Raw genomic sequence first — 72,089 nt, forward strand, 5'->3', positions numbered from 1 at the left:
CACCCACGAAGGATAATGGCCCTTTCCTTATGGTTAGCTTTTCCTCCGCTCCGGAGATGGCAAGCTCCACAACCACTTCACAAGCTCCACGAAGGAGAAGCCCGGGCCTCTTCACAATCTTCTTGAAGAGATCACCGGAGCACCAATCACCAAGCCAACTAGGAGGTTTCCCTCCAAGAGTAACAAGCTCACGGTCTCTCACTCGAACTAATCGTGGTGGAGAGCTCAACACTATGCAATGATGCAAAGGAAGAACACTAGAGGTGTTCAAATCCTTCACTCTCAAATCCCACCCAAACAACAAATGCTAGGATAAGATTGGAGAGGAAGAACAATGGGGAAAGTCAACAAAAGACTCCAAGATCTAGATCCCAAGAGTTCCCCTCACTTAGAGAAGAAATTGATTGGTGGAAGTGTAGATCTAGATCTCCTCTCTTAGATCCCTCAAGAATTAGCAAGAACTATGGGAGGAATCAAAGGGAGAGCAAGTTCTTCCAAGAGCAACAATGGAGGTGAAGAAAGGGGAAGAACTACTCAGCCCAAGGTGGAAGAAGGGCTATTTATAGCCCAAGAGCAAATATAACCGTTGGGGAAAAGTTGGGCTGAGTCAACTGTCGAGGAAGCCGGTCAACCGGGCCTGGGGCCGGGCCGTCCGGTCCAGGGCCCGGTCAGACCGGGCCACAGACCGGACCAGCCGGTCCAAACCGGTCGGTAGGCCGAACCCCGAGGACATCCGGTTGGCGCCCGGTTGCCGCCCGGTTGACCGGTCGGCACGCCGGGCCAGCCGGTTGGGAGGCCGGCTGACCGGTCGGCAACCGGATCTGCTGGCACTTCGTTTGGAGCCCGGTTGACCGGGCGGTAGACCGGAACCGGCCGGCGCATGGGCCGGTCCGACCGGGTCCCTGACCGGGTGAGCAGGAAAACATGTTTATCCAAAAACTGTGATAACTAATGCTCCCGAACTCCGATTGACATGAAACCAATTTTGTTGGAAAGATAACGACGAATAGAACCCCAACAAATACTGGAAATATGGAGACTCCTCACAAAACATTTTAGATGATTTTAGAGAGGGAGTCTCCCACCGTCAAGAAACGGTAAAGACGTCCAAACTCGAAAACGCAATAGAAGATGCATGCGGATTCCGTTTTCGATGAACTTGGGCTTGTTGTAAAGCTAGCAACAATCTCAAGAACCTCACACAGAGAAACACCAAGAAGCAATAGGGATATGCAAAGTATGCAAAGGATTGAGCTCCCTAAGACGATGCGATCAAGTTACCAAACCGAAAGCCCCTCTTGATAGTGCGGCTATCTATCCTATAATCCGGTCTCCCAACAACTACCTTGAGACCGGTAAAAGGAAAACCTAGCAAGGCCATACCTTTGCCTTGCGCATCCCGCTTGATCTTGATGATAGCTCTTCAAGCTCCACTCAAGCCGGAATGCCTCACTTGATCATCGTCGCTTCGTGAAGACTCACAAATGCTCCCCCATACACCATGATGGGAAAGCTCTATTGATGCACATATTCACATGTCCATCATCACCAAATGGACGGCAAGCTTCAAGTATGTGATCCACTCAAGATGCTCAACTTGAACTTGCCCAACTCAACCTTGTATCTTCTCATACTCACTTAAGATAGAGCATGGCTAATATTGAGTTCCACATAAGAACTTGTTATCACCAGAATATGACCGAGCCAGAGGTAGGCCGCGATCAAGATGAGCTTGAAGAATATACATGAAAGGATTACGTGAATCGGCCTGTTATGCTGAGTTTGGGCTAGTTTGCCTTTGTATCTGTAACATATTAGGATACGTGTCGGTTAGTTAGAATTTTACCCGTGCACGGTTAAGTGCACGTCTAAGTTAGAAAGTCCCCTGGACTATAAATATGTATCTAGGGTTTATGGAATAAACAACAACCAACGTTCAAACCAACCAAATCAATCTCGGCGCATCGCCAACTCCTTCGTCTCGAGGGTTTCTACCGGTAAGCAACATGCTGCCTAGATCGCATCTTGCGATCTAGGCAGCACAAGCTCCACGTTGTTCATGCGTTGCTCGTACTGAAGCCTTTTTGATGGCGAGCAACGTAGTTATCATAGATGTGTTAGGGTTAGCATAGTTCTTCGTGTAGCATGCTATCGTAGTGCAACCCTCGCATGTCTAGCCGCCCTTACACCTATCTTAGGTGTAGGGGCGGCACCCCGCTTGATCATTATTTAGTAGATCCGATCCGTTACGGTTGCTCCTTGTTCATCAAGGATTAGTTTAATATCTGCAATAGTTAGGCCTTACAAAGGGCTGGAGGATCCAGCGGCACGTAGGGTGTCGTTTGCTAGTCCTAGACAGGATGTTCCGGGGATCAACCTCGTGTTGGTTTTTAGGCCTTGTCTAGGATCGGCTTACGATCACCGTGCGTGGCCGCGAGGCCCAATCCTGAGTAGAATGATCCGATTATGCGGTGAAAACCCTAAATCGTCGTAGATATCATTAGCTTTATCTTGATCAAGCAGGACCACCATATATTCGTGCACCCCGTACGAATCATGGGTGGATCGGCTCCTTGAGCCGATTCACAGGATAACCTGAGAGCCGATCGAGGCTCGTATTTAATGTTTACATGTATGCCATGCAGGAAACTAAGCGAGGCATCTCCATCACCTTCCTGGCCAGGTATAGGTCAGGTGGCATGCCCTTGCAATCAGCATCGGACGTGTGACCAGAAGGCTTTGCGGGCCGTCGCTCGGAGGGACCTCGGCCAGCCGCAGCCCTAGGTTGTTCCCGGCTCTACGGTGTTGCCCGTCGCTGCCCGCCGGTGGGTTTCGGACGTCAACACATTCTGGCACGCCCGGTGGGACAAGCTTCTACATCGACCACATCGCCATCTACATCTGAGATGGCGGACGGCACTCCTGTCACATACGAGCGTCGACCGCAAAAGGGGAGTATGACGCCCCAAACGAAGGAAGGCCGGTGATGAGACATCGGCCGGCACGACTAGGTGTAAACCTTTTTCGAGCAGTGCAGTCGAAATAGGGGCCAATTCAGCAGCCGCCCCGTATTATCCGTGCCATATGTTTTCGCCGGTATTCAGCATCAATCCAGCGGATGACGGAAGACTGGAGCATGGGTTTACATCGGTTTGCGAGGGCAGGGAAATCGGCATTGGTCCGTGACTGCAGAGCCGATGTTCAGGCACGATCCTACCGACAACCTCCAGAGCTCAGCTCCTGCAGTTGGCTCAGAGCTGGAAAAGCAAACATGGCTGGCTAAGTACGCCACCCCGGCGAATCTTCAGAATTCAACTCCTGCAGCCAGCACAGCGGATCAGATCAGCAACATACTGAGAGACCAGTTCGGCATGGTGCCGAAACGGAGGGCAATCAGCTATTCCAAGCCGTACCCCGACGACTACGAGATGATCCCGCTACCACCTAAATATCGGCTCCCTGACTTCTCCAAATTCAGTGGATCAGATGGTTCCAGCTCCATCGAGCACGTGGGCCGATATTTGGCACAACTAGGACCGGCCTCAGTGTCGGATCAACTACGCGTGAGGCTCTTCTCACAGTCCCTCACGGGATCGGCTTTCGGATGGTACACCTCGTTGCCACCAGACTCCATCCGGACTTGGAAGCAGTTGGAAGAGCAGTTCCATACGCAGTACCATTCAGAGGCTTCCGAGTCCGGCATTGCCGATCTAGCACAACTACGTCAGAAGCGTGGAGAAACTGTGACAGAATACATCCAGCGCTTCAGGAATCTTAGGAACCGATGTTATTCGGTTCGTATAACTGAAAAGGAAGCAGTCGAGTTGGCAGTAGCGGGCCTCGCAACACCGCTCAAGGACATGGCCTCCCAAGCAGACTATCCCTCACTGGCGCACATGGTTCAGAAACTTTCAGCATATGAACAGCGCCACCCGGACCTGTACCAGGACAAATTCAAGCGTGCAGTAGTCCTGGTCGATGCAGTGGAAGACGAAGTTTCTGCGGGAGATCAAGAGGTAGCAGTGGCTGAATGGACTCGGGAGGAACCCCGTGTCCTGCAAATGGGTAAAGCCACCAGGCCCGCCCCGGGGTTTGATTTTGACGTGACCAAAACTGAGCAAATCTTCGACCTCCTGCTCAAGGAGAAGCGATTGACGATTCCCGAAGGTCTCAAATTCCCCACGGCGCAAGAGCTGAACGGAAAGCCATACCGCAAATGGCATAACTCGCTCTCCCATGCCACCAACGATCGCAGTGGTATGGCGTCAAAGACATCCAAGCGGCGATAGAAAAAGGGCGTCTGATTTTCAACCAGTACGCCATGAAGGTCGACACCCAGCCCTTCCCCGCCGTTAACATGGTAGAATGCACTTACCCTGAAGGTTGCCAGCCAGGATCCTCATTTAGCATCAACATGGTAGGACCTGGGCACCACTCTGGCAAAGATGGGGACGAGGGCAGCTGCTCTCGTAGCAAGGACACAGAGGAGGCTGCTCCACGCGATCGGCTCCATTATGATGGCAAGCGCTACGTCACAGAGGGAGAAGTGAAGAACATAAGATATCAGCGACCCCTCTCTGATCACCTCCTCAACAAGTATGTAAGTCAGTATGACCAACGCCGACGGTCCAGCTATGATGATGAAAGAGATCGTCTGGCTAGAGAAGCCAGAAGACATCGTCGGCATGATCGCGATGAGGAAGAGCACGAGCGCCGTGCCAAAGGAGAATCAAGGGAGCAAGATGACAACGACATGCATTGGGACTGCCCCTTCTTCAGACACTGCTGGGATTCAGGAATGAGCCGATTGCCCACAATCGGCAATTGCCCAGAATGCAACCAGAAGAAGAAGGAGGCAGCCAACGTATCTGTGTTCAGGCGCTTAGGGCCTCTCCCACCACAAAGCAAACGCGCTGAGTCCCCTCGGTGGGCGGATCTCGAGGATTCAAAAGACGAGGGACAAGAAGAAGAAGACAGGTACCACCGGCCAAGGTGGTGCCCTGATGGACTCAGCCGTTCCCAAAAGCGCAGGGTTCAGCGATTGCGCGGCCTGGAGGAAGCCGAAAGGGTATACTTGCATACGCTAAGGAAGGCGCGACCTGATCTGGCTGTGAAAGTTCAGCGAACCCTGGACGAAGAGGGTCGTCCACGGAAAATGGAGTGGCGTCCCAAGCAAAGGAAAGCCGATGATGAGACATCGGCTGGTACAAACATGGTGTTCATCCTCCCTTCGGAGTTCAGTGCTCCAGGATTAGACGAGGCACCTGTCACTACTAGGGAAAAGCCTATAGGTGGAGGCAAGTGGTGCCGGCGCACCACCTTGGACATGCGCCGGTGGAAAGGATTGCCGGCGCACCACTTTTCAGCCGCGCCGGTGATGAAGGACTACTGCCGGCGCACCTCGGGGAAAGACTCGCCGGCGCTATTTCCTGGCATGGCCCCGGCCGATTCGGGCCAGGCCCAAGAATCATTGCCGGCGCACCGGCACAGTGGTGCGCCGGTGGAAAATTTGCTATTGCCGGCGCACCCCTGGGCCGGTGCGTCGGCAATGATTCTTGGGCCTGGCCCGGGGGTGATATAGCCGAAAGGGTATGTGCTGCCGGCGCACTAGCCCAGGGGTGCGCCGGCAGTAACCCGGGCGCTTATTTCTGCTCAACAACCACTCCCCCACTACTACCACTCCACTCCTCCACACAAACCCGAGCCTTCTCCCAACCCAGCTCATTTTTGCCCATTTCTATCCCCAATTTCACCAATTTGACCAAACAAAATCATATTTTTTGAGCAAATCTTCCCTTCCTACATGCATCTCCCACATCCCCCTATGTAGATCTAGATCTACTATCCCGCATTGACCGCTCAATCTAGATCTAGATCTAGAAAGTCGGCTTCCATACGCCATTGTCGCGGCGCGTCGTCTCGATCTTATCGACGAATATATCAAACAAATAGGTGATTAATGAACAAATTAAGGAATGAAATCGATGTATGTTGGACATTTGAAGAAAAGCTCTCGTGTGTGGCATATATATATGTTGTGCTTGTGCTTGTGTGTGTGTTGGCGTTGAAAATGAGTTGCCAACGTTGCGCCGAAATGTTGATTCTTCAAGTTTCCGTTTCGGCACATTTCTGCGCTCCTATGTCCTACCGTGTAGGAAGGTCATGCCGAAATTTTCCGTGAAAACTACCGACGGATGCATGGTTCTAATGAATTATGTAATCTTACCATGCAGGCGATAATGGTTATCGAGATGAGTGAAAGCATCGTGATGAGATATCTGAAACACGCGATCATCGACATGTATGAAAATAACCGCACGGAGGTATTGTGTCCGTGCCGGAGATGCAAACGAGGGAAATGGTTTGACCCGTATTCAGGCAAATTGCAGGGGCACCTGCTCACTAATGGTTTCATGCATGGACACACTCAATGGATGAGTGATGATGGCGCGGAGGTCAATGGGGCGACGGCGGCAGGTGGTAAAAATGGCCGGCAAGAAGGAGGGCATCATGATATTGATGACGATGAAGAGTTTGTCGCACAGGACGATAACCTTGACGACGACAATAACCTTGACGATGACGAAGAGGTGCCGCTAGCTTCAGTCGTGCGGGACCCTCATCTTCAAGATCTGCTTCTCGAAAAGACGAAAGGCGCCAAGCGGAAATCAAAGCTTGAGCAACTCGAGATAGACTCGAATACTCCGTTGTACGACTCAGGTCGCGGGTTGGGGGAGTCTCGCTTGAGAGTAGCTCTCGATGTGCTGCAGATGAAGGCGAAACACGGATGGACGGACACAAGCGTCGACGACATCCTGGAATACGTGAAAGATCTCCTTCCTGCCGGGAACACGTGTCCTGGTAGTCTAGCCGAGGCCAAGAGAATCACGTACCCTCTCGACTTACCCCATGAAAAGTATCACGCCTGCATCAACGACTGTATCATGTATCGCAAGGAGCACATGGACAAGACCAAATGTCCTGTGTGTGAAGCTGAACGGTACAAGAAAGGGAAGAAGAAAGCTCCTCGGAAAGTTGTGTGGTACCTCCCGCTCGCCCCCCGGCTTCAACGGTTCTACGCGGACCGCAAGGAAGCAAAGCTCATGCGTTGGCACGCAGAAAGAAAGGAGGCAGTGTTGAATGATAAAGAGCGGATTGAGCACCCAGTGCTGACGCACCCTTCGGATGCAAGCCAGTGGAAAGCATTAGACAATGAATTCGGAAGTTTTGGGGCAGATCCCAGAAACATCAGGTTGGGTGCGAGCACGGACGGATTCAATCCGTTCGGAAACCAGAGCAGCACACATAGCACATGGCCCGTGTTTGTATGGATCTACAACCTCCCGCCCTGGCTGTGCATGAAGAGGAAGTACATACAGATGAGTATGCTAATTCAAGGGCCGACACAGCCAGGAAACGATATCAACATGTATCTCGAACTATTAAAGGAGGAGCTTGAAACGTTGTGGGCGGAGGAAGGGGTAGATACATGGGACGCCGTCGCGGAAGAATATTTCCCTTTGAGAGCCGCGTTGATCACGATGGTGCAGGACTACCTCGGATACGGTTACATTTCGTGCCAGGTGTGCCATGGACACAAGGCATGTGTCAGGTGCATGGAAGAGACGATGTTTTTGCAGCTTGGTAAGGATCCCGGCTCTTCGAAAACAGTTTACATGGGGCATCGAAGGTGGCTACGTAAAACTGCCCGTGGAGAAAGCGTGGAGATCTGTTCGATGGTACAAATGAACCCCGAGGACCTCCACGTAAGAAGAGCGGCGAAGAGATCGATACATTACCGAAAGGTTGGAAGGAGTGCCTGCGCCGGGAAAGATCTTTGGTCAAAAGCCTGGAGAGAAGAAGAAGAAAAAGGAAACGACGCCGCTCATTGGTGTATGGAAAAGGAGGTCCGTGTTTTGGGACTTGCCGCATCGGAAAATTCTCGATACACCTCACTGCCTTGATGTCATGCATATTACAAAGAACGTGTGCGTGAGCTTGCTTGGCACTCTTCTCAACATGCCGGACCGGACCAAAGATGGGCCAAAAGCAAGACAGGACCTGAAAGTTTTGGGCATCAGGGAAGAGCTTCAGATCCCGCCGGCCCAAGAGGGACAGTCGGAGGAGGAGGCGGACGGCGGTCAGAAGCGCAAAAGGATTAAGCAGCCAGACTATTACTGTCCCCCCTCCTGCTTCACTTTTAGTCCGGCCGAGGTCGATCAATTTTTCAATTGCCTTGTAGGAGTCAGAGTGCCCTTCGGTTACTCCGGGCTAATAAGCAGATACATGGACCCCAAGAAACGAAACTTCAGCGGCATGAAGTCTCATGACTGTCACGTGATGATGACGCAGATTCTTCCGGTTGCAATCCGAGGTATAATGGATGACCATGTCCGTGCAACGCTGATCGGGCTCGTAACTTCTTCGACGTCATAACTCGGAAGTCGATAAGCGTGAAGAAACTCGCAAGGCTCCAGGAAGAGATCGTGGTGATCCTATGTGAGATGGAGATGTACTTCCCGCCTGCATTCTTTGATGTGATGGTCCATCTGTTGGTCCATATCATGGATGATATCGTCAGTCTAGGGCCGGCATTCTTACACAACATGATGCCGTTTGAAAGAATGAATGGGGTCATTAAAGGATACGTTCGTAACAGGTCACATCCGGATGGAAGCATCGTACAGGGCTGGCTCACCGAAGAGTGCATCTCTTTCTGCACGAATTATCTAGACATCGAGGACCCTGTTGGTTTGCCTCAAAACAAGCTCCTCTGCAGGTTCGAGGGAGTAGGCCACAAAAATGGAAGGAAGGAACTGCACGTGCACATGTCTGGTCGGAGTTCCGACTTTGACAGGGCCAACTTAGTAGTGCTACAACACATTGACTTGATCGATCCTTGGTTGAAAGAGCACAAAACCATGATAGAGAACAGTGGCAAGCCGATGATGACGGAAGCAGAAATATACAGAGAGCACAACTCCTCTTTCGCGCTGGTTCAAAGACCACATTGATGCTAATCCCCCACCAATGGATTCTCGACAAGGATAAACTAGTATTGGCCTTGTCACATGGCCCCGCGCCCAACATCATGACTTACCAAGCGTACGATATCAACGGGTACACATTCTACACTAAGAAAAAGACAAGAACAGTGTTTACCGAGAACTCAGGGGTAACGATGGATTCCTCGGACGGGTGACGTAAAGACTAGATACTACGGAAGAATCGAGGAAATCTGGGAGCTTAGCTACGCCGGGGAGAAAGTGCCGATGTTCCGTATCGATGGGCTAAGAGCGTCGTAAAAGAAGACCGGTATTTCACCACCATGTTTCTACCCGAAGCCAACAAATCAAAGTCCACGAACGCCACCGCGCAGAATGAGCCATGGGTACTGGCAGAACACGTGCACCAATGCTTCTTCATAACCGACCCATCCAGGCCTAGCCGTGTTATCGTGAGGAGAGGCAAGAGGACCATCGTCGGAATGGATGGAGTCGCCAACGAGGAAGACTTCGAAGGACAAGTCGGAGACCCAATGATGGAAGAATCCGAGGACGAAGACACAACATACACCACAAGAAGAAGCAGGACCACGCTACCGAGGTCAGGTCGACCCTTCAAAAGAAGAAGTCACGACACGGGGCTAAATTATTCAACGACGAGCAAGAAAAGCAAGAAGAAAGCGAAACACTCTTCTCAATCGATGATGTAAAACTTTATTTGCAATGTATAACTCATATTTTGTGTAATTCATAACTACTCATATTGTCATGGCCAATATTTTATATATGACTAATTAATATTGTGTTGGTCAATATTTTATGCATGCATGTATATAACTCATATTTTTTGTAATGCATAACTCATATTGCTTGGTTATTATCTTGAAAAGAGAAGGAAATAAAATAGTATAGGATTTGTGGGAAAAGAAAAGAAACATAAAAGAAAGTGAAAAGAAATAAAGAAAAGAATAAAAATAAAAGAATAAAAAGAAAGTGAAAAGAAATAAAGAAAAGAATAAAAAGAAATGGCCAGCCAGGTTGGGGGACAAGTCCCGAGGTATAGCTGGGCTCACCTTATTGCCGGCGCACCACATGTTTGGTTCGCCGGGGGTATAGTTGTCCCCGGCGAACCAAACATGTGGTGCGCCGGCAATAAGGTGAGCCCAGCTATACCTGGGACTTAACCGCACGCGTGCTATCTTTCTCCCTTTCCCCATTCTCATCACGAACCCTAACCGCGCCGTGCACCCGCCCCCGTGCCGCCGAGAGGAGGAGAACGCCGCCGCGAGGAAGAGAACGCCGCCGCGAGGAAGAGAACGCCGTCGCCGAGAGGAGGAGGTGTCGCGCGGGCCACCGTCGCTGACAGGAGCAATCGCCGACAGGAGCAGGCCGGGGAAGTCCCTCGATTCCAGCTCCAGGGCCGCCTCCGCCTCGTCCCCCTACAATCTCAAGGTACCTTTTGTTTGGTCGCTGGGATCGCTCGCTCGATCTACCTGCGATTCCTTGCCTAACGCAATTTTGCTTGATTGTTTCACATAGCCGCCAAATCCATATAGCCGCCTAGTTTGGATCAGAAAACCAGTAGGTTTGTATGCAGTACTCTCCTGTTGAATTGCTGAATAGTATGCGCCATAAGTCGATCTGCTGGGTTAAAAATTGAACTACATCGCTAGAGTGTTGCCATGTTTTATTGGGATACATGATATGATAGTGCTGGTTCTGCTACTAAATTTTGTGTATCACATAGGATGGGCTGGGGATCCGACCATGTTGTGTAACTAAGCATATACCGATGGTATGCATAATTGAACCTGCCAATTTCTGAAACAATTGACAAGTCCCCGTAGCTTGATTCGGTGAATGGTTGCTCAACTGAATTTGTAGTATATGCCATAGCCCATAGGTAGATGCTTATTTGTTAGAGGGACAATTCAACTCGACTCATGTAGATTTGGAGTTACTTTTTTCTGTATGCTGTTAGCTGCCAGTGCATCTGTACTGGGAAATCTATGGTTAGATCTTATTCTGTTAGAGGCTACACAGAAATTTGTGCTGGTAGGTTTGCTTTAAAAGTATCACTCTGTTTTAATTTGCTAAAACGGCTTACGTTATGGAACAGAGGTAGTATGTTTAGGGTCTGATGGACTGGGTAATATTTACTATTGCTTATTACAATAAGCACATGAGATATCCTAGTGGTACACGTGCTACGTATCTCACATTTACGACTTAATTTGTACTATTCTGAATCTTAGTTTGTTGAATTTGTAGTTCTTAATTAGTTACTGGTATATAACCTTTCTTGAGTTAAGCTCTTACTCTTAGGACTCCATGGTTCTGTTGATTGCATGGAATGAACTGCTAATTATTCTTAGTTTTATTTGATAAAAAAATGTTGTAGCTACTGGTTTAGTGTAGGTTTCATTCTCTGGTTCATTTAAAAAATGGTGAAATGAGCACTTTAGTGTTTAATTCATTCTCTGGTTCATTTAAAACAAAATGAAAATGATGGTTATGGTGAAATGCTACTGTGAAAAAACCTCATGCTCATGCTCATGCTACTGTCAAATTATGTTAGCAATAAAAATAAAATGCTTTAATAAAATGCTTTATATACTAAGTGCTGTTGAAAAAAGAAATTGAGTTGGGGTTTTTTATTATAGTGTAAATGAAATGGAAATGCTACTGGTTCATTTAAAATAGTTCTCTGGTTTAGTTCACTATTGCTACTTCACTATTTAAAATGGAAATGGAAATGAAATGAATGCTCACTAGTTGCAAATAAAGATTTTGAAATGGTTTTGAAATGCTACTGCTCATGCTCATGCTCACTGCCAAAAAAGAATGCTCTCTGGTTTTGCTCTCTGGTTTGCTAAAATGACACATGTGAGCTTCTCTGGTTCATTTAAAAAAAAATGAAAATTGGTGCTAAAATGATATAGCAATCAAGTTGAAAATGAACTTTATATATGTTGGTTTAGTTGGTTTAGATGAAATGCAAGTGAAGTAGCTAGCTACTTTTATGCTACTTTATGCTACTAGTTCATTTAATTGGGGTTTTAATTTAATTAATTGCCTAATGAAATGGAAGTGCTATCGTTTATTCTCGGATAATCTTGTTGGCAGAGCTCAACTTTTCACCCATGAACCAGAGATAGTTGTTGACTAGATTTCAAATGCTAGCAGTAATGTATTTGGTTTCTCTGTGGGGGTATATAATTGTGGTGCCCCTGTTTGCAAACTGCATTTATTCTCTGGTTTAAAAAAAGAAAAGAAAATGATTTTGTTCTCTGGTTTGAAATTTAGTTCATTTAGGTCAGATGCTTTTACTGCTACTGCTACTGTTCTTGAGAAAAAATGGTCATGCTTTGGGAAGATTAGCACAGAGTGACTTCCAGGGAATAAGCTGGAGAGCCAAGGCTGTATTTCGTTGTAATTAAGCGATAATGCTGCCAGGGATGCCAGGGATGTAAAATGCTCACTATACTGGTTGTAGTACATGCAATGCTGCTGCTACTATTGTTTCTGCTACTATTGTTGCTGCCTGCTGCTACTATTGTTGCTGCTACATTTTGAGTTATGTAACTTGAGAGTTAAGATGTTTCTGCTACTATTGTTGCTGCTACATTTTGAGTTATGTAATTGGAGAAAATTCCTATATGTGAATTGCATTTACATTACAGGGATTGAGTTGCTATTGAGTGCCGGAATGTCGATTCATTTCCGTTCCGGCAATTCTAGCACTCGGCATGACCAATTTTTAGCAAAGGTCATGCCGAATTTTTCCGTGAATTCTAACTCTTTTTCATCTTCTATTAGTGCAAGCCACCATGTCGTCTCAAGAAGAGTTAGAGGAGCACTACAATAGGCACTTCTTTAGGACGGAGGAGGATGCCGAGGCCGCTGGTGTTGGCGGTGACGAGGACCATGAGATGGAGGATGCCGCTGGGGGTAGTGCCGACGAGCCGAGCGGCAACGAGGCAAGCGCCGCCGCCGGGGGTAGTACCTACGAGCCTAGCGGCGATGAGGCAACCGGCGACGATCCTAGCGGCGCCGCTGGGAGTAGTGGCACCGGGACAAGTGGAGCCAAGAGGCCGCGGAAGGCAAGGCGCCAAAACACGGTCGGCACCGGCAGAGACACGATCACGAGAGGTGGACCCCGCCAGTGGTTTGCCGGTGGAGCCTAAGGATGTTGCCAAGGGGTACGGCAACCAACTGGCATGTATCCTCCGAGAGGTCATCAATCTCAACGAGACGGACCTCCGAGCTGAGAGCAAAGCGCCTTTGCGAGCCCAGCTCATTGCGAGGTTGCACGCGCGATACAAGTTCCTAGGCGACTACGCCTCCAGTCATCAAACCAACAACATTGTGAACTCACAAGCCCTCCTGAAGTTCACCAAACACCTCAGCAGCTATAAGTACATGGTGCGGAAGCTGATTGCTGAGGGCAAAGGTTTCGAAGAGGTCCACTCCGCCTTTCCGCATGTCACCCAGGCGGACTTTGATGCTTTTGTGGCCAATGAAGAGCTACAAGCAACCAAGAATCGCAAGTTGTGGGGGAAGGAAATGCGGGAGCTTAACATCGGCAACCACAACCTTGGGAGCCGTGGGTACGAGGGAAAGGAGCCCTATTGGGCGAAGGAGGACGAGGCGTATGTAAATGCCGGCATTGAGAACCCCTGGCTCAAGTACAAGGACCCGCTTGAAAGAAGATTCATCAGATCCCGGTACCATAAGAAGAAACTAACCAGGGAACTTGTCACGGACCCGAAGGTCGTAACCGACATAATTTGGTTCACGAACGACCAGAAGGTCCTGGCGTTGGAGAAAAAACTGGTAAGCAATTTACCGGTTTTATTAGATCAAGTATCGTTCATATAATAGTAGCAACATTTCTAAATGGTTCGCGTTTCTTCCGCAGGAAGAAGAAAGACAAAGACTTTCTCAAGGCTCCCAAGGTGACGAAGGCTCCTCGTCCCAGGCGTCGACGGGCAGGGTAGCCTGGGACAAGCCTCTCGTACGGGCGCTAAACATCGTTAATGAGCATTCACCGACGAGAAGGCCGCATAGAGGCCGTGTGGCTGGCGCCGGTACAGGCTACAAGCATGGTCACTATGGCTTGTCGTCTACGGCCGATAAAAATGCGCGTAATGAGAGGAAGCAGCGGGAGGCGGAGGAAATGAGGGAGTCAATCCTAGCCCAAGTCCAAGCTGGTTTGGTACCGCAACTGGTACCGCAACTCAAAGCTACACTCGTACCTGAAGTCAAAGCTGAAGTCGCCGCTGGAGTCCAAGCAGATTTCAACGCTCTACAAGCGTGGTATGAGGGTGGCAAACAAGCCAAACAACCCCGAAAATGCAAGTGGTTAGCTTCAACGGCAGCAACTCGATGGTGCCGCCGTCCGCCGGCAATGACAATGTTATAATGGAGACTCCTCCGGCCGCCGGCAATGTCGCTGGTGCTAGGGATTCACCGTCCATGCCGGGTAGCAGCCCCTCCGTCACTTGCACGCCCGCCGCCGCATGTGCTGGCCCGTCGACATTAGCCGAGCTCAACGCCTCACGGTAATTAACTAATGTGTACATCAAGTTAATATATTAGTTTCGTCATCCTTGCCCTCTCTCTAACGCCATACACATGTTCTCGCAGGCGCTCTCGACGCCATGCACCTTTTTGATGAGAGTAAACGACGAACTCAAAGACGTCGCGAGGGGGTCCATCATTCGGCCCCTGGATAAGAAGTGGCACACACGAGATATGGCGGATGACATTTACCGGGTTGAAGTGGATCGGGCGTTACCGGGCTATGAGGATTTGTTTCCTCCTAATCAACCGCATGGTGCCGATGACGATAGCCCGTTGAATCTGGCCTCACTGAAGGGTTGGGTACTGCTATGGCCGAAGACCCTAATTCGGATCAACACCTACTCGGGGTCGACGGCAAGCAAAGACAAGCACCTTGCGGCGCCACATGTCAGCGTCCCTCCACGACAGCCAGCGGCGCCCGTGGTCATCGCCCCACCAGAACGGCCAGCTGCGCCACAGGTCAGCGCCCCACCACAACAGCCAGCTGCGCCAGAGGCCGAGGAATACGAACGTGACAACTTCCAATGGGATATTCCTACGTCTTCACAAGTTGTCCATGAGGATGCGCCGGGCTTGAAATATGTGTGCTCCAAGAAGCTGTTCGATTCTCAAGAAACGGCTGAGGAGGAAAATCCTGAGGAGGTCGCCACCGCCGCCGTCAAAAATATGTTGAGCCCAAACACACTCCGTGCTACGGCCACTACGGCGATGGAGGGTCCATCAGTACAACCCAAGAAGAGGAAGAGGCAAAATAAGAAGGACGCCCAAGACAAGGCGGCGGCGGCCAAATCCAAGGACAAGGTCCCACTCCTTGACAAGTTGCCAAACAATTGGCGACCTCTGCATCACTTGGGTCAACCGATGCTGCCGGAGCATGTCGTGAAGAAACTCACCCGGATATGAGGAGCTTGCATGATACTGTCTTGCATGTTGAGATCCTTATTCTAAATTCTAAAGATCCTGGTTACACTCTCTTCGTGGGCGAAGGTGCCAGCGGCATGAACTTCGTCGAGAAGTACCCCGCGGACTTGTGCTTCATCCGGTTCAACGACATCTTCAGCATCTATCGCATGCAAGCGCTCCACTTTAGTGTGGTTCGCCTAGTTGCTCTTAGCTTGTCTTCCTAGATTGTTAAGGAGGGGACGCCGACCATCGCGATAATGGACCCCTTCTATATGCGGGAGAGCATCATCTGCAACCCTGGGGATCGCGCGATTGCCACCCAGCAGGTCGAGGATTTCATGCTGGCGAACATTAAGAAGGGCGCCATTCTCATCCCTTACTTCCCCGAGTAAGTAATCACTCGCTAGTCCCCCATCACCATTCTATCCTATATCTCCATTTGCATTTCCAAAGGTTAATCCGTGTGTTTTCCGCAGAGACAAGTTCTGCACCCTCATCGTCGTGCACCCGCAACACTCGCATGCGCCTATCTCGACTCGGGTAGGGACCGCAAGAAAGACTACTCCCACATCAGGGCCCTTCTCAATGATGCTCTCACCGGCTTCGCCAACAAGGCAGGCCCCCTCAAAGTAGAGAGGAAATCCTGAGGAGGCTTGGTCTTAACCCACACAACCAACTTCCCCTGCCTCAGGCAGTCGACGCCCGACAATGGGATGGACGCGTGGTACGCCATCCTTCAGATGCAGGAGTACATAAAGTACGCAGATGACATGTTGCTGCCAGAGAATCTCAGAAACAGGTTTGCAAACATGGCGGATGTCCCTGATAGAGAGATTAGAAAGAACTGGGGTCGCATCCAGCAGTTCATTTGCACGATAATCCTGCAGGATGTCAACAATAGGTCTGGCGAGTTCTTCTACGGCTATGGTCTACCACCTAATGACGAGATAGACCTCCGCTTGGAGATGTCGCGTGATGAGAGGCCGTTCAACTCGCTTGAGGGCTGCCGTCCATTCCCCCCTAGGCGTACAACCTGATCCTACGACGGGAACACTTGCTAAAGCTTGAACGATATGTCCTTGAACTTCCGTACTGTAATAATTGCTATATATTCCCATAGAATCGACTAGTTGCTTTTATTTAGTTGTATGAATGTGCATGTGAACATGTGTCTGTAGTTTCATTTACTTTGCTATATATTTCAAGATTATGGCGTACATAGCTTAATAATTATTTGCATTTACTCGACCACTACTTGCCTCGTATTTGGAGTTCGCCGATGATTAGAATGTTCGGTCAATCGTACACTCGGGGTGGAGCCGTGAGCCTTGGTGCGACGGCCACAAGTATCAATCTATTGTGCATCCTACCTAGCCTCACTGACTCCATCCTTGGATGTTAATATTTGTTTCGACCGACAAAGTATGAGGCACGCTATTTAATTCGTACTACTTGTCTTCTATTTGAGTTCGCACTTCTTAATTGCATTGGCCGATGATTAAAATGTTCGGTCACTTGTACACTCCGGGGTGGGGCCAGTGAGGCTTGGTGTGATGGCCACAAATATCAATCTATTGTGCATCCTACCTAGCCTCACTGACCCCATCCCTGTATGTTATTATTTATTTCGACCAACAAAGTATGAGGCACATGCTATTTAGTTCATACTACTTGTCTCTTATTTGAGTTGGCACTTGTTCATTGCATTGGTACTAACGTTTTACTTGTCTTGTGAATGGAGATGCCGACGACATATGTCGTGTACAAGGAGGGTTCCTGGAGTCTACGACGGCGGGAGGACTGTCGGAGACAGGTGCACCGTTTCAGCGGCAACAGCTACAAGGGATACCCCACTAGGGTGGAGGCGGAAGGAAGATACGCCCGTTATCTAGCGGGAGAGATGAGGGACATGAGGAGGAACCGGATGAAGACCATGGCCTTCGTGATGATGGTCATGACCATGTTGGTCATGTTCTATGTGATTCTAGTTTAGGTTAGGACCTACATTGTGAGGTGTATGACGATACTTGTGACGACTATGTACCAAGACTTCTAACTTTGTGAAACTTCGTCGTTCGGTGTTGCATATGCACATGTGTTGTATGAATCAACACATTCCGAAACGAGACTTGCGTATTTGTGTACTGATACCGAAATGAAACTTGGCTCTCTATGTGCTTCTCATATTGCATGTAATACTGTATAAATATGAACTACGTTGTAAATATATACTGCTGTCAAATATGTATTGTAATATGCTGGAAAAAAGCTGGAAAAAAGAATTTTCGAATTAATTGCCGGCGCACCTAAATGACATACTGCCGGCGCACGTGGCATGCGCCAGTGCTGGAAGCACTACTGCCGGCGCACCTGATTGTGCGCCGGTGGAATATATCTTTGCCGGCGAAGCTTGGGTGGTGCGCCGGCAGTAGCTGGCATATCGCCGGCGCACTACCTGGTGCGCCGGCAGTGTCCATTTATCACCGGCGCGTTCGCACCGGCGGGCTCGTGGTGCGCCGGCAATGGGCGTTTTAGGTGCGCCGGCAATGGGCCTTTTCCTAGTAGTGTGTGGCACAACTTGACTGCGGCCCACGGCCGGTTATCTTTGAGAAGCCACGAGAAAGAAGCTACAGACATCTGAGGGCCCTGTACTTGCGAGGTTATATCGATGGGAGGCCTGTAAATAAGATGCTGGTAGACACCGGAGCGGCAGTCAACATCATGCCGTACTCTATGCTACGTCGGCTGGGACGCTCTAGCTCAGATCTAATCAAGACCAACGTGACATTGAGTGATTTCAATGGCCAAGCGTCGGACGCACAAGGTGTTCTGAATGTGGATCTGACCGTAGGAAGGAAAACTATCCCTACAACGTTCTTCATCGTCGATAGCACGAGCACTTATGCTGTTCTGCTAGGAAGAGATTGGATCCACGCCAACTGTTGCATTCCCTCCACGATGCACCAATGCATAATTCAGTGGGATGGAGATGAGGTAGAGGTCGTCCAGGCCGATGACTCAGCCGAAATTTCAACGGCTGGCATGAACGCATGGGAAGCAGCAGGCCAAGAACCCCTCTCAGGGATCAATTTGGACGACTGCGAGCGCATCGACGTGACGAAGGGAAGGGTTAAGCTGGTTTTATCCACTGGCCTGACCATGTAGCTGAAGCAAAGCGATGAGCAAACGGGGCGAGGCTGATCTTTGTGATCGGCCCCAGAAATCTATGAAGGGGCATTACAGAACCTTCAGTCAGCGCTCCAACCAACATGGAGGCCGATTCCAGTAATCGGCCAAAATTATCTTCACCACATGTTCTGCTTGTGTTCAGCATCGATCTACTGGGCAGCGGCCACGTCGGCAGATGAAAGTCAGCACGAATCCTTGCGGAGCCGACGTGCAAGTACAGTGCCCTGGCTAACCATAAAAGCCGATATCTGCAGTCACCTGGCAGATTCGGCTCGGGGGGCATATAGTCAGATGAACATGTGCAGTAAACATGTGTACAATGAAACATTGGGGGGCCGAAACATTGGGGGCCGATGGAAAAAATCGGCCAGTAAAAAAAAAAATTTCATAACAGACAGCCGATGCAAGGGCATCGACTTTAGAATTGAGAAGCAGCCGATGCGCAGCCATCGACTCTAGTACAATTATACGAGGTTTACCGGATTTCCACCAAGTCCAGTTCAGCTGTCGAGGATTTCCAACCTTCGATACTAGTTCTGCCGTGTTGACAGAAGGGATATATCGGCTTTCTAAAGGAAAAAGGTGATCGGCTTTGGCGCATTCTCTCTGACATTCTCGCCTCGAGTAAGGCTCGGGGGGTAGCAGGCCTAGTAGACGCTCTATTCATGAGCCGATTGGGGTACCATCGGCTGATCTTTCGTCGCAACCTTCTTCACAGATGATGAGTGTTAAAAAAGACCATCAGGTTTGGTTGGAGGAATTCAAAGACTTCCATGAAGATGCTACATTATCCACCAGATTTCAAGATCATCAGGTGAAGAATGGAAGGGTGAATTTTTTAAGGACTGATGCATTGCTATCGGCTCATTACGCATTGGCAAAGGGGACAAATCGGCAAGGTCAGTAGAAGAGGAAATCGGCTAAATTAAGCTCAGAGGAAATCGGCAAAATCAAATTGGGGAAGTTCTTCATTGATAAGCGAGATTTCTTACATAAAGAGCTGATTGCTCTCAAAAGGAAGTACTAGGGGATACATTGCCCCATCTACTGCTACTGGCCCTATACTAGAGGTCCTATCTACGGGCCGTCGCTGCCCTCGTCGTCGCCGTCATCGCCGCTGTAGGTGCTGCTCCCGGCGGGCTCGTCGTCGCTCCAATGGCCGCCGACTGGGCCCTCATTGTCCTCGTCCTCTTCGTCAGCGTCGTCGTCGTCGCTGTCGAAGTCGCTGAAGTTGCCCGGCCAGGGGCAGAACCGCTTGGCCGGCGGCTCATCGGAGGGGGTGTCGCCCTCTTCCTCCTCCTCTTCCTCCTCCTCCTCGGGGGAGGAGAAGTCACAGGAGAAGCGATCGTCGTCGCTCTCCTCCTCTGTTTCCCCGTCGGCGAGGAAGCAGAGGCAGCTCTCCCCGTCGGTCAGGGACTGGTCGTCCTCCGACCAGATGGAGAAGTCATGGCTAGACTCCTCCCCGGCCTCAATGGCGCGGCGGGTGTTGGCTGCGTGGACCTCCGCCGGGTTCGGTTCCGGCGTCGGCTCGCGAGAGGAAGAGGACTGGTTGGAAAGATCTGATGAGGCAGAGGAGGGAGAAGACATGGTGGCGTAGGAGGGCTTTTGGAGTGCTAATGCGAAGAAGATGCGGAAATAAACTGTGCGGAGCTGTTAAATAAAAGGGGATATAGTGGAAATTCAATGCCACAGCAGTTTCCGAGGAAGTGGTGCCTAAAAGAAAAAAAAACTACCAGGTCACGCGGAGAAGTTGAGAAGGCAAGGCATCATGATGACGGATACTGCAACGGTTCTGCCACGACATGACCCGACGAAGGAAAAGTAGAGTGATTTTGGAATTATCAATTCCAAAACCAGGGGGGCATGTGTTATCACCAGAATATGACCGAGCCAGAGGTAGGCCGCGATCAAGATGAGCTTGAAGAATATACATGAAAGGATTACGTGAATCGGCCTGTTATGCTGAGTTTGGGCTAGTTTGCCTTTGTATCTGTAACATATTAGGATACGTGTCGGTTAGTTAGAATTTTACCCGTGCACGGTTAAGTGCACGTCTAAGTTAGAAAGTCCCCTGGACTATAAATATGTATCTAGGGTTTATGGAATAAACAACAACCAACGTTCAAACCAACCAAATCAATCTCGGCGCATCGCCAACTCCTTCGTCTCGAGGGTTTCTACCGGTAAGCAACATGCTGCCTAGATCGCATCTTGCGATCTAGGCAGCACAAGCTCCACGTTGTTCATGCGTTGCTCGTACTGAAGCCTTTTTGATGGCGAGCAACGTAGTTATCATAGATGTGTTAGGGTTAGCATAGTTCTTCGTGTAACATGCTATCGTAGTGCAACCCTCGCATGTCTAGCCGCCCTTACACCTATCTTAGGTGTAGGGGCGGCACCCCGCTTGATCATTATTTAGTAGATCCGATCCGTTACGGTTGCTCCTTGTTCATCAAGGATTAGTTTAATATCTGCAATAGTTAGGCCTTACAAAGGGCTGGAGGATCCAGCGACACGTAGGGTGTCATTTGCTAGTCCTAGACAGGATGTTCCGGGGATCAACCTCGTGTTGGTTTTTAGGCCTTGTCTAGGATCGGCTTACGATCACCGTGCGTGGCCGCGAGACCCAATCCTGAGTAGGATGATCCGATTATGCGGTGAAAACCCTAAATCATCGTAGATCTCATTAGCTTTATCTTGATCAAGCAGGACCACCATATATTCGTGCACCCCGTACGAATCATGGGTGGATCGGCTCCTTGAGCCGATTCACAGGATAACCTGAGAGCCGATCGAGGCTCGTATTTAATGTTTACATGTATGCCATGCAGGAAACTAAGCGAGGCATCTCCATCACCTTCCTGGCCAGGTATAGGTCAGGTGGCACGCCCTTGCAATCAGCATCGGACGTGTGACCAGAAGGCTTTGCGGGCCGTCGCTTGGAGGGACCTCGGCCAGCCGCAGCCCTAGGTTGTTCCCGGCTCTACGGTGTTGCCCGTCGCTGCCCGCCGGTGGGTTTCGGACGTCAACAGAACTCCATCTTCATTTCTTCTTCTTGATCATATCACATATATATCTTCATACCGATGATCTTGATGCCAATACACAAGGTATATCTTTATCTTCATGGCATCCATACTTGAATCCAACACATGGAGAGCAAGTAGTACCTATGGAATATTCCTTCATATAAACTCAATGAAAACATTAGTCCATAGGGGTTGTCATTAATTACCAAAACCACACATAGGGGCAATGTACCCTTACAGGGGGTGTCGAGATTTTGCGTTTGAGGTCCTCAAAAGCTCTGTCCGCTTCTTCGTTCCATTGGAACTTGTCTCCCTGTTTGATCAAGGCGTAGAATGGTAACGCCTTTTCTCCTAGCCTGGCTACGAATCTGCTTAAAGCTGCGACTCGCCCGGTTAATTGCTGTACTTCTTTCAACTTAGTTGGCTTCCTCATCGTTACGATGGCCTGTATTTTTTCGGGGTTTGCTTCGATCCCTCTTGCTGATACTAGGAATCCGAGAAGTTCTCCTGCAGGGACGCCAAAAGAGCACTTTGTCGGGTTCAGCTTGAGGCAGAACTTGTCGAGGTTGTCGAAAGTTTCCCTCAGATCCTCAATTAGAGTGTCTCCTTTTTTGGATGTTATGACTACATCGTCGATGTATACTTGTACATTTTTCCCGATCTGCTCTGCTAGGCACTTCTGCATCATCCGTTGATATGTTGCTCCCGCGTTTTTCAACCCGAAGGGCATTGTTCGATAGCAGAACACGCCGTAAGGGGTGATGAACGCTGTTTTCACCTCATCATCTTCTTTCAATCTAATCTGGTTATAACCAGAATAGGCATCCAGGAAGGAAAGACGTTCACATCCTGCCGTGGAGTCGATAATTTGATCGATCCTTGGGAGGGGAAAGTGATCCTTTGGGCAATGTTTATTAAGACACGTAAAGTCGACGCACATGCGAAGGACCTTCGTGTTTTTCTTCGGCACCAGCACTGGGTTAGCTACCCATGTGGCCTCTGTATGTATTTCTTTGATGAAACCTGCTTCTCTGAGTCTATTAATTTCCGACAACATAGCCTTGCGGTTTGGCTCCGAAAAACGTCGCAGAGGTTGTTTGATTGGTTTCGCGATTGGATCCAAGTGTAGGTGGTGCTCGGCAAGTTCCCTGGGTACTCCTGGCATGTCAGCTGGACACCATGCGAAGATTTTCCAGTGCTCACGGAGGAACTCGACGAGCGCGCTTTCCTTGCGAGGTCCATGTTTTTTGCGATGGACGTCGTTTTCTTCGGGTCTGTCGGGTGAATCTGTACTTCCTTGGAATCCTTTGCTGTGTTGAAGGTTGACTCCTTGCTAGGCCTCCCCACATCTGGTAATACATCGTAATCTGTCGTAAGCTTTGACTCCATATATTCTGCTTGCATCCCGAAGGTTTCTGAAAGCCGATGAAAATCCTTATCACATTTATCGGCAAGCGAAAAGCTTCCTTTAATCGTGATTGGCCCCTTTGGTCCAGGCATCCTCCACAACAGGTATGTGTAATGTGGTACTGCCATAAACCTTGCGTATGCTGGGCGCCCCAACAGAGCATGATACTGTGATGGGAAATCCACGACTTCAAACTCCAACCTTTCGATCCTGTAATTCTCTCGGGTGCCGAACTGAACGTCGAGATTAATCCTTCCCAGTGGGTAACTTGGTTTATTTGGTGTGATGCCATGAAATCGCGTATCCGTTGGTTTGAGGTTTGCCAAGGATATATTCATTTTCCTTAGTGTATCTGCATACATAAGGTTTAGACTGCTTCCCCCGTCGATGAAAACTCGAGACACGTCGAATCCTGCGATTACTGCGGGCAAAATAAGTGCTGATTGCCCTGGTCGAGGAACTTGCTGCGGGTGATCCGCAATTGTGAAACCAATATCTTGTCCCGACCAATTGAGATATTCGACTGTTGGTGGGGGCATTTTTTCTGCCATGAATACCTGTCGCGAGATTACTTTCTGAGCTCTATTGGATGGTCTTCCTTTCTGAATCATCGAGACTGCTCCATGGGAGTTGGGATCGACGTATGGTGGTGGTGCTGGTGCTGCCGCTATCCTGAGCTGGTGTTTATTTTCTTCCGTAATTGCGTGAGGAGGTGGTAGATGGATCTCGCTCCTAGGTCCTTGGGGATTTCGACTTGCTGCCTGGGCGTGGGCTTGCGCGGCAACCCTCATCATTGCTTGGAAGTTCCGACAATCTTTCTGTAGATGTCCTGACTGTCTTACCCCATTGTTGTCGACGAAAAAGTGCATCTGTCATGGACCGTTCATCATATCCTCAGGGGTCACAAAGGGCCTCTGAAACCTAGGACCGTTGTTTGGCCTGTTATTTCGTGAGTCGTCTCTGTTGTCACTTCGCTGCTCGCTGCTACGTTGATAGTTATCTCCGTTGTTTCCTCCAGCGCCTGATCGAAACCCAGCCGAAATTTGGCCAGGTGGGTCATAACTCGAAAATCGAGAGAATCGTCGCCTGCCCTGGTGACATAGGCATCCCAAATGGGCCTGCCGAAGATAGTACCCGGAGTTTACTGAAGGCCCATTACCCGAAGAATAAGAAGATCCAGGAGCCCAAGATATATTAAGGAAAGTTAGAGTTGTAGTAGGAACTGTTATTTGTAATCTGGCGGGATGAGTTAGAAACCGTCCCGGACTCTGTAACTTGTACAAAACGAAACCCTCGGCTCCACCTCCTATATAAAGGGGGAGTCGAGGGACGAAGAGATCATCGAATCATTGTTACGAATCCTAGTTTTCATAATCGTCGAGTACTTTTCGGTTGAAACCTTCGAGATCTACTTGCCCTCTACTTCCAACTAAACCCTAGCCTACAATCCATAGGCATTGATAAGTTAATCCCTTGTCAATTGGCGCCGTCTGTGGGAACTAGAGGCGTAAGGATCTGATCTCGATGGCACGTTCAAGATCTTCGACATCGTCAACCGCAAGCAACGCAATGGATCGAGGTAAACAGATCGCTGCTGGTCCTGTCGATTTTGTTCCTCACCCACCCTCCCGTTTGGATGCATATGCGTATCTGGCGGAGCCCATGGAGATGACGTTTGGAAGGTTTCACTTTCGCGTCGAGAAGGAAGGATCGTATCGTGTCGAAATTCCGATTTCGTCGGGATCGTCGGCGGTCGATTCCAATTTTTCAAGCTATACATCGTCAACTGAGTCAGGAGAAGAAGAAACTTCGTCGACACGCTACGTCAGCACCAGAGCAAAAGAGAAACTCGCCAAGATCTTCAACGACATGTCGTTTGAGTCATCTGCGGACTCATATATAAGCGATGGCTCAAGTGATGTCGACAGTTACGACTTCATCGACAAATCTATCACAGTGGGCAAGGTCTTCATCAATCTCAACGATGACGTCACCAAACCCAACATAGATCTAAGTACAAAGTATCATCAGATTTATGCCATCGAAGATCAAGAGGAAACATCTGAGGCTTTCGACGATCTGGGAAATCCATACGTCGATCCCTCCAATCTGCGACAAGGCCTGGGCAATAAATACGTCGGGCCGCAGCCGCGAGACAGAGTTCAGCTTTCGCAAACAGCGTGGGATAGAGCCACGAGAGCTATGAACGGTTCAGAACCAATGGCCACTACAGCCACACCAGAGGAATTGCAAGCATATCAATATAGGCTCGCGCGAGCTGCAAGAGAATTGGAAAAACAGACAGCTGAGTTAAACAGAAGAAAGGAGGCAGCTTCTGCATCTAGCAGGAGAAGGGCAGATCTAAGTCGACAATCTAGAACTTCGGATGATAACCACAGGGAGGCGCGGAACAGAGCAAGATCAAGGTTGCAACATATACCCGAAGCAGAAAGAGAGCACTTGGTCCAAAACCTCGACATGTCCTTTATGTCGATAGATACAAGAGGAAATATCATCCCTAAGACACCAGAGGCTGGGTATATGGCGACACATGCTTTTATCCTTGCATCTAAACCACCTCCAGGTGATCCAAGGGAAACACTATACAATATGGCGGTAGCAGGAGTTGGAGCTATGGGGACAGCGTTTGTATCAACGCCTCCCGAAGGAGCGGCAAGGCAAAATAGTCCACGACCTGCAGCAACGTCAGCGGCAAGACTCGAAGGCCCAAGTGGAGCAAGAGACACAGCAGCACAAGCAAGGGTCGACAGAGCGCGGCAAAGCAGAAGGGATCATCGGCAATCTCCGGAGCTTAACGACGAAGATATGTGCGGCTTGCCATGCTTCACAAGGAGAGTCCAAAAAACTCGAGTCCCCTCAGGATTTAAGTTACCCGATAACTTCAAGAAGTTCGACGGCCTTCAAGATCCAGAGGATTGGCTAGTTGATTATCTCGAGACAGTGAAGCTCACAGGAGGAACCAGGGCAACAGCTATGCAAAGCATCCAGGTGCATTTGAGTGGAGCCGCACGATCTTGGATAAAGAAACTCACTCCAGGACCTATCGACAGTTGGGAAAGTTTCGAGGACGTGTTCGTCAAGAATTTCAGATCCACGTGCAAAAAACCTGCGTCGTTAGAGGAGTTGAGAGCATGTCGACAAAAGCCAGATGAGCCAATGAGAAAGTACATCCAAAGGTGGAATATCATCAAAAACTCGGCAGAAAATATATCTGACGAGAGAGCAATAGATGCGTTTGTCGCAGGAATCAGGCGTGGAGATTTTGTCGAGGACTTGGGGAGGACCAATCCAAAGACAGTGTCCGCGTTAATGGAGATAGCAAACAGATGGGCAGATGGAGAAGACGCTGTCCACAACAAACGGCACAGGTCCCCAGAGGAGGACCGTGGTCGAAATTATCAACCGAGGCGACGGTTTCCACGGCAGTACCCGAACTATGACGCTCCAGGGTAAATTTCGGCAGGTTTTCGGGCAAACACAGGAGGAAACAATAGAGATGATTACCAGAGAAGGAGTGAACAGCGAAGTGATAACAGGGATGATTCTCGCAACAGCAGGCAAAATAGCGGGCCTAGGTTCCCAAGGCCCTTCGTGTCCCCTGAAGACATGATGAATGGGCCGTGTCAGATGCACTTTTTCATCGACAACAACGGTAAAAGACAGTCAGGGCACTTGCAGAAAGACTGTCGCAATTTCTAGGCAATGTTCAGGTATGCAGAGCACGCTAACGCTCGGGCAGCACAGAGAAATCCTCGAGAACCTAGGAGCGAGATTCACTTACCACCTCCTCCCGCGATTACAGAAGACAATCGACATCAGCTCAGAATAGCGGCAGCACCACCACCACCACCTTATGTTGATCCCAACTCTCACGGAGCGGTGTCGATGATTCAGAAGGCAAGGCCGTCAAATAGAGCTCAAAAAGTAACCTCACGACAGGTGTTTATGGCAGAAAAAATGCCGCCACCAACTGTCGAGTATCTTAATTGGTCAGGGCAAGATATTGGTTTTACCATAGCAGATCATCCGCAACAAGTCCCTCGACCAGGGCAGTCAGCACTTATTCTGCCAGCAGTCATTGCGGGATTTGACGTCTCTCGAGTGTTCATAGACGGCGGCAGCAGCTTAAACCTCATGTATGCAGACACATTGAGGAAGATGAACATATCCTTAGCGAACTTGAAGCCAACAGACACAAGGTTCCACGGTATCACAACGGAGAAGCCAAATTATCCATTGGGGAAGATCAATCTCGACGTTCAGTTTGGAACCCGAGAGAATTATAGAATCGAGAGGCTGGAATTTGAAGTCGTGGATTTTCCGTCGCAGTACCACGCTTTGTTGGGACGACCAGCATATGCGAGATTTATGGCGGTGCCACACTATACATACCTGTTGTGGAGATTGCCTGGACCAAAGGGACCAATCACAGTCAAAGGAAGCTTCGCCCTAGCCGATAAGTGCGACAAGGATTTTCATCGACTATCAGAGACTTTCGGGATGCAAGCTGAGTATTTGGCATCAAAAAGTATGACTGACTACGACGTGCTGCCAGACGTTGGAAGGCCAAATAAAGAATCAACTTTCAATACCGAGAAAAATTCTAAGGAGGTGCAGATTCACCCGACAGACCCAAAAAAGACGACGTCCATTGCAACAAATATGGATACCGCATAGGAAAGCGTGCTCGTCAAGTTCCTCCGTGAGCACTGGAAAATCTTCGCATGGTGTCCCGCTGACATGCCAGGAGTACCCAGGGAACTTGCCGAGCACCACCTCAACTTAGATCCTCTCGCGAGACCAATCAAACAACCCTTGCGGCGTTTTTCGGAACCAAACCGCAAAGCTATGTTATCAGAAATAAATCGACTGAAGGATGCTGGTTTTATCAAAGAGATATCTACAGAAGCCACGTGGGTAGCTAACCCAGTGATGGTGCCGAAGAAACACACGACAGTCCTTCGCATGTGCGTCGACTTTACGTGTCTCAATAAACATTGTCCAAAGGATCACTTTCCCCTCCCGAGGATCGATCAAATTATCGACTCCACGGCTGGATGTGAACGTCTTTCCTTCCTGGACGCATATTCTGGTTATAACCAGATCAGATTGAAAGAAGAAGATGAAGTAAAGACCGCGTTTATTACACCTTACGGCGTGTTTTGCTACAGAACAATGCCCTTTGGTCTAAAAAATGCGGGAGCAACATATCAGAGGATGATGCAGAAGTGTTTGGCGACACAGATTGGGAAAAACGTGCAAGTGTACATCGACGACGTCGTCATAACATCAAAAAAGGGGGCAACGTTGATCGAGGATCTCAAAGAAACCTTCGACAACCTCGACAAATTCTGCCTAAAATTGAACCCGACGAAGTGTTCTTTTGGCGTCCCAGCAGGAGAACTTCTGGGGTTTCTAGTTTCAGCAAGAGGGATTGAAGCAAATCCCGACAAAATACAAGCTATAGTAACAATGAGAAAGCCAACAAAGTTGAAAGAAATACAGCAGCTAACTGGGCGAGTCGCAGCTTTGAGCAGATTCGTCGCCAGGCTGGGAGAAAAAGCGTTACCATTTTACGCTCTGATAAAACAAGGACATAAATTTCAGTGGAACGAAGAGGCCGACAGAGCTTTCGAGGATTTGAAGCGCACAATTTCGACACCACCAATTTTGGTGGCGCCGAAGGAAAAGGAACCTCTCCTGCTGTATATTGCAGCCACACCCCAGGTGGTCAGCACGGTGCTAGTTGTAGAAAGAGAAGAAGAAGGAAAAAATCCATGGAGTGCAGAGGCCAGTATACTTCGTCAGCGAAGTTTTATCGCCCTCAAAACAAAGGTACCCTCAGTACCAAAAGCTAGCATATGGAGTGTTCACAACAGCACGAAAATTGCGCCACTATTTTTCGGCACACCCGATCATAGTGGTCAATGAAGCTCCCTTGTCAAATATACTAAACAATCCAGAAGCTACGGGTCGTGTCTCCCTTTGGGGAATCGAACTTTCCCCTCGGGACATCACGTATGAAAAAAGAAAAGCAATCAAGTCGCAAGTTCTGCCAGACTTCATCGCAGAGTGGATGGAGCTGCAAAACACAGGACCCCCAGACTTGTCGAGAACATGGACCATGAACTTTGATGGGTCGAAGAGACTTGAAGGAGCTGGCGCAGGAGTAGTACTTATATCACCTGAAGGCGACAAGTTAAAATATGTCCTTCGGATGACGTTCCCTAACGCATCCAATAACGAAGCAGAATATGAAGCCCTCATACACGGGATGAAGATGGCGAAAGCTTGCGGCGCAACTCGACTAAAAATCTTTGGCGACTCACAATTGGTGGCTCAGCAAGTTATGAACCAATGTGACGCAGTCAATAACAGCATGATGGCATACAAGGAGGTGTACAACGAGCTCGAGAAGTTGTTCGATGGATGCGAAGTAAATCATATTAGCAGATTGAGTAATGACGAAGCCGACGTTCTTGCAAACATCGGGTCGCAATGCCTTGCAGTTCCACCAGGTGTATTTTGGGAAGAGATAACAGAGAGATCTACTAAATTGACAAAATCAAAAAAGAAGGAGAAGAAACCCTCGGGGGCTACCAAGGAAGAGCAAAAAGAAGAAGAAGATCAGGACCTGGTCATGATGATACAGATACCATGGATGCAGATGTACATATCATACATCCTCAGGAAAGAAATACCCGATGATCCAGTTGAGGCAAGGCGAGTAATTCGACGCTCCAAAGCTTTCACGGTGATCAAAGGAGAATTGTACAAACGAAGTATTTCAGGCGTCCTGCAAAGGTGTGTCACACCCGAAGAAGGAAGAATAATTCTGAAGGATGTACACGAAGGAATATGTGGCCACCACGCAAGTAGTCGAGCTATTGCAGCCAAGGTTTTTCGGGCAGGATTCTACTGGTTAACAGCAATTGAGGACGCCAAGGAAATAGTAAGAACGTGCGACGCGTGTCAAAGGTTTGCCGCAAAACCTCACTCTCCAGCAGCAGAACTAACACCAATACCATTATCGTGGCCTTTTGCCCAATGGGGACTTGATATGGTGGGCAAGTTACACAAATCCTGGCCAGGAGGAAAGGAGTACATGCTAGTAGCTGTCGACAAATTTACAAAGTGGATAGAAGCGAAGCCGATAAATTCACCAGACGGAGCATCCGCAGTAAAATTCATAAAAGGCCTCGTCTTCAGATTTGGAGTGCCCCACAGCATCGTCACAGACAATGGTAGTAACTTCACATCCCACGAATTCAAAGATTATTGCAAAGAAGTGGGTATTAAGTTGCATTTTGCGTCAGTTGCACATCCTCAAACCAATGGGCAAGTCGAGAAAGCCAATGGCATCATTTGCAATGGCATCAAGAAACGCCTGTTAGGACCACTGGAAAAAGCTCGACATACCTGGCCAGAAGAACTACCAAGTGTGTTGTGGAGCATCCGAACAACACCAAATACAGCGACACATGAGACCCCGTTTTTCCTAGTCCATGGAGCAGAGGCAGTACTGCCAATAGAAATAGAGCACGACTCCCCCAGAGTCACAGAGTATAATGAAGAAACTTCCAAGACAACATTGGAAGACGACGTCGACGCACTCGACGAAGCTCGAGACGAAGTACTATCAAGGGTAACCAAATACCAACAGGACTTGAAGAATTACCACAGTCGATGTTTGCGGCCAAGATCTTTTTAGATGGGAGACCTAGTTCTTCGGCTCACGCAAAAAAGTCATGAAAAACTCGAGTCACCATGGCTTGGCCCCTACATTGTTACGGAAGTAATCGGAGGAGGAGCATACAGGATAAAGGACAAGAAGACAGGGGTGGAGGAGCAAAACCCCTGGAACGTGGCGCAACTCAGGCGTTTCTACGCTTAGAGCTAAAATATAGTCCTTGTAAAACTTCAATGTACTGAAACGCCCGCGAGTTTTCAGACGCACTCTTTTCCTTTTTCGGGGCACCGAGTGGGGCCGAGAAAGGTTTTTAATGAGGCGGGCTCGCGGTGCTGCAATATAATAAAGATAGTATCAATATAACATTTCTTCATCGACACGCTCAAAAGTCTCCGACCCAACGAATTTCAATATAGTTCCTCGAAAAAAGAAAAACTTCGCCTTGGTATCAAAATACCTCGCGAGTCAATAAAAATACAAAATAGTACTTAACAAAAAAGCTCGGAGGCTGATTCTCGACAAAACTACACATTGAATAAATGCCTTGGTTCAAAACCTCGCAACACACAAATACAGGAAATGGCCACCGAAACACTCGGGGGCTATACAAATATAGAAATATGATGATTGCTTCACAATATAATCACAATCATGGGTTACAAAGAAGAGTTATCTACCAAAGGAAAATAATCAGTCATGATTCAATATGTTATCAAGGGTAACTCTGTTTTCTTCAGGAGCAGCGCCAAGAAAATCAGCATAATGACCATCTGCAAAAAAGTCGGCATCCATCCGAAGAAGGTCTTCAATCATTTCTTCGGCTATAGGCGAAACCTTCGTGTTAATTCGGTCGACACCAATTCTTCGGCGCTTTACTTTCTCGTGAACTTTCGCAACAACTTGAGTCAGGTCAAGATTTGAGTGGCAGATCTGAAGCATGATAAGAGCAAATCTGGCGCCAGCTACCAGTTGAGCTCTGACAAAATCATGGATCTTGTGAGCATCCTTAAATTTCTCCATTAACTCGGGAAGAGTTTTTGGTTGAACGTTCCGAGGAAACATGGAGTTATAAACCATGGACAGGGTCTTGGTACAAAAGTCAAGGAAGTCACGAGTTTGAGAGGTGCGATCCTGAAATCTGACAATCTGGCGGGTCCTCTCGGGGGTAGCCCAAAACAGAGAACCATGGTCAAGGGAAAGGTTAACAAGGAGGTTCGTCCTAGTATTTACCCTCTCTTCTTCGGCAACAGCATCAGCAAAGGAACCTATTAACACAACGAAGCAGAAAACTTTAAGAGACGTGGCACGAAAAAGGAAGATATCGGAGGATGAAACAAGCATACCCGACATATCCGCACTGGCTTCATTCATTAACTCGAGCATGAAATTTTCTCGAGTAATCGCCTTTTCAGCCTCGGAAGCAGCGATTTCCTTAGCAGCTATGGCCTCGCGAGCTTGCTGAAGTGCAAATTTTTCGGCTTCAGATGACTTACGAGACTTCTCCATCATCACAAGTGTTTGCTTCTTTGCATACTGAAGTTGCTGCCGAAGTTCATCCAATTCTCGCGGCAAGGAATCTTCGACAGGTGTAGCATCAGCAAGAGTTCTCCTTGAGCGAGAAGAAGAAGGCGAAACATTGGAAGGAGCGGAAGATGGAGTATAGTTGTCAAATACCAACTGAAATTTAATAAAACAAGACAACATCAATCAACAAGCAAAGATAGAGTTTTCATTAATCTTTCGGAATAATTACAAAGGCCTTACAGTGGAGCTAATGAAGTACGTGTCGCCAAACAACTACTTTGGCGACAAGAGCAAAAGAAATAGAAAAAGAAAAACAAAGAGGCATGCAACTAGACCTCCGGCCTTGATGAGCTAGGAGTCGAAGCTGGTTTGATCCCGAGATAGGCCAAGATTTTCTTCGTGTTGGGCTTGGCTGCCTTAATCAGCGACCTCCATCTCGATTGCTCTATCTAATCGGTGTCGCCAACCTTCATCCAATCAACAGATTGTTGGCTGTCAGCGACCAAGGCAACAGTACTCTCGACAGCAATCTTCATGTTTTCCTGGCGCATCTTCAGTCCAAGGTCCTCTGATGAATTAAAGCTCTTGGCAAGGGTAAGAAAAGTCGGGGGCTCCTCTTTCTTCGGGAAGAAGTAGGGGAATAGCGCCGACAGTCCCGCACTAGCATTCGCCACGCCTTCACGAATTTCGGCTCCATGAAGCTCCAGATAAGAAAGTGTGTCAAGGAGAGGATCATTGTCGGGATTCTCCAGCTCAAACTCTTGGTTTGTTTGGTCTGCCACATGAAACAAAACGTTGGTCAAAAACAAGAAACAACGAGTAGCACAAAAATAGAAGAAATCAATAATATTACTTTGAGTGCGTCGACTTTGTGACTTTAGGCGCTTGAGGATTCCCTGCTCACGATCAGCCTGTGCAGCTTTGTGCTCGTTTAAAGCAGTTTCAGCATCTTCAAGTCTTTTCTGCAGATCCTCGACACGAGCAATCTTTGCTTTGGCTTCATCAGCCTCTGCTTTGGCTTCACTAGCAACAAGTTCGGCTTTTTTACGTGCCGCTTCACTTTGCTTCAGTTGTTGAGCAAGTGCGTCGGCACGTTTGTTGGCCTCTGCAAGTTTCTCTGTTGAAGTAAAAAAGAAAAAGAAAGGTCAAAAAGGTTGCGACAGAGGACAGGAGCAAGAAGTCAAAAACAAAGACAGCAAAAAAGTTATTACCTTCAGCTCTGTTGGCATACTCACGGTACCCAACGAATTGGGATCCGATGCGAATAAGCTCTTTGATCATGGGCTGTCAAAGAAGAACAAAGAAAGAGAAATATCGGTATGAAAAACGAGTGAAGGCGTGAAAAAGCAAAATAGAGGAAATATAGATATCGACAAACTTACATCATCCAAGAGCAAAGTAGAAGAGCCGCCTAACTGAGGGGCAGGCTCAACAACCGTTTCAATCCTTGTCCTTTTTGGTGAAGGCGCAAGGGGGCTTGATGGCGAAGTAGTGGTGACGACGTTTCGTTGAGGAGGCGAAGATTCTTCTCCTTCAACTAGTGTGTCCGAAGCAAGCAAAGTATGTGACGTGCTCGTACGGGGAGCCGCGTCAACAGCTGGTATTTCTTCCTCATCATCGCTGTGATTAAAAATCGACAGCATAAAAAGCAAGACAAGGTAAACATTTCGCGTACAAAAATAAGGAGAAGTAAAAAGGACTTACGAGCTGACGAAGGATCCAAGATAAGGATCGTAAGCTGCCTTCTGACGTGAAGGGTCAACTTCTTCGGCTTTGGAAGTGCCAGAATCTTCGACATCATTCCTCTTCCTTTTGCCTTTCGGGGAGACAGCGGGAGGAGGAGATTGTGCCGACGAAGTACCTTCGGAATTACCCGCAGATTTTCGTGAATCCACGGGTTCGTTCACAAAGGATGGAGCTTCTTGATTGTCATCCATGACAATAGCCCTTTCTTCGACCTCTCCATCTTCAGGAAGAGGAGGAAGGGAAGCCACAGTAGGATGGTTCTGCAGGAAAATAGCGACAAAAGAAAATTAGAGAGGTATCAATATAATGAGATGCAGGGAAAGTTCGAAACAAGACAAAAATTCGAGAAGACAAAATACCTCAGGGAGAGGATTGGCGGAGCTGTATGGTTCCACGCGGCAAGAGGAGGGAATAGGATCCTTCTTGTTCAGCGAGGAAATTCTTCGAATCAGCTTCTCCAAGTCCTTTATGGAAAGATCATTGGAGAGCCTATTGGCGTCATTTTCACCAACATACGTCCAAAGGGGATTTTTGCGAGCCTGAAGAGGCTGCACTCTAATCCTAAGAAAGTAGGCAGTGATTTGAACACCAGACAGCTCTTTGCCTCGAGTATTTTGAAGCTGATGAATACGAGACATAAGTGCTTCTGTCGCCTTTTTCTCTTCTTCGGAAGCTTCAGCATCCCAGGAGCGGCGGCGCTGAATTTTGGCACTTCCGTTGAAAGGGACTATGTTGTGCTCAATAGAATTGGCACTTTCTTCGTGTATGTAGAGCCACCTTTTGCGCCACCCTTGGACAGAATCAGGAAATTTGACGTCGAAGTAATCAACGTCAGAACGGACACAGATAACAACGCCGCCTATGTTATAGGTGGCGTTGTGGGAGCCATTGCGGCGGAGACAGAAAATGCGTTTCCAAAGAGCCCAGTTAGGAGGGACTCCAAGGAAGCACTCGCAAAGAGTGATAAAAATAGAGACATGGAGGATGGAATTGGGGGTCAACTGGTGCAGCTGAATCCCATAAACAAAAAGAAGGCCGCGGAGGAAATCGTGAATTGGGGCAGAAAGGCCGCGGATGAGGTGATCAACGAAACTAACCCGGTACTCCATTGGAGGGTTTGGGTAGCTTTCTTCGCTGGGAAAGCAGATGGCGTCCTCTTTCTTCATCAGGCCAAGCCTCTTCAGCATGTTGACGTCTTGATTGGAGATTTTAGATCTCTCCCACTCAAGATCTTCAGCGGCCATCTTGGACTCTGGAGTACTATGGCGAGTGAGTCGCGTGCGCGGTGGCATCAATGGCACTGGAAAAGCAGAGTTCGTGCGTGGGTAGGATCAAAGAGAGTTGGGCGCAGTGGAAGTTTTTGCAAAGAGGAACAGATGTGCGGCGCAAACGAAGGTACGAACGGAGGTTGAAGAAAGGTTTATATAGGAATTGGGCGCAGCAATGAACCGTTGGATGAAGAAATCGTGTGGTGAAAAAAAAAGATCTTGTAGATAAAGGGTAAAAAGGTATTTTTACTAAGATGGAATAGAACAGGCGTTACAGTACGTGCGCCAGGAAAAGCGGAGGACGTGTGTCCCCCACTTACACGACGTGTCAACGTGGTGGAAACAATGGACCCACAAGGCGGAAAAATCACGACTATCAACAGAGATGAAGTAAATTTGACTACGGGAAGCATGCCGACAAGAAAAATGAAAGAAGATTGGCGACAGGAGAAGTCATTGAATACTTCGGGAGCCTTTGATCAAATACAAGTTTTTGCCCAAATGCTCGGGGGCTACTTCGAAAAAAGTAAAATTTCGAGTATGGCCATATAGAAATTGTGGGAGCCTACAACCAAGCACAAGTCCTTGGCTGTAGCCTCGGGGGCTACTCCCATCGGGAGCGCTGTTCGCGCACCCGAGAAATTGTAAAACTTCGGGAGAGAAAGAGAAATATGTCGGCATACGGCGTTGAGCCTACAACCAAGCACAAGTCCTTGGCTGTAGCCTCGGGGGCTACTCCCATCGGGAACGCTGTTCGCGTGCCCGATGAAAAAAAAAAGAGAGAAGAAAAAGAAGAAGAAAGATAGAAAAGCAAAAGAGTATATTTCGAGTTATAATTAACTCTACATATACTCCCATCGGGAGAGCAGTATAAGTCATATTTGACTCGATAAAATGTGCCATTCCAGCAGCCGGAAAAGCACTCGACAATATATTCTCAGAACGCCAAAGTTGCGATCAATTTCTGAATGCCGCAAATTTGCGAAGGTAAGACCCCAGATCCGTTCTGCTGGGCGTGGCATCGCCGAAGACTGCGCTCTGCTACTTTTATCCGTATCAACAGATACGACGAAAAATCCTAACGGACGCGTTAGGTACTCGATAAATTTGACTGGGACTCGACAGAATGGTAAGACCTTAAGTGGCACCTGTCGAAGTTTACACCAGTATCCCGAGGTCATGTCCAGGGACGTGATCTTGAAGTAGGTTTTTGCGGATTGCCACTAGAGCAGTTAACTAGTACCTGATCCGTCAGATGAACTAGCCCCAACTACCATTATCCCTGTACAATATAGAATTTTATGTGAAGAAATATAAAAAAGTTGAAGCTATTGAATAGAAATAAATAGTGGAGATTTTCCCTGACTCTACAATTCAAGCAAAATCTCGGGGGCTACTGACATAGGCATCCCAAATGGGCCTGCCGAAGATAGTACCCGGAGTTTACTGAAGGCCCATTACCCGAAGAATAAGAAGATCCAGGAGCCCAAGATATATTAAGGAAAGTTTGAGTTGTAGTAGGAACTGTTATTTGTAATCTGGCGGGATGAGTTAGAAACCGTCCCGGACTCTGTAACTTGTACAAAACGAAACCCTCGGCTCCACCTCCTATATAAAGGGGGAGTCGAGGGACGAAGAGATCATCGAATCATTGTTACGAATCCTAGTTTTCATAATCGTCGAGTACTTTTCGGCTGAAACCTTCGAGATCTACTTGCCCTCTACTTCCAACTAAACCCTAGCCTACAATCCATAGGCATTGATAAGTTAATCCCTTGTCACCTGGTAATTTCGACTGCGGTCCTCCTCTGGTGACCTGTGTCGCTTGTTGTGCACAGCATCTTCGCCATCTGCCCATTTGTTTGCTATCTCCATCAATGCTGATACTGTTTTTGGGTTAGTTCTCCCCAGATCCTCCACAAAATCTCCTCGTCGGACTCCTGCCACAAATGCATCTATGGCTCTCTCGTCAGATATGTTTTCCGCCGAGTTTTTGATGATATTCCACCTTTGGATGTACTTCCTCATTGATTCATCGTGTTTCTGTCGACATGATCTCAGCTCCTCGAGTGTTGCAGGCTTTTTGCAAGTGGACCGAAATTTTTTGATGAATATGTCCTCAAAATCAGTCCAGCTGTCGATGGAACTTACTGGAAGCTTCTTTATCCAAGATCTTGCGGCTCTGATACGTCTCCGACGTATCAATAATTTCTTATGTTCCATGCCACATTATTGATGTTATCTACATGTTTTATGCACACTTTATGTCATATTCGTGCATTTTCTGGAACTAACCTATTAACAAGATGCCGAAGTGCCGATTCTTTGTTTTTGCTGTTTTTGGTTTCAGAAATCCTAGTAACGAAATATTCTCGGAATTGGACGAAATCAACGCCCAGGGGCCTATTTTTCCACGAAGCTTCCAGAAGTCCGAAGACGAAACGAAGAGGGGCCACGAGGCAGCCAGAGCATAGGGCGGCGCGGCCCCTGCCCTGGCCGTGCGGCCCTATGGTCTGGGCCCCTCGCGCCGCCTCTTGACCTACCCTTCCGCCTACTTAAAGCCTCCATGACGAAACCCCCAGTACCGAGAGCCACGATACGGAAAACCTTACTGAGACGCCGCCGCCGCCGATCCCATCTCGGGGGATCCAGGAGATCGCCTCCGGCACCCTGCCGGAGAGGGGAATCATCTCCCGGAGGACTCTACGCCGCCATGGTCGCCTCCGGTGTGATGTGTGAGTAGTCTACCCCTGGACTATGGGTCCATAGCTGTAGCTAGATGGTTGTCTTCTCCCCATTGTGCTATCATTGTCGGATCTTGTGAGCTGCCTAACATGATCAAGATCATCTATCTGTAATTCTATATGTTGCGTTTGTTGGGATCCGATGAATAGAGAATACTTGTTATGTTGATTATCAAAGTTATATCTATGTGTTGTTTATGATCTTGCATGCTCTCCGTTACTAGTAGATGCTCTGGCCAAGTAGATGCTTGTAACTCCAAGAGGGAGTATTTATGCTCGATAGTGGGTTCATGCCTGCATTGACACCGGGACGGATGTGAGAAAGTTCTAAGGTTGTGTTGTGCTGTTGCCACTAGGGATAAAACATTGATGCTATGTCTAAGGATGTAGTTGTTGATTACATTACGCACCATACTTAATGCAATTGTCTGTTGCTTTGCAACTTAATACTGGAAGGGGTTCGGATGATAACCTGAAGGTGGACTTTTTAGGCATAGATGCAGTTGGATGGCGGTCTATGTACTTTGTCGTAATGCCCAATTAAATCTCACTATACTCATCATGATATGTATGTGCATGGTCATGCTCTCTTTATTTGTCAATTTCCCAACTGTAATTTGTTCACCCAACATGCTGTTTGTCTTATGGGAGAGACACCTCTAGTGAACTGTGGACCCCGGTCCAATTCTCTTTACTGAAATACAATCATCGCAATACTGTTTCTTGTTTTCTGCAAACAATCATCTTCCACACAATACGGTTAATCCTTTGTTACAGCAAGCCGGTGAGATTGACAACCTCACTGTTTCGTTGGGGCAAAGTACTTTGGTTGTGTTGTGCAGGTTCCACGTTGGCGCCGGAATCCCTGGTGTTGCGCCGCACTACATCCCGCCGCCATCAACCTTCAACGTGCTTCTTGGCTCCTCCTGGTTCGATAAACCTTGGTTTCTTTCTGAGGGAAAACTTGCTGCTGTGCGCATCATACCTTCCTCTTGGGGTTCCCAACGAACGTGTGAGTTACACGCCATCAAACTAGATTTCTGGCGCCGTTGCCGGGGAGATCAAGACACGCTGCAAGGGGAGTCTCCACTTCTCAATCTCTTTACTTTGTTTTTGTCTTGCTTAGTTTTATTTACTACTTTGTTTGCTGCACTAAATCAAAATACAAAAAATTATTTACTTGTTTTACTTTATAATATCATGCATGTTTTTATTACACTAGTTTGGCATAATGGACAAGAATGATCTTCTTATTCTATTTCCTGATTTAAAACATGGATTGTTTGATGCGAAAATTAAAAAAACCTATGGAATCTTATTTGCATGCTGGTAGTAATATTAGTATGAACGCTTTGAACACCATTGTTGATAATAATATAGAAAGTTCTAAGCTTGGGGAAGCTGGTTTTCGTGATCTTTTTATTCCCCCAAGCATTAAGGAGAAAATTTACTTTGATGATACTTTGCCTCCTATTTATGATAATGATATTGGTCTTTTAGTACCACCTGGTATGGAGGATAAATTTGATTATGATTACAATATGCCTCCTATATTTGATGTTGAGAATAATAATGATAGCTACTTTGTTGAATTTGCTCCCACTACAACTAATAAAATTGATTATGCCTATGTGGAGAGTAATAATTTTATGCATGAGACTCATGATAAGAATGCTTTATGTGATAGTTATATTGTTGAGTTTGCTCATGTTACTACTGAAAGTTATTATGAGAGAGGAAAATATGGTTGTGGAAATTTTCATGTTACTAAAACACCTCTCTATATGCTGAAATTTTTGAAGCTACACTTGTTTTATCTTCCTATGCTTGTTACTTTGCTCCTCATGAACTTGTTTATTTACAAGATTCCTATGCATAGGAAGCATGTTAGACTTAAATATGTTTTGGATTTGCTTCTTGATGCTCTCTTTTGCTTCAAATAATATTTCTTGCAAGTGCATCATTAAAACTGCTGAGCCCATCTTAATGGCTATAAAGAAAGAACTTCTTGGGAGATAACCCATGTGTTATTTTGCTACAGTACTGTTGCTGCCAAAACCCACCGGCGGGCAGCGACGGGCAACACCGTAGAGCCGGGAACAACCTAGGGCTGCGGCTGGCCGAGGTCCCTCTGAGCGACGGCCCGCAAAGCCTTCTGGTACACACGTCCGATGCTGATGCAAGGGCGTGCCACCTGACCTATACCTGGTCAGGAAGGTGATGGAGATGCCTCGCTTAGTTTCCTGCATGGCATACATGTAAACATTAAATACGAGCCTCGATCGGCTCTCAGGTTATCCTGTGAATCGGCTCAAGGAGCCGATCCACCCATGATTCGTACAAGGTGCACGAATATATGGTGGTCCTGCTTGATCAAGATAAAGCTAATGAGATCTACGACGATTTAGGGTTTTCACCGCATAATCGGATCATCCTACTCAGGATTGGGCCTCGCGGCCACGCACGGTGATCGTAAGCCGATCCTAGACAAGGCCTAAAAACCAACACGAGGTTGATCCCCGGAACATCCTGTCTAGGACTAGCAAACGACACCCTACGTGCCGCTGGATCCTCCAACCCTTTGTAAGGCCTAACTATTGCAGATATTAAACTAATCCTCGATGAACAAGGAGCAATCGTAACGGATCGGATCTACTAAATTAAGACCAAGCGGGGTGCCGCCCCTACACCTAAGATAGGTGTAAGGGCGGCTAGATACGTCAGGGTTGCACTACGATAGCATGTTACGCGAAGAACTATGCTAACCCTAACACATCTATGATAACTACGTTGCTCGCCATCAACAAGGCTTCAGTACGAGCAACGCATGAACAACGTGGAGCTTGTGCTGCCTAGATCGCAAGATGCGATCTAGGCAGCATGTTGCTTACCGGTAGAAACCCTCGAGACGAAGGAGTTGGCGATGCGCCGAGATTGATTTGGTTGGTTGAACGTTGGTTGTTGTTTATTCCATAAACCCTAGATACATATTTATAGTCCAGGGGACTTTCTAACGTGGGAATAATCCCCACCGTGCACGAGACAAACTCTAACTAACCGATACGTAATCTACTATGTTACAGATACAAGAGCAAACTAGCCCAACTTTGCATAACAGGCCGATTCTCGTAACTCTTCTATGTATATTCTTTAACTCCATCTTGATCGCGGCCCACCTCTGACTCGGTCAAATTCTGGTGATAACACATGCCCCCCTGGTTTTGGAATTGGTGATTCCAAAATCACTCTGCTTTTTTCTTCGTCGGGTCATGTCATGGCAGAACCGTTGCAGTATCCTTCATCATGATGCCTTGTCTCCTCAACTTCTCGCAAAACTTGATAACTTTAGCACCACTTCCTTGGAAACTGCAATGGCTTTAAATTCCATTAGGCTCCTCCTTATTAAACTGTGCCGATTGACTAGCCTCCTTCATCCCCTTCCTCTGTTCTAGCTATCGGCACTAAAAACCCTCTCTCCCTGTAGCAATGTCTTCTTCTTCCTCCGTCTCCTCCGGCCTCTCTTTCCAATCTTCTTCCCCAAGCGAGCCAATGTCGGAGCCCGAGTGGGACTTCGATCTCATGTCAGATGGCGACATGCCCCTGACCGATGAGGAGGGCGACCTCTACCTCCTCGTTGAAGGGGAACTGGAGAGCGAAAACGAGGATGACCTCCCCTCATGGAGGAAGCCCACTTCCTCTGATAAGGAAGAGGAAGACGAGGATGCGGAGAAAGAAGAGGAGGAAGATGATTCCTCCTCCTCCGCTGGGTACCCGCCGGTGAAGCGCCTCCGTGCTTGGGCGGATAGTGAAGATGACGATGACGACGCAGAGGAAGAAGCTCCGGTCGAAGGCTGGGGCAGCAGTGACGAGGAGTTCTCCGGAAGTAGCGCCGGTGACAGCTACGATGCCGACGACGAGGGCAGCGAGGATTAGTGACATAGGATTAGTAGTACGCGAGCAATCGGCTCTTCTTTTGTTCCTCTTTGAGCAATCGGCTCTTCATTGTAAAAAACCCTCCTTCGTTAATGAAGAAGTATTTCCAGTCAAATGTTTCGCCGATAGTCAAAGTCACAAAATCTCCAAAAAGAGCCGATGGCATCGCACCGGTCTCTATCATAAAAACACGAGTAAAGTCGACCTTGCCGCCCTTCCAAACAGTAACCTGCGACCTCCATCTGAAAAGGCAAACTTAGATCCCCAAATCGCCGCCTGAGCAGTTCCAACCCAAAACCACCTACACAGATCTCGACTGCGCCGCCCCCAACTCCTTCAACGCATCCCATGGCGGAATCATCCAATACCGACACCATGGCTTCCGGACTGAAGGTAATCCTCAACCTCCTCTCGCCGTTCGACTTGACATGGGATTAATGGCAAACACCTGAATTAATGTTTCGCTTCGCTACTAATTTAGGTTTCAGACATTCTTCTGCCACATCCTTCTCTCGCAAATTCGATGTGCCTCGGTCCTCGTTCTTCCGAGAGTCCCGCCCTGTTAATTTCGTGCGAAGCTAACAGAATCCCCTTCGTGAGCCAGAACCTAGATCTGACTTCCTGGGCCGACTGCTTGCGAGTCTGGCCTAATCCTCCTGAGGGTTGGGTGGCATGGTACAATAGAGTATCAAAAACCCATTATGCCACTTGGGAAACCATAGGGATAGCCGATGCCCTGTCATTATCATTATCTCCTCTTGAGAAGAATGAGAACATCCTGAAAACCATCGGCTACTTCTGGTCTGATGCACTGAACTGTTTCATGTTTGGTCATGGCCCTATGACACCGACCCTGCTGGATGTGGCCATGATCACAGGCCTAGACATTGCTTCCCCCAGCCCTTCTGCATTCAAACTGCCAAAAGTCCCTTTCACTCTTTCCTCTAAAAAAGAGTGTACCAGCTGGGGCGCCTATCTCAATCGTTATATGAAAAACAAAGGCCCCGTGACAGAGAGGGAACACACAGCCTTCCTGAATTTCTGGCTGGAGCACTTCATATTCTGTGGCCCATCACTTGCTCCTACCAAGAATTACCTCTCCCTGGCCTATGAACTTGCTAAAGGCACCCAACTCGGCCTAGGCAAACTGTTTCTTGGAGAGGTCTACCGATCCCTTCAACTGATGTCTGTCAAACTGTTCTCTCAAAAGACGGTTAAAACTGGCGGCCCCTGGTGGTTCATTCAGTTGTGGGCCCACCTATACTTCCACAACCAAATCCCAGACTTCCCACCGCTGACCGCCTGCACCTTTCCGGATGTAAATGGAAAGGAAATTCGATGCACCAGCTATGGCCAAGCCCTGTATGGTCTCCCAGGCAGCAGGCTGATCCCCAAGGAAGCAGCAGGGTGGTTTAAGATTTTCTTCCAAGGTTTGGACAACCCCCTGTTCCACCCTTATACTGAATCGGCAAATTTTGAAAACCCAGTCTCTTTCCGATTGGATGACTTTGCCGATGACGCCAGCACCCAGCATTTGTACTCCCTCATGATTCGTCCTTGCTTCCTCCCCGTTGGCATGAGTACCTCGAACCGGATCATCAAGCCCGGGTATGAGTGTTATCAACCGGTAGTGGCAGCCCGACAGCTTGGTCTCGGACAGGTGCCTCCACACTTCTTCTTACACCACCTGACAGCAAGTAGAGCTGAATTGCCTGACATCCTTACTGCCCAAAGGTGTTATACCTTCTTTGATGCTTTGGCCATCCCAATTCCCCACGACCTCCGTTTCTCCTTCACTACTGATGGTTTTGAAACTTGGTGGTCCATGTGGAAGACCCACGTCTTCAGGAGGGCTCTAGGACCGCTGCTGAGAGAGCTTGATGCCGAGTATGACATCCCTGCAGACCAGGTACCATCACTTAAACATTTCTTGTAACCGCATTATGGTGATCGTCTGTGACCTGACTCTTTCTCCTGGCAGCAACAAGATGGTCCGGCTCCCACACAAGCCGACGGTTCCCCTTTCGTATTCCTTCCTCCGGCACCAGTGGTTCTCTTCTGCCAGAGCTCGCCACCCCTGAAGAAAGTCATAATGCAGAATCAGCCGATTTCACCGAAATCGGCTCCCAAGAGTAAAGCATCTTCGGGGCCAGTTGCCCCCCGAGCCTCGACTCAGGCGAGGACGGCAGTGAGGAAGGTGGCTGCCAGGAAAACCCTGAAGCGTAAGGCTCCTGCCCAAGAAAGCCCACGTGTAAGTTGGTTCAGACCCCGTCCACATTTATCCACTTTCCAAATCTTTTACAATACGCTCGTATTCTTTTCTACAGACTTCCACCGAAGAAACCTTCAGCAGGGCCGAAGAATCCAGTCAGGGGGACTCGAGCTCGGGCAATTCTGAGAGGTCTACCACCCAGAGCCAGACGGCTTCGCCAGCGCCGGCTTCTAAGAAAAGGTCAATTCCTGAACCTCCTGCTCCCCAAGCCCCAACCAGATCGGGGTCACGCACGAAGCGCCGCTGCGTCAAAAGGGCTCGTAAGAACCCACGAGCCTCTCCATCAAGCCAAGAGGTCTCAAATGTAATTATCTCCCTGGTCACACTTCATGCTAACCCGTTGTCATTTGGATCGGCTAATCACTTCCTCCTGCAGACCGAAGAAACTTCCAGCGGAGACGTTGAGGAGGTACCGATGCCGCCCGCCACCCTGGACCTGGCCACCTCGACGACCGCGGCTGCCCAAGTGGCTGACCTATCCAAGTCCACAGAAAAACCGATCGTCACTACATCGGCTGTTCCTCCTTCCTTGGGAGAGGTATGCCCCTCCTCCTTGGCTCCATCAATTTCTTCATTGCATGCCAAACTCACTTTGTTTGCCCTAATCAGGGTTGTGATCTCTCGAGCTTGCTGACGTTCGATCCAGAATCCATCGAGCCAACCTCTTCCAAGGCAAGTGGAGAGCCGAGCCCTAGTACGGTCCATGGTCCACTCCAGCATCTCAAAGACTTGCTTTCTTCCTCAACTGAGACCCTGATTGAAAATTCCGAGGAGATCAAAGGCCTCCTCGAGGATATCCAGCCCCATCTCCCTATGACACTGCAAGTGAAGCTCTGGCCCGCTGTTACCCTGTCGGTCTTTAAGTCAAGGGTGCAATCGGCTTGACAACGGATTACTCTTCGCCACTCCCAGCTTCCCCTGAGAGCCGATATTGCCGAAAAGTGTCGACGGCTCAACGAGAAGAAGGCTGCCCTGGATGCCAAGACGGACACTTCTGTCAATCGCGCCGAACTCGAGACCCTGCGCAAGGAGCTGGAGAGCCTTGAAGAGAGGGTAAGGATGACCAAGCAGCTCATCCAAGACAAGGAAGCCCTTATTGCCCGTTCTGAAGACGAAGCAAAAGGCCTCACAGCCGATCTGAAGACCGCTCTGGCTGAAATTCGTACCCTGAGCGGCCAGCTGGTGACGGGTAGAGACGAGGACGACGAAGCTGAGATCGCTGAGGTAGATCGCATCCGTGTCGACGCCCTTCATGCCCTTGACGCGTTCCTCCAGTAGGGACCTGTTTCGCTGAACTTCGAGTGAATCTGCTTCGACTGTACTTGCTACATTTCATTTTTTTACTGGCCGATTTTCCACCGGCTCCTAATATTTCATTGCCCCTATGTGTCTGTCTGCCTGTTCATGTGCCCCCCGAGCCGAATCTGTTAGGTAACTGCGGATATCGGCTCTGCGGTTGTCGGTAGGATCATGCCTGAACATCGGCTCTGCAGTCATGGACCAATGCCGATTTCCCTGCCCTCGCAAACCGATGTAAACCCACACTCCAGTCTTCCGTCACCCGCTGGATTGATGCTGAATACCGGCGAAAACGTATGGCACGGATAATACGGGGCGGCTGCTGAATTGGCCCCTATTTCGACTGCACTGCTCAAAAAAGGTTTACACCTAGTCGTGCCGGCCGATGTCTCATCACCGGCCTTCCTTCGTTTGGGGCGTCATACTCCCCTTTTGCGGTCGACGCTCGTATGTGACAGGAGTGCCGTCCGCCATCTCAGATGTAGATGGCGATGTGGTCGATGACGAAGCTTGTCCCACTGGGCGTGCCAGAATGTGTTGCTGCCAAAACCCACCGGCGGGCAGCGACGGGCAACACCGTAGAGCCGGGAACAACCTAGGGCTGCGGCTGGCCGAGGTCCCTCCGAGCGACGGCCCGCAAAGCCTTCTGGTACACACGTCCGATGCTGATGCAAGGGCGTGCCACCTGACCTATACCTGGTCAGGAAGGTGATGGAGATGCCTCGCTTAGTTTCCTGCATGGCATACACGTAAACATTAAATACGAGCCTCGATCGGCTCTCAGGTTATCCTGTGAATCGGCTCAAGGAGCCGATCCACCCATGATTCGTACAAGGTGCACGAACATATGGTGGTCCTGCTTGATCAAGATAAAGCTAATGAGATCTACGACGATTTAGGGTTTTCACCGCATAATCGGATCATCCTACTCAGGATTGGGCCTCGCGGCCACGCACGGTGATCGTAAGCCGATCCTAGACAAGGCCTAAAAACCAACACGAGGTTGATCCCCGGAACATCCTGTCTAGGACTAGCAAACGACACCCTACGTGCCGCTGGATCCTCCAACCCTTTGTAAGGCCTAACTATTGCAGATATTAAACTAATCCTCGATGAACAAGGAGCAATCGTAACAGATCGGATCTACTAAATTAAGACCAAGCGGGGTGCCGCCCCTACACCTAAGATAGGTGTAAGGGCGGCTAGATACGTCAGGGTTGCACTACGATAGCATGTTACGCGAAGAACTATGCTAACCCTAACACATCTATGATAACTACGTTGCTCGCCATCAACAAGGCTTCAGTACGAGCAACGCATGAACAACGTGGAGCTTGTGCTGCCTAGATCGCAAGATGCGATCTAGGCAGCATGTTGCTTACCGGTAGAAACCCTCGAGACGAAGGAGTTGGCGATGCGCCGAGATTGATTTGGTTGGTTGAACGTTGGTTGTTGTTTATTCCATAAACCCTAGATACATATTTATAGTCCAGGGGACTTTCTAACGTGGGAATAATCCCCACCGTGCACGAGACAAACTCTAACTAACTGATACGTAATCTACTATGTTACAGATACAAGAGCAAACTAGCCCAACTTTGCATAACAGGCCGATTCTCGTAACTCTTCTATGTTGTCAACACCCAGATTTTTAAGTCCAGATGCCAATTATGCCGTACATCGCAATCCCAGGAATAATGTTTTTGCGAGACATAATAGTAAGTAGCATAGAGTCATCATTTATTACAACACATATTGTCTTACAACCATAGATCACATGATCCAATATTACACGAATATATTGTTCAACATCACAAATAGTAGCGGAAGCGAAGTAGTAGTGGACGATCTATTCCACAGGCAACGCTTGACGTTAGAAGACGGTCCTAGTTATCGTAGACGTCCTGTTGTCCGTCATCCTGATACTGGTGCTCTCCTTCATAGTCTGGCATTTGAATAGCCAGGGCAAAGCCATGAGTACTTTTAAAGTACTCGCAAACTACTCTAAGATAAATACTCATTAAGTGTGAGAGGGTGCTAAGCTCTAGGTTTATTTGCATAAAGCCAAGTTTTAGTTTCATAAATCTTTGGTAAAGCCTTATCATGTGCTAGACTAACTCAAGTGGGAACATTAGTGTCATTCCCACAACTCATTATGGATCACCATAATGTCACCTTTCAAACCACCATTCATTTCTAGAATCAAAACATTTTCATGATAACGGAGATAGTATGGCCTTTCCAATCGTCCGTAACCGTGGACACGGCTATTCGAATAGGTTTAACACTCTGCAGAGGTTGTACTCTTGTGCCACAACTTTTGATTACATCCGTCGAGGGTAACCTCGAATCATCGTAACACAGTACGCGGATCATCAATCGAAACCTTTCACTTATATATGCTAGTATGAGCACCTCTCCCCATGAGCTTGGCCTCCCGGTGGAAACCGCAGTCAACCCGGGAACTGCACAGGGCTTGGGCCGTACATTCACCTCATTTCAACATCAATCCACTAGTAACGGAGGCAGCCGCAGCGTAACCCCTATGATGTTTGTTCAGAGGGAACCCATACTAAAATACACAAGTTTCTAGTTAAGCCCTACCCATAATCAGGTATTGTGGGGGTACTTGTATACTTGGAAGGGTATCGCATTCAAACTCAATCATCTATTTTGTCAAAAATCACCATCTTCTCTTGGTCATATTCACCTTCAAAAATCTTTCACTTCAGTTCATTTCACAAATGTTCCCATCTAAAGTAGTCAATTTTAGTTCTTAGCAATAGCAACTAGTCATGAGGGGGTGCTATCTAGCTTTATTTGCTTAGGCTAACTTTGAAGCTCTTGTTCTATTCTAGACAAGTGAATCATAAATCAAAAAGGTACTTTGAGATAAATAAGCAAAAGTAAATGTAAGTAAAAAAAAACAGGGGATAGGTAATACATAGAAGTAAAGTGTGATGGTGCCTTCGCTCTTGTAGAGCTAAGCACTTGTGTTTAGCAAGGGTTAGCTTGCCTTGAGCTGGGTAGTTATCGAAGTTCTCTTCTTCTTCCTGTGAGTAGCCCTCCTCCTCTTGGTATTCCTCGTTACTAGCGTCTATATACGAATACGAGGTATAAATACTAAACCAAGCTCATATACTAAACTAGCAACACTCAAAGAGTTCACACACTAGTCCTAGTATCAATCAAACATGGCATGGTGGATTTATTGGATTTGTCTTTATTAGAAGGAAAATAATTTCCTCTCATTATTCCTATTTCTCAGATTTGGTATGTAGGTCTTTAAAAGAATTCATTCCTTTTCATTTCCTCTTATTAAGATTTAATCTCTTCATATAATAATAAGGTATGAAATATAGGTTGACCCAAAGTCAACATTTCATATCTATTATATGTGAGTTCAATTTAATTGAGGTGCTATACTTCACATAGTTTTAAAACTTAACATTTAAATGAATTAAAATCTCTAAGTAATAATTCTCAAGGGTTCATTAGCCTAAGTCATTCCCCCTGGTTATTAGTACTTAGGATCAAAATTTAAATGAGAGGTAAATCTCACCTTAGGGTTGAGTTTGAATTCCACTTCCAAAATGCTCTAGAAATGACTACATAGCCATTTTATTTGATCTAGTCCATGATCATACAAACAACAGGGCTATGTTATTGCATAATCAATTAGAGGACATCATTTGTGATTTATTAGAATTGGAAAAACTCAAAAATCTATTTTGGTTGAATTTTAAATAAAGTTTGAATGTGCAAAAGTCCCTGTCTTGTCTTTTTTGTCAAATTAATTCTACAACGAAAATGGAGATGGGGCCAGTGGCATTGGATAGATAATTTCATGGGCTTTCCAACGGTATAAAGTTTGTTAGATTTGGTTTGGTAGAATTCAAACTATTTAAATTTTACTAAACATTCAGCAGGACAAATTTGGGTAAAGAATAAACTAGATTTGAATTGGTGGGCTTAGGCGGGAAAGGTTATTGGGCCGAAACGAAATTCGGCAGCACTTCGCAGCCCAACACGCGGCTGGCGCGCTCGGGCCGCGCTGACAGGGTGGGGGCCACCTGTCGGCGCCTCTTTACACGGCGAAACGGTACGCGAAAGAATGGCCGTAGGATTAGAACAGAGATCTACGGCTGGGGAGCGTCGTCGTCACCGACGGGATTCCGACGAGGGCACGGCGGCAGTAGGGGGTCGGAGAGCCTACCAGGCCGATGCAGGACTCAGGCAGTATGCGCGGTGAAGGTGTAGTAGATGGGGAAGAGGTTGGGAGCAGCGGCGGCGCTTGGGGAGGCGCCAATCGTCGACGGTGAGCTGCGTCCCCCGGCGGCTCCGATCTTGAAATTGCTCCTCCTCCGGCGGCAATCGAACGAACTAAGGTGGTGAGGAAGATCAGTGGTGAGAGGGGAGTCGAGTGGTGTGAGAAGAGCTTGCTGGGAGGGCCTCTATTTATAGTGGCGAGGGGTGCCGTGGTGTGCTGCAAGGGCGCGGCCATGGCGTGGCGTTTCCGGCGAGCGAAAGGGCAAGCGAAGGACGGCTATGGCTAGCTGATGTACGGGAGATGCTCAACCTGTATCGAAACCGAGAAAAGGGTGATGGGAGAGCTCGGGCGCGTGCAATGTCTATCACTGGGCGCGCGGCATCATTTTGGGCTATGGCGACGGCGACGATGCAGGGCAGGCACGGGCGTCCGTCTAGCGTGTAGAGGGTGCAGAGGCGATGCTCGATGCGGTGATAGGGATGCAGGGCGAAGACGGTAGCGGTCGAGTGCGTGGTGTCCTTGCGCGTCCAGGGCGTGATCACCACGCCGGCTGGCACGTCCTGGCACGTTTTGGACGCGGGCGTTCGGGCGGTGCTGCAATGGCGAGCGATCCAGTGGTACGGGCGTGATCCTTATGCAGCAGGGATGCTCGAGGACATGGAGAAACGACGAGGGAGTGGCCAGGGAGATGGGTGCCAAAGGTGGCCGGCATGGCATTGTGTAGCATGTTTTAGGGTTTCTCCTCCACTTTAATCAGCCATGCAAGTACTGGGCTAGAGGCAGGGGGTGTAGGGGAGGCTGATGATCACTTTGCCAAAGTGGTTTAGGGTCAAAACTGCTGGATAATAGCATGTATCACTTAGTCTAGAGGTCGTCACACCTGTTCGACCAAATGGCCGCAAGAAACTTTCTTTCGAATTTTGAAAATCTTTTTGGTGATTCTCATTTATATAAATATTGTGATGTATTGGTGGTGGTGGCACTCAATTTGGAATTGATTTGCAACTTTTCAAAATTTGGGGTGATCTTCTTTTCTCTCTCGGGTTCCCTCTTTGCCCTCTTATTCTGGTCAACCTAGTCAACTTTAGGGAGGGTGGTCAACATCAAAGTTACTCAACTTGACATGGTCTTTGATGACCTGGCTTTAGTTGACCTTGCTTAGTTTAAGAATTGAGAAATACAGAGGGGTAAAGTGGTGAAGAAAATAAATTTGGGTTATGTGACCATTATCACATGTATGGAGAAATCTTGATTTCTTTTGATTTGATTCTTGATCCAAGGATGCAAAAGGGTTAGTTTATCACATTGAAGTATTTTAGAAGCAATGGGGCAAGCAATCTTGGCCTTGGTTGAGGATTTGTTATTTTACATAGAGTGTATGAGAGTGAGAGAGGGGTTTTTCCCAATTTCTTTATTTCTCCCCAATTTAGGGTTTAGTGAACTTGGTTAGGGTTCACATAGCAAGGTTTACACATACTAGCACTCATCATGGCAATTGCACAAAAGAATATCACTCAAATGCATTTATCTATATGTGGCACTATATGCATAGAAAAAGTTTTTGTTAATTGCAAATTTTGACTTTGGGGAATTTCTCTTCTTGTTTATTATTGTTGAAACTTGGGATGTTACAAACCCTTCCCCCTTACAAAAGATCTCGTCCCGAGATCTGAGAAAACTAGGTACTAAAGAGATCTGGGTACTCAGTCCTCATAAAGTCTTCTCTCTCCCAAGTGGCTTCTTCTTCGGTGTGGTTACTCCATTGGATCTTCAGAAACTTGATACTTCGAGTACGAGTGGTTCTGAAAGCTTCTTCCAAGATGCGAATAGGTACTTCGCGGTATGTTAGATCTGAGTTGATATCGACAGCTCGATGGTCGATGTTCTTGAAAACTTCGGTCTTCTCAGGCACTTCTAAACACTTCCGGAGTAGCGAGATGTGAAACACATTGTGCACCGCTGACATTTCTTCCGGTAACTCCAGCTGATAGGATACTTCTCCTTGGCGACTCAGGACCTTGAAGGGTCCGACATATCGGGGTGCGAGCTTTCCCTTAAGCTGGAATCTCTGCATTCCTTTAAGAGGGGACACTTTGAGATATACGAAATCTCCGATCTCGAAGGTCATCTCTCGGCGTCTCTTGTCGGCGTAGCTCTTCTGTCTTGATTGGGCTGTCTTGAGGTACTCGCGGATCTTGTGAACCTTCTCTTCGGCTTCTCGGAGAATATCTGGTCCAAAGATTTGACTCTCTCCTACTTCCGACCAATTCAGAGGGGTACGGCACTTCCTTCCATATAGTGCTTCGAAGGGGGCCATCTGCAAGCTGGCTTGGTAACTATTGTTGTACGAGAATTCTGCGTACGGCAAGCAGTCTTCCCACTTAGATCCATACTCTAGCACACATGCTCTTAACATATCTTCTAATATCTGGTTGACTCTTTCTGTCTGTCCATCCGTCTGCGGGTGATAGGCTGTGCTGAAATTCAGGCGAGTTCCGAGTCCTTCATGTACTTTCGCGTAATCGGGAGGTGAATTGGGATCCTCTGTCTGATACTATCGACTTTGGTGTTCCGTGCAGGCTGACTATCCTTGAGATATATAGCTCTGCGAGTCTCGGTCCTTGATAGGTGGTCTTAACGGGGATGAAGTGGGCGACTTTGGTTAGTCTGTCGACCACTACCCAGATGGAATCATTTCCTTTACTAGACTTGGGCAGTCCGGTGATGAAGTCCATTCCTACGGAATCCCACTTCCATTCGGGAATCTGTAGGGGTTGCAACAGCTCTGCGGGCGTTGGTGTTCTGCTTTGACTCTTTGACAGATGTCACACTTGGCGATGTAGCTTCCAATTTCTCTCTTCATTCCATGCCACCAGAATTGTTCCTTCAAATCCTGGTACATCTTGGTTCCTCCGGGGTGAATGGAGTATAGGGTGTGGTGAGCTTCTTTCAAGATAACTTGCTTCAATTCTGAGTCTGACGGCACGCAAAGGCGCTTGTTATACCATAGCACTCCTTCTTCATCTATGGTGAATCCTGGTGCTTTTCCGGCGGCTATTTGGTTCTTGATTCCGTCAATGCTAGCATTTCCTTTCTGAGCTCCTTTGATCTGACTAATCAGGGTGGGTTGGAGTTCAAGTCTAAACTGTTCAAACTCTTCAAACAGGCTAGGTTGCTCAATTGCTAACAGGGAGTTCAACTGACACAGCAGTCTACTCAGAGCATCCGCTACCACATTGGCCTTGCCGGGGTGATAATGGATTTCCATGTCGTAATCCTTGATTAACTCTATCCATCTGCGCTGTCTCATATTCAGCTCCTTCTGCGTGAAGATATACTTCAGGCTCTTGTGATCCGAGTAAACCTCGCATCGATTACCCATGAGGTAATGACGCCATACTTTCAGTGCTAACACCACCGCTGCTAGCTCTAGGTCATGGGTTGGGTAGTTCTGTTCATGCGGCTTCAGCTGTCTTGATAGGTAAGATATCACTTTGCCTTCTTGCATCAGCACACATCCAAGACCAATCTTGGAGGCGTCACAGTACACATCGAAGGGCTTGGTAATGTCTGGCATAACCAGTATTGGGGCTGTTGTCAATCTTAACTTGAGCTGTTGAAAGCTCGCTTCACACTTGTCGGTCCATTCGAACTTCCGGTCCTTCTTCAACAATTGGGTCATCGGTCTTGCTATGCTCGAGAATCCTTCAACGAATCGGCGGTAATATCCCGCCAGTCCGAGAAAAGCACGGACTTCTGTCTGAGTGGTTGGGGCTTTCCATTCTTCAACAGTCTTGATTTTTGCGGGGTCAACGGCAATTCCTCCGGCTGACAAGATGTGACCCAAGAATCCTACTTCTTTCAACCAGAACTCACACTTGCTGAACTTGGCATACAACTGATGTTCCCGAAGGGTATCTAGGACCACTTCCAAATGTTGCTCATGTTCTTCCTCGGACTTGGAGTATATGAGGATGTCGTCGATGAAAACAATGACAAACTTGTCCAGGAAGTTCATAAAGATCTTATTCATGAGATTCATGAAGTAAGCGGGGGCATTGGTCAATCCAAATGACATGACATTGTACTCATACAATCCATATCTGGTGGTAAAGGCAGTTTTGGGGATATCGGTGGCACGAATCTTCAACTGATGGTATCCTGTCCGCAGATCAATCTTTGAGAATACTCGGGCTCCGGTCAGCTGGTCAAACAGATCTTCTATCTTGGGCAATGGATACTTGTTCTTAATGGTGACATCGTTAAGCTTACGATAGTCCGTAACCAAACGAGTGGCACCGTCCTTTTTATCCACAAACAAAACTGGCGATCTCCAGGGTGACGCACTTGGTTGAATCAGACCTTTGAATAGCATATCATCCAGTTGCTTCTTCTGGCCCACTAACTCGCCGGGTTCATGCTGTAGGCTCTCTGGGCTATAGGTCCGGTTCCGGGGATTAACTCGATGATAAACTCGATATCCCGATCTGGGGGCATACCGGGTAGATCATCCGGGAACACATCAGGATATCGACAAACGACCCTGATCTGATCCAAGGTGGGTTTGGCTAGGCTTTGGTTACAGATAAATTTTCGGGGCATCTTTTCGGATATGTGTTCGACTATTATTCCGGTGCTACTAGTCATGGTGATGGCCTTCTTGGCACAATCAATCAGTCCATGATGTTTCGCCATCCAGTCCATTCCCAGGACTACTTCCATACCTTTGGCTCCCAGAACAATTGTCGGGGGGAAGACCCCGGGTAGGGCAATGGACGCGGAGCTGCCGGCTGGCCACTGGCCGGCTCGCGGCTCAGGCCGGCTGAGGAGCAGCCGGCTGGCGCCGTGGCCGGCTGGTCCGGAAGCCGGCAGGCTCTAGGTCCTAGTCGGCCTGGCTACGGCCACCAATGCTGTAGCTGGGCCGGCTTCTACAAGCCATATCCGACTGGGGTTTGTACCTCAGACCGATTCGAGGCTGGCGAGTCTTGCACTGGAAGGAACCGGGTCGGTGGTCCGGGTTCCCAAAGTCCACGCTGACTTCATCTTCCGTAAAGCGCGGGGCACTGTGGAGCAATAGTGCCACGCGCCGGACAGGCCGTCAGGGCTTACGACGATCCGTGACCGGCTACGATGGTCGACGAGACAGGGACACCTCCTCTCCATACCGCTGACCGTGGCAGCCGGATGGGACAGGCCACGATGCCTCAACCACTCCTGACGTCACCGCCTCGGGAAGGAGCGGGAGCCGGAGCCGGCCAAGCCGGCCAGTAAACTATAGGGTCTTATATGTAAAGTGCCGGTGCCTATATAAGCCGCACTACCCCCTCTCGTGCAGGGGATCGATCATTTATTGCTTTCACCTACCTACAGAGCTGCCCTGTGAGAGAGACCATCATCTCCCTTAGCCTCTCAGGAGCAGCCGGACACAGCTCTAGGAGCACCATTGTACTGTGTGATCATCATATACACTCATAGCAGGAGTAGAGGTTTTACCTCCATCGGAGGGCCTCGAACCTGGGTACGTCGCCGTGTCGCTCGTGCCCATACCCGCATCCGGATACCGCCGTGAGATCCCTCAGGAACCACTTCGATTAGCCACCCTATGGCATATGCCGTGACGATACCACGACATTTGGCGCCCACCGTGGGGCCTTCAGCATCCTCGGCCGGTGTCTTCATCCGGACGGGCCTCACCATCACCACCGGCGAGCGAGTCGCTTCAGGCTTGATCTGGAGATTCGGCTCCCTCAACTGCGTCAGCGACAACGCTGGCTGCTTCGCTGGAACACCCCCGACAAGAACGTGCGCGCGGCAGAAGCCGCCGCGGAAGAGCTGAACCGCCTCGAAGGCGAAGAGTTACGCCGCCAGACCAAGCGGGTGACTGAGCTGCTCAACGCAGCCAACAGACAGATCGCCGACCCCAGGTATGTCAATGCCCCCAGAGCTTCTCACGCTCGTGGAGCTGCAGGCAACGACAGGGAAGGCGCCAGGGACACGGCCGAATCCACCTCCCCAACACCAAGCCGGCGCCATGACTCCCGGGCCACGCACAGCTCGGGCCGGCCAAGCCACCAGCCGAGCGGCAGCAGCCGCAGCCGGGCCCCTCCAAGCCGGAACCAGGAGCAAGACTCCGGGCCCCGCCGTCATCACCGGCCGGCTCGCAAGCAAGCGGCGCGCGCCAGCCGGCACACTCCCGGCTGGGCCCGCGCATCGAGCCCACCGACGCCCGGGACCGCCTCGACCGGCTGGTTCAATCCCGCATCGCGGAAGAAGAGGGGCCAGCCGGCCCAAAGTGCTTCGGGCCGCGGATCCTCAACGAGCCCATGGTCGACGGCTTCCAGCTCCCGCGCGACACCCCCAAGTACGACGGCACCGCCAAGCCGGAGGACTGGCTGCAGGACTACTCTACCGCAGTCGGCATCGCCAAAGGCAACAAGCGCTGGGCTGTGCGCTACTCCCCCCTGATGCTACTCGGCTCCGCCCGCACGTGGCTCAACAACTTGCCAGCCGGCAGCATAAACGGCTGGCTGGACTTCGAAGCCGCCTTCATCAGCAACTTCACCGGCACTTATCGCCGGCCGGGACGCACCCAGCAGCTGGAGATGTGCAATCAGGGCCCCGACGAGACGGATCGCGCGTACCTGACGCGTTGGTGCGAGATGCGCAACTCTTGCGAGGGCGTGCACGAGATGCAGGCCATCAGCTTCTTCATGGGAGGCTGTCGGCCCAACACCATGCTGTGGCACAAGTTGCGCCGCAGTGACCCCAAGTCGATGGCCGCCTTGATGGCCATCGCCGACAAGTACGCGCTGGCAGAGGAAGCCGGCAAGGCGCCGGCTGATATTTCACCGGCTCCAGCAAGGCGGGACAACAACAGGCCGGCTGAGCACAAGCCGGCCGAGGGCGGCTCGCATGGCAGCCGGCGGGACAACTACCGCGGCAAGCGTCACGGCGACCAGCCGGACCGCCGGTGCGGCTCCGCCCACGTAGCCGCCGTGGCGGACAACGCGGCAGGCGGCAGCCGCCGCCGAAGCAAGACCGGCAAAGTGGAAGCCGAAGTACACCTTTGAGCAAATGCTCGACTCGCCGTGCAAATACCACAGCGGCAAGAACCCCTCCAACCACACCACCCGCGATCGCCACTTCATGAAGCGGCGGACACGCGGTGACCCTCTACCGCCTCCCCCCCCGCCCCCACCAGCCGGCGGGCCGGGTGGCCAAGCCGGCGCAGAGAACGCCAACCTCGAGCACCACGAGGCTAACCAAGTGCACCATGGCGGCCGATATCTGGCCGAAGACGCCACCTACATCGTCTTCACCTCCGAGCCCGAGGACAGGACGAGCCAAGAGCGCCGTTCCCTCGAGCTCAACGCGCTCATACCGCCGGTCCCCCAAGACCTAAACCGGTCGAGCAGGCCATCACTTTTGATCGCCGCGACACACCGGCTGTCCTGCCGGCCGGGCAGCTACGCCATGGTCCTCGACCCCACCATCGGCACAACCCGGCGCAGCGTGCGTTTTCGCGCGTCCTCATCGACGGCGGCAGCAGCATCAACATCCTCTACCGCGACACCGCCAGCAAGCAGGGCATCCAGGAGGCCGAGATGCGCCCCACACCCACCCTCTTCCATGGCATCGTGCCGTGCCATTGCTGCCAGCCGATCGGCCGGATCACGCCGGAGGTGATGTTCGGGCAGCCGGACCACTTCCGCACGAGAGAATCGAGTTCGAGGTGGTGGACCTCGTGAGTCCCTACCACGCGCTCCCCGGGCAGGCCGGCCCCGACCAAGTTCATGGCGGTGCCCCACTATGGGTACACGAAGATGAAGCTGCCCGGCCCCAAGGGGGTCATCACCGTAGCCGGCGACTATCGCCGCTCCATGGACTGCGCCACGCAGAGCTCCAAGATGGCCCGCACGCTGGTCATCGCCACCGAGAAGCAGCTCATCCACGACGCCGTCGCCCTCGCCAAAGCCGCGAGAGCATGACATGCCGGCTGCGGGCAACCCGGCTGGGACGACTCACTTCCAGCCGGCCGACAACACCAAGAAGATCCTGCTGGACCCGGCGCAGCCGGACAAGTTCGTCACCATCGGTGCCGGCTTGAACAAGAAATAGGAAAGCGAGCTCACCAGCTTCCTCCGTGAGAATCGGGACATCTTCGCATGGACTCCAAGAGACATGCCGGGTGTGCCGAGGGAGTTGGCTGAGCACCACCTCCACGTCCGGCCTGAAGCCAAGCCGGTGAAGCAGCCTCTCAGGCGCTTCGCCGAAGAACGAAGGAAGGCCATCGGTGAAGAAATCGCCCGGCTCCTAGCTGCCGGCTTCATCATGGAAGTGCTGCACCCGGACTGGTTGGCGAACCCGGTCCTGGTTTTGAAGAAGAACGGCTCCTGGCGCATGTGTATCGACTACACCAGCCTGAACAAGGCGTGCCCAAAGGATCCCTTTCCCCTGCCGCGCATAGATCAAGTTATAGACTCGATCGCCGGCCGTGAACCGTTGTCTTTCCTAGATGCCTATTCGTGCTACCACCAGATTCCTTTGAATCCGGCTGATCAAATAAAGACTTCGTTCATTACCCCGTATGGGGCTTATTGCTACACGACTATGCCGTTCGGCTTGAAAAATGCAGGCGCCACCTACCAAAGGTGCATGCAAAAATGCTTGCAGGATCAAATCGGCAGAAACGTTCACGCATATGTGGATGATGTCGTTGTAAAGACCAAGGAGACGACTACCCTCCTTGATGACCTGAGAGAAACCTTCACCAATCTGAGAAGATTCCGGATGAAGCTCAACCCGGCCAAGTGCACATTCGGCGTGCCGTTTGGCCAGCTCCTTGGCTACCTCGTCTCTCAGCGAGGGATCGAAGCCAACCCAGACAAGATCAGTGCCCTGGAGAAGATGGAACTGCCGCAGTGCCTCAAGGACGTCCAGAAGTTTGCTGGCTGCCTAGCTTCCTTGAGCCGCTTCGTCAGCCGGCTGGGGGAGAAGGCACTGCCCCTGTATCAATTGATGAGGAAGGCGGACAAATTCGTCTGGTCACCGCAGGCGGATGAAGCTTTCCGTGACTTGAAGCGCGTGCTCTCAACCGCGCCAATCCTTGCAACGCCGGCTTCAATGGAGCCGATGCTGTTGTACATCGCAGCCACCAACCGAGTGGTTAGCGTCGTCCTGGTGGTGGAGCGCAAAGAAGCCGAAAACAGAGAGCAGCTGGTCCAGCGCCCAGTCTATTACCTCAGCGAAGTGCTCTCCCAGTCGAAGCAAAACTACCCCCACTACCAGAAGGTCACCTACGGCGTGTACATGGCGGCCAAGAAGCTCAAGCACTACTTCCAAGAGCACCTCATCAGGGTGGTTGCCACAGCGCCTTTGGCGGAAATCATCGGCAGCAAGGATGCCAACGGCCGGGTTGCCAAGTGGGCCCTAGAGCTAGCCGCCCACACCATCCACTACGAGCCACGCACAGCCATCAAGTCGCAGATCCTAGCCGACTTCTTCGTCGACTGGGCTGAGATGCAGTACCTGCCGCCTGTGCCGGATTCCACACACTGGAAGATGCACTTCGACGGCTCGAAGATGCGCAATGGCCTGGGAGCCGGCATCGTCATCACCTCTCCCAAGGGAGACCGGCTGGACTACGTCCTGCAGATCCACTTCGCCGCATCCAACAATGTGGCGGAGTATGAAGCGCTCATTCATGGGCTGAAGCTGGCCAAGGAGATTGGCGTGCGTCGCATACTCTGCTTCGGCGACTCCGACTTGGTCATACAGCAAGCATCTGGCGACTGGGACGCGAAGGACGCCAACATGGCCTCATACCGCTTCCATGTCCAACAGTTATCCGGCTTCTTCGACGGCTGCGAATTCCACCACGTGCCACGAGCAAACAACGAGGCGGCTGATGCCTTATCCAAGATTGGCTCAACCCGGCAAGCTATTCCGCCGGGTGTCGCCTTGGCGGTTCTCAAGAAGCCGTCCATCATACCGTCACCGGACTCGGATTCAATATTCGTGCCGGCTGACCCGGGGGCTGCTCAGCCGAACCCGGGGGCTTCATCGCCCAAGTCGGGGGCTAACAAGCCAAACCCGCCGGCTAGCATGCTGAACCCGGGGACTTCTCAGTCCAACTCGGGGGCTTCATCGCCAAACTCGGGGGCTAGCAAGCCGAACCCGCCGGCTAGCAAGCCGAACCCGGCGACCATGCAGTCGAACCCGGAAGCTCCCACGCAGGAGGCCCTGTTGGTTAGCGTATTCGAGATAAGATGCATACCTTCATGGGCACAAGAATTCCTCTCCTACCTCACCAATGGTGTGCTGCCTGATGATAGAGTCCAGGCCAGGCAGATTGAGAGAAGGGCCAAGGCCTATACCATCATCAACCACCAGCTGTACAAACGCAGCGTAAGTGGGGTGTTCCAGCGGTGCGTCGAGCCGGCTGAAGGGATTGAACTCCTACGGGAAATCCATCAAGGAGAGTGCGGACATCACGCCTCATCCAGAGCCATAGTGGCCAAAGCCTTCCGGCACGGTTTTTACTGGCCGACTGCGCTCAGAGACGCAGAAGATTTGGTGAAGAAGTGCAACGGCTGTCAGCGCTTCGCAAAGCAGAGACACCAGCCGGCTTCCGCCTTGAAAACCATCCCCATCACATGGCCATTTGCCGTATGGGGCTTGGATATGGTAGGCCCATTCAGAACAGCGCGAGGCGGCATGACACATCTCTTGGTGATGATTGACAAATTCACCAAGTGGATCGAAGCCAAGCCAATCAAGAAACTGGACGGGTCCACAGCCGTCACATTCCTCAAGGAAATCATTGTGAGATTCGGCTACCCCCACACCATCATCACCGACAACGGCACCAACTTCTCCCAAGGCATCTTCTCTCGCTCTTGCGGGGAAATGGGGATCCGGATGGCCCTATCTTCTGTGGCACACCCAGAGTCCAACGGACAAGTGGAGAAGGCTAACGGCTTAGTCCTAGCCGGCATCCGGCCCCGACTGGTGGAGCCGCTCGAGCGAGCAGCCGGCTGCTGGATCGAAGAACTGCCCAATGTGCTGTGGAGCCTGCGCACAACGACAAACCGCTCAGTCGGCTTCACACCATTTTTCCTCGTATACGGGGCCGAAGCCGTCTTGCCGGCGATAGCGAGCATGACGCGCCAAGGATCAAGCTCTACACCGAAGCCGAAGCCAAAGAAGCTCGCGAAGATGGAGTTGACCTGGTCGAAGAGGCCCGGCTGCTGGCTGAGTCTAGATCTACTATCTACCAGCAAAGCCTCCGACGCTATCACAGCCGGAAGGTCCAGCCCTTAGCATTCCGAGAAGGAGACCTAGTGCTCCGGCTGATCCAGAGGACAGCCGGACAGCATAAACTATCATCCCCATGGGAGGGTCCCTTCATCGTGAGCAAGGCGGTAGGCAATGATTCCTACTATCTCATAGATGCCCAAGAGGCTAGAGAAAACAAGCCGGACAAGGCTGACGAGGAGACTAAACGTCCCTGGAATGTCAGGTTACTCCGCCCATTTTACACATGAGAGCAGGAATGTATGTATCCCTTGTATCCCTTTTGTGAGTTATGAAAAAGCTTGCGCCAAGAGCGCCGTTTCCGACAAGTTTTTCGCGTACTTTACCTTGTTTCGCCAATTGGCTTGAACCCTCTCACGCGGTCGGCTCAGTAATGTGATCCGGTTTCCGACAGCCGGCTTCCGATCCAGCTACGAGACCGCAACCCGTTGTCCGGTCTGGCGGGAGTAAGGCCTAGGGAGCCGGCACGCGAAAAACGACTAAGGGAAAGAGTAAAGCGAGTTGACTTGCAACTTTTCATAAAAGTGCCGGATTGCCGAATTCAGCCCGTTCGACTGAAATATCTGTCGGCCTCACCTGGCTGCCCGCTCTTGATCCGGCGACGGATCGCAAGTCGGACGTACGACCGGCAAGAGCACAGCCAAAGAGTGGGGCGGATGGGAAAAAGCGAACGAGTCGAAAGAAAGCAACTCGTCACACAAATGATTAACAAACACATTAAAGTGTGACATAATTAAAGGGCGATAATATTCATACATCTGCACCCGGCATCTCGGGGATTTAATAAATTGTCTTGGCAAAAGAACAACTGGAAAGCAGTGAAATCTAAGCCGGAGGGGCATCAGCGGAGCCGGCTGCCGGGTCATCCTCGGGCACGTCGTCCGCCTCTTCGTCCTCAGCCTCCTCCTCCTCGTCGTCAGACGGCGGATTCGGGTCCGCGATGAAGACGGACTTGTCGACGAAGTCGGCAATGGCGCAGGCGCGGGCAAGCCGAGCAGCCTTGTTCTCCGCCGGGAGCTTGTCCTCCACGCCGGCGCGCCGGCACTCCAGTTGGTCGAGGCTAACCTCGTTATACCAGGAAAGCACAAAAGATAGCGCCATATTGGCTCCGGCGCGCGTGGCCGACTCCTTCCAGTCCAAGAAGCGGTCGGGAGCCCTCTCCAGCCAAGCGATGAGATTGGAGAGATCTTCCGGCAGCGTCTCCGTCGGCCACAGCAGTCGGATCAGCTCCTCCGCCGCCTTCCGTAGCTCCCAGCCAAGCTTGGTGACCGGCTCCACGCGGGCGGCGATGGACGCCAGATAGTCGTCCATGGTGAAGCAGTCGGAGCTCTGCTCCCCAGTGGCCTGCCGGCGATCCTCCCGCGCCCTGCCAACTGCCGCTAACGCCTCCTCCTGCGCCTTAGGGAAGGCCGCTGCAAAGAAGAAAAGCATGTCAGAAGCCATCAAAGCCGAAATAAGCTGAAAAATGCAAATTTTCGAAGTCCTAAAGTAGCTCGGCGGCAGCCGGCAAGATCCGATCGCCTCAGCACGAAGATGGAGATTCCGAAGCTCTAAAGCAAGCGGCGGCAAAAACCGACTGCCCCCAGCCCGAAGATGGAGATATCGAAAAAATCAAGTTTCTGCCGCCGGCTGCCAACCTAAGCCGGCAGCCGACGGCCGAAAGCCGGCAAAAGGGAAGGCATAAGACAAAACTCACCCGCCAAGAGCGCGCTAAGTTCCCCCAACCACCGCTTGGCAGTGGCCGACAGCTCGTTGGACTTGGTGGTCACCTCCTGCTGGAGCGAAAGCCATTGCCGCTCCACCTCCTCCAACCGCTTGCTCAGACCCTCCAGCTTTTCCTCCTGCTCCTTCTTGAGGGCGGCAAGTTCCTTGAGATGGTTAGCCTCAAGAAGGCGCAGCCGTTTCAGCTCCCCGTCAGCCACCTTCAGCTTGGCGGCAGCAGCCCGGTTCGCCTCCTCACTTGTGGCGCATTGAGCGCGGGCAACCCGGAGGTCCGACTCCAGCTGTGGGATCCGGGCGGCCTCAGCTGCAAGCCGGCAAAAATGGGCCGTCAAGAAAAAGAAACTCACAGGAAAAGCAAGTCAAAAGAGAGAAGGCCTCACCCTTGACAGCCTCCAGCTCGCGAGCCAAGCCGGCTCGCTCGATCTTGGCCTTGTGGTAACTAGTCACCACCTTGTTGTACAAGACGGTGCGTCGCTCCGTAACCGCCTGAAAGAAACAATCAGATACCCAGACGAAACCCGGACCGGCTCCAAGCAGCCGGACCATGCCTCGGAGGGCTACCAGGATAATAACAAAATTGCAAAAACAAGAAGACACCTACCTTGTCAGCGTCCTCCAGCGTTGCTAGCTGGGCAAGGGCCTCGGCGACCTTGTTCTTAAGGCTGGCCCGGTAGCCGGAGAAGACCACCTTCATGGGCGCCGCACCAGGCTGTCCCTCCCGGCTGAACACCTCGCAAGTATCCGCCTTGTGCCACGCAGCCTCCATGGTTCCAGCCGAGCCAAGGCTGGAGTCGAGGCGGACGGCACATGCAGCAGCCGGGCCCCCTTGGCCACATGAAGGCCCTCGGTTGGGCCCGGCGGGCCCTTCGTCCTCACTCAGCGCCCGGGAGTCGGCGTCCTTCGAGCGCGCCGGCTCCTCCCTCGCCGGCTCCTTCCCGGTCGGCTCCCTCCTCGTCGGCTCCGAAGGCCGGAGGCGGCGCGGTCGGGCGATCGGCCCGGTGGGAGCCGTCGCATCCGGCGCTTGAGGCGCTCCTTCCGGAGAGCTCTCCAGCACCATGACGTTGGGCGCGGGCCCGCCGACTCGGTCGAAGGCGGCGCAGCCACCAGCTCCAGCTCCCGGCCGCAGATGGCATGCCCCCGCCAGCTCCGGCCGCCTGCTCCACAAACGGGGCGCGGCGCGGGAACATGTCGTCTAGGGTCGGCCGGCGCGCCGCCGATCGACCCTGGTCTCCGCCGCCGGGCGCGGCAGAAGAAGACGCCCCCGCAGAAGGCGGCGTGGCCGCAGGCGGCACGTTAGCAGCCGGCGGCGTGCGCGCGCGTGCCGAAGGTTGCGGGGTTGGCTCCCTCCTCTGCCGCTGAAGCGGCGACGTGACGGGAGGAGCCTGCCGAGAGCCGCCTCCCTGGGTAAACTTAATCGCGGCCCTAGTTGAACAAGCAAGAAAAGATAAGTACAGAGAGGAAGGAAAGAAAAGGAATCAAACAACAAAGGAAAAAAGAACTCACCCGGCTTTCTCCGGGACCTTCTTGGGCGCCAGCCGGCGCTGTTTCTTGGCCCTCGCCTCCGAAGCGGCCGTAGACCCGACGCCGGCCCGCTTCCTCCCCTTCGGCGCAGAAGTCGCCGTGTTCGTAGGCGGCGCCGCGCGCAGAGGCATCGCCGGGATGGGCCCCGTGCCGGATTGGGCCGGCTCCTGCTCCTGCTCCTGCTCCTGCTCATGCTCAGGCGAGGGCGGCGGGTTATGCTCCCCCTGGCCGCCCTGATCCTGCACCACCGGCAGATCGTCGTCGCCGGCTTGGTCGCCGGCTAGGTCAGCCGGGTCGATGTGATCCGGCGTCCAGACCTTCGTCGCCAAGTCGCCATCCTCGATGCCTTGGCGGGTGAAAAGCTGAAAACAACAAGATAAATATCAAGTCGGCCACGCAGCCGCAAGCCGGAAGATGGCAAAAACGTTAAACTTACCAGTTCAGGCGGCTGCTCCCGGTTGTAAGGCGGCAGCCCCCAATTCCAATTGTCCGGCATGTTGGCCTTGGTGATGTTGTTCACCCGGTGAGCCACCTGGGACTTGGAGAGCTCCACCTTCGATGTCCGTGTCGGGTCGAGCCGGCCGGACATATGGCCGATCTTGTGGACGCGCCACTGAAGCGGTATGACCCGGCGCGAGATGTAGGTGCAGAGAAGGTCCTCGGCACTCAGCCGGCCCTCCGCGACGCACTGGCCCAGGAAGTCCCACAGGAGGTTCACCTCCGCGTCCGGGTCCGAGGACTTGGCATTGAAGCCCCAGTTGATCCGGCCGACTGGCGGGGCCGGGTTGTATTCCGGCAGGTTGAGATGGTCGAAGGCCGGGCTCTCGTTCCGCACGTAAAAGAAAGACATCTGCCAATTCTTTACAGAATCGACAGTCGGAATCCGCGGGAAGGACGTACCCGTGCGAGGATAGATGGAGGCGGCGCCGCAGGTCCTCAGGCGGCCTTCGGTCGTCTGCGCCTTGATGTAGAAGAGCCGGCTTCAAAACTCCACGTCCGGCCACAAGCCGGCGTAGCCCTCCATGAAGGCCACGTAGCAGCTGAGGAGGATCATGGCGTTGGCCGGCAGGTGATGCGGCTGCAGGCCGAAGTGGTCGAGAAACCGGCGGAAGAAGTTGGAAGCCGGCAGACCCAATCCGCGGTCGAGATGCGCGCCGAAGACCACGCGTTCGCCGGGCTCCGGCAGAGGCTCCTTCTCCGCGCCCGGCGCCCTGGTGATCACCCCCGCCGGGATGCGGCGGAGGCGCACGAGCCGGGCAATGTCGTCGTCCTGCATATAGGAACCCTTCCAGGAGCCGCTCGGCTGGGCCATCGAGGACGAAGAAGAAGAGGAGGACCAGGAGAGGCGGAAGGGCGAAGAAGAGCCGCTCCTCGCCGGAGGAGATCGCGGTGGAGAAGGGCGCGCCGTCGATGCGCGTGGCCCCGTGGCGCCGGATTGGCGGGTTTGCGGCGGCGGCTCGGCGGAGGATCGTCGGGGCAACCGCTCGCTGAGGTTCGCCAGAAGAACGGAAGAGGAACGGCGGCGGAGCAGCGAAGAGCTCGGGTGAAGAGAAGGAGCGAGGCAGGAGCGCGAGGAGGAAGAAAGGGGCAAGTGCCGCCTCGGTACCGCCCCCGCGGCATTTATAGCCGACCGCGGCGGGCGGTTGGCCTCCAAGTGGCCGACGTGGGCCACGTCTCCGGATTTACTGCGCCGTAACTCCTCCCACGACCGCTACCGTTACCAGAAACGGCCACACCACGTCGCCCACTACCGCACCGGATCCGGAGGGACATTGATGTGACCAGACGAACCGACCGCTGTGAGCCGGGCGTCGACCGATCAAGTCGGGCGCAGGGCCCGAGGCGGCGGAGACTCGGCGCGCCGCAAGCCGGGAGCCGGACAATAAGTTCCACTCGAGCCAAAATTCATCAGCAAGGCGGAGGCGCCATCAGATCTTGCAAGAAAGCAAAAACTGTACAAGTGTAAAAAGTGGCCGGCTAGAAGCAGCCGGCAGGAACGAGCCGGATGAGGGCGCAGCCGGCTGAATGGAAATTCTCAGTCGGCCCCTCCAAGCGCCGTTTAATATATTCGAGAAGCCAGGAAAACCTGCCTAGGTCCTTCCAAACGCAGAACCTTGCCAGCTTCGGGGGCTAATGTCGGGGGGAAGACCCCGGGTAGGGCAATGGACGCGGAGCTGCCGGCTGGCCACTGGCCGGCTCGCGGCTCAGGCCGGCTGAGGAGCAGCCGGCTGGCGCCGTGGCCGGCTGGTCCGGAAGCCGGCAGGCTCTAGGTCCTAGTCGGCCTGGCTACGGCCACCAATGCTGTAGCTGGGCCGGCTTCTACAAGCCATATCCGACTGGGGTTTGTACCTCAGACCGATTCGAGGCTGGCGAGTCTTGCACTGGAAGGAACCGGGTCGGTGGTCCGGGTTCCCAAAGTCCACGCTGACTTCATCTTCCGTAAAGCGCGGGGCACTGTGGAGCAATAGTGCCACGCGCCGGACAGGCCGTCAGGGCTTACGACGATCCGTCACCGGCTGCAGTGGGCGGCAGACAGGGACACCTCCTCTCCATACCGCTGACCGTGGCAGCCGGATGGGACAGGCCACGATGCCTCAACCACTCCTGACGTCACCGCCTCGGGAAGGAGCGGGAGCCGGAGCCGGCCAAGCCGGCCAGTAAACTATAGGGTCTTATATGTAAAGTGCCGGTGCCTATATAAGCCGCACTACCCCCTCTCGTGCAGGGGATCGATCATTTATTGCTTTCACCTACCTACAGAGCTGCCCTGTGAGAGAGACCATCATCTCCCTTAGCCTCTCAGGAGCAGCCGGACACAGCTCTAGGAGCACCATTGTACTGTGTGATCATCATATACACTCATAGCAGGAGTAGAGGTTTTACCTCCATCGGAGGGCCTCGAACCTGGGTACGTCGCCGTGTCGCTCGTGCCCATACCCGCATCCGGATACCGCCGTGAGATCCCTCAGGAACCACTTCGATTAGCCACCCTATGGCATATGCCGTGACGATACCACGACAACAATCAAATTTGCATAGAATTCTATTTCATGTATTCTGATTGGCACATCTTTGCAAATTTTTCTAGCTTTAGTTGTTGATCCAGGTATTTGAACTATCATGACATGCTTCAAACTGATGGGTTGAATCTTACTAGTGCATGCAAAATCTTCGGTAATGAATGAATGCGATGCTCCAGAATCAAACAGCACTCTTGCGGGTATTGAGTTAACAGAGAACATACCCAGCACAACGTCTGGGGCTTCCTGAGCTTCTTCTGCATTCATGTGGTAGAGGCGGCCGTTGCGGTTGTTCGGGTTGTTGGGGGCGAACTTCTTGTTGGTGGTGACACGACGCTGCTGCTGCGCAGGGCCTGAGGTGTTGGCGGCCGTCTTGGCGAGCTTCTTGGGGCACTCATAGGAAAAGTGCCCAGCTACTCCGCACTCGTAGCAGTTGTAGGTGGACTTGTCCTTGGGGGTGATGGGAACAGCGTTGCTCCCAGTCCTTGGAGCAGTGTTGGAGTTATTGTTGGGGGCGCGAGGTGGGGCGCGGTTGAAGTTGCTGTTGTTGTTGTTGTAGTTGTTGTGTCCTCCTGACCTGGGGTTTCCTCCACTCCGGTTCTGATAACTCGGACGTGGATTCTGCATCGGGGGCTTGTTGTTTCTTGGGGCGAACCCTCCACCTGAGTTGGGGCGATACTTGTGAGTGTTGCTGGGCCCACTCTGGTTCATCATACGGCGCTTGCGGTTCTCATTGGCTTGGTGTATCTTCCCCTCCATCTGAATGGCGGAGTCAACGAGTGCTTCTAAGTCAGCAAAGGGGATGTTGATCAGCACAGTCTGCATCTCATCATGCAGTCCATTCAGAAACCTCTCCTTCCTCTTTTCGACGGTGTCCGTCTCATCCGGGGCGTACCTTGACAAAGTGAGGAACTTGTCGCGGTATTCCACCACGGTCATTCTGCCTTGCTTCAGTTCCCTGAACTCATCCCTCATCTTCTTTATCAAACCCGGGGGCACATGATACTTGCTAAACTTGAGTTTGAAGTCTTCCCAAGTCATCAGGTTCCCCGCATGTAAGGCGCGGGTACTTGTCCACCAGGCACGTGCAGGTCCAGCCAGATAGTGGGTGGCGAACAACACCTTCTCGTTGTCCTCCACTCCGGCAACCTCGAGATTGTTCTCCATAGTCTGGAGCCAATCATCAGCATCGAGGGGTTCCTCTGTCTTGTTGAACACAGGTGGGTTAGTGTTCTGGAAGTTTTTCAGCTTGGACCCTGGGTGGTCGTGGTTTCCGTGGCCTTGATTGCCCTGAGCAAGCTGTTGAAGTGCAGCTAGGTTGGCTTGCCGTTCAGCTCTCTCAACTTCTCTATCAGCCAACATCTGTTGCAACATCTGCATCATTGCCTCCTGAGTCATGTTGCGAGTTGGGGGTGCCATCTGAACAGTGATAGGGATCATGAGATAAGAGGGAAATGTCTATGGCTCATTTTGGGATAAAATACAACTTAAACTTGATTCATAAATATAATAATATTACACACACACAAACATAGTCATGGAGGTAGCACATATTACAAGCCAAATGTTCAGGAGGGTTTTAAGAACCCTTTCAACAATCTACGATACATGGGGCGGGTACAAAGGACCAATACATAACACGGGGCGCAAGTGCTCAGACGGGACTACTCGCCATCGACGTTGATAGGATAGACATTGTCTACCCCGGCATCGAGGTGCTTGTGGCCATCCTCGTAAGGGTGGAACTCCAGGTCGTCGTCTTCCTCCTCCACGTAGTCGTCGTCGTTGCTGACGTAGGAGTAGCCGTCCCCCTGGATGTTCTCCCCTTCACCTTCGCTTTCCAGCTCCTGGATCTGCTCAGCTTGTGCAGCGATGGTCGCCTTCAGAGTGGCGATCCTGGCCTTCAGGCGGTTGATGGCGTGATCCTTCTTCTGGTTGGCACGGCGGAGTGCCCTGCGTTCTCCGGCGATGACCTTGATGGTCTCCGCCTGCTGCGCCAACTGGATGTGAGTGTGGTTGGCGTATTCGCGGGAGTTGTCGAGGTCGATGCGGGTCTCGCTCAGCATGAAGTCAAGATGATCAACATGGTGGCGAAGCTGCGGGTGTGACGGCAGGTTCATTGGCACTCCGAGTGAGTTGTGCCTTGCATAGTGCACAAAGCGACTGTCGGTGAAGTCCATGAAGTTTTGCCCGCACAGACGTGCGAGTCCTTCCTGAAGTCCCCTTGCGAGACCATCCGCCCAGTTGTTCTCCCTGAAGGAGAACTGGATCCTTGCGCTCATTGGGAGCGTGAACCTTCCACGAAGGTCCACCATGATCACCCACTGAAGTTGACCACCGGGTTGGTCATTCAGCATTCCGCCAAAGACTTCCGGTGGTGGGCGCCCGAGGAACTCGGAGAGGGAGAAGAGGTCCCTCTCGAAGAGGATCTCTCCACCGTTCCCCAACTGATAGAACTCAGTCTGGAGAAAGGGCTGCGCGTCCACAACGTGATCCATCTGTAGAGAGATGAGATGATTAAGTTAGATAAGTGCAAGTGTTCCAAGTTTTAATTTTATTAGAAGAAGGGCATGAATTTAAAGTTTGTAAAAGACTCTTCAAGGTAAGGAGGTGAGTAAGATTTTCATAACTAGTCAACTCATGAAATTTGAAACTAAGTTTTTGAGCGTCCATTCTAACTAGGGTCTCCTAAGGTCAAACAATGGCTCTGATACCAACTTGTCAACACCCAGATTTTTAAGTCCAGATGCCTATTATGCCGTACATCGCAATCCCAGGAATAATGTTTTTGCGAGACATAATAGTAAGTAGCATAGAGTCATCATTTATTACAACACATATTGTCTTACAACCATAGATCACATGATCCAATATTACACGAATATATTGTTCAACATCACAAATAGTAGCGGAAGCGAAGTAGTAGTGGACGATCTATTCCACAGGCAACGCTTGACGTTAGAAGACGGTCCTAGTTATCGTAGACGTCCTGTTGTCCGTCATCCTGATACTGGTGCTCTCCTTCATAGTCTGGCATTTGAATAGCCAGGGCAAAGCCATGAGTACTTTTAAAGTACTCGCAAACTACTCTAAGATAAATACTCATTAAGTGTGAGAGGGTGCTAAGCTCTAGGTTTATTTGCATAAAGCCAAGTTTTAGTTTCATAAATCTTTGGTAAAGCCTTATCATGTGCTAGACTAACTCAAGTGGGAACATTAGTGTCATTCCCACAACTCATTATGGATCACCATAATGTCACCTTTCAAACCACCATTCATTTCTAGAATCAAAACATTTTCATGATAACGGAGATAGTATGGCCTTTCCAATCGTCCGTAACCGTGGACACGGCTATTCGAATAGGTTTAACACTCTGCAGAGGTTGTACTCTTGTGCCACAACTTTTGATTACATCCGTCGAGGGTAACCTCGAATCATCGTAACACAGTACGCGGATCATCAATCGAAACCTTTCACTTATATATGCTAGTATGAGCACCTCTCCCCATGAGCTTGGCCTCCCGGTGGAAACCGCAGTCAACCCGGGAACTGCACAGGGCTTGGGCCGTACATTCACCTCATTTCAACATCAATCCACTAGTAACGGAGGCAGCCGCAGCGTAACCCCTATGATGTTTGTTCAGAGGGAACCCATACTAAAATACACAAGTTTCTAGTTAAGCCCTACCCATAATCAGGTATTGTGGGGGTACTTGTATACTTGGAAGGGTATCGCATTCAAACTCAATCATCTATTTTGTCAAAAATCACCATCTTCTCTTGGTCATATTCACCTTCAAAAATCTTTCACTTCAGTTCATTTCACAAATGTTCCCATCTAAAGTAGTCAATTTTAGTTCTTAGCAATAGCAACTAGTCATGAGGGGGTGCTATCTAGCTTTATTTGCTTAGGCTAACTTTGAAGCTCTTGTTCTATTCTAGACAAGTGAATCATAAATCAAAAAGGTACTTTGAGATAAATAAGCAAAAGTAAATGTAAGTAAAAAAAAACAGGGGATAGGTAATACATAGAAGTAAAGTGTGATGGTGCCTTCGCTCTTGTAGAGCTAAGCACTTGTGTTTAGCAAGGGTTAGCTTGCCTTGAGCTAGGTAGTTATCGAAGTTCTCTTCTTCTTCCTGTGAGTAGCCCTCCTCCTCTTGGTATTCCTCGTTACTAGCGTCTATATACGAATACGAGGTATAAATACTAAACCAAGCTCATATACTAAACTAGCAACACTCAAAGAGTTCACACACTAGTCCTAGTATCAATCAAACATGGCATGGTGGATTTATTGGATTTGTCTTTATTAGAAGGAAAATAATTTCCTCTCATTATTCCTATTTCTCAGATTTGGTATGTAGGTCTTTAAAAGAATTCATTCCTTTTCATTTCCTCTTATTAAGATTTAATCTCTTCATATAATAATAAGGTATGAAATATAGGTTGACCCAAAGTCAACATTTCATATCTATTATATGTGAGTTCAATTTAATTGAGGTGCTATACTTCACATAGTTTTAAAACTTAACATTTAAATGAATTAAAATCTCTAAGTAATAATTCTCAAGGGTTCATTAGCCTAAGTCATTCCCCCTGGTTATTAGTACTTAGGATCAAA

This window comes from Lolium perenne, chromosome 2 (genome assembly GCF_019359855.2).
Source record: "Lolium perenne isolate Kyuss_39 chromosome 2, Kyuss_2.0, whole genome shotgun sequence".
NCBI lineage: Eukaryota > Viridiplantae > Streptophyta > Magnoliopsida > Poales > Poaceae > Lolium > Lolium perenne.